This window comes from Lithobates pipiens, unplaced genomic scaffold, assembly GCF_037356315.1.
Source record: "Lithobates pipiens isolate NorthernLeopardFrog02 unplaced genomic scaffold, aLitPip1_a1.2 Scaffold_18, whole genome shotgun sequence".
In the NCBI taxonomy this organism is placed as follows: domain Eukaryota; kingdom Metazoa; phylum Chordata; class Amphibia; order Anura; family Ranidae; genus Lithobates; species Lithobates pipiens.
This window is the reverse complement of record NW_027507758.1, coordinates 587,778,259-587,850,347: the sequence shown is the minus strand read 5'-3', so window position 1 is coordinate 587,850,347 and position 72,089 is coordinate 587,778,259. Positions and strand designations below refer to the sequence as shown.

The 72,089-nt window shown below is 42.6% G+C and overlaps 2 protein-coding genes across 2 annotated transcripts; one reads left to right on the top strand and one right to left on the bottom strand.

Moving 5' to 3' along the window:
• Window positions 1-5,314: 5,314 nt before the first annotated feature.
• LOC143990311 (galactoside alpha-(1,2)-fucosyltransferase 2-like) lies at window positions 5,315-6,758 on the top strand. Its single transcript, XM_077490363.1, has one exon. It carries the CDS (start codon window positions 5,316-5,318, stop codon window positions 6,348-6,350), a length of 1,035 nt encoding a protein of 344 aa, XP_077346489.1. The 5' UTR covers window position 5,315; the 3' UTR covers window positions 6,351-6,758.
• A 47,986-nt stretch (window positions 6,759-54,744) lies between these two features.
• LOC143989129 (olfactory receptor 5AP2-like) lies at window positions 54,745-67,258 on the bottom strand. Its single transcript, XM_077489152.1, has 2 exons — window positions 66,815-67,258; window positions 54,745-57,841 (listed from the first exon to the last, which is right to left on the bottom strand). Exon 2 carries the CDS (start codon window positions 57,831-57,833, stop codon window positions 56,916-56,918), a length of 918 nt encoding a protein of 305 aa, XP_077345278.1. The 5' UTR covers window positions 57,834-57,841; window positions 66,815-67,258; the 3' UTR covers window positions 54,745-56,915.
• Window positions 67,259-72,089: the final 4,831 nt, after the last annotated feature.

Sequence of the window (72,089 nt, the reverse complement as noted above, 5' to 3'; positions counted from 1 at the left end):
TATAATAATATTCGACTGGATCATCGCAACTATACGGCACTGCAATCGTACATTTCAGCAATCGAATGCTCCGCCTATAGGCTATATAGAGTTTGGCAGTTCCGTCGAATCTTCTTTATCCATTCGACAGACACCATAAGCCTTCAAAGAAAGATTCAACTAATTCATGTGGATTTTCGGATGAATGCAATTTTTGAACGAAAAACAAAATAAATAAAAACGAATTTCGGGAGTAACTACATAAATGTAGTTTTCAGACGAAAACGAAATAACGAAACAAAATATTTCACTCTGCACATGTCTAGACCAAACCACTATTTTCCGGGTTCGTTAGGGCGGCAGTACTAAAAATGAACATTCTACCGAGAATGCTCTACATACTACAAACTATTCCTATACAGCCTCCACCTGTGTTTTTCAAAGCATACAGAAGCATCTGCTCCAGATTCCTATGGGGGGACTGCAAATCCAGAATTAGCTACTCCCAACTTTCTCATCCAAAATGACTTGGAGGAATAGGTCTTCCAGACCTCCTAAATCAGGAGTGCTCAATCTGTGGCTCTCCAGCTGTTGCAAAACTACAAGTCCCATCATGCCTCTGCCTCTGGGTGTCATGCTTGTGGCTGTCGAAGTCTTGCTATGCCTCATGGGACTTGTAGTTCCGCAACAGCTGGAGAGCCACAGGTTGAGCACCCCTGTCCTAAATTATCATACGGCTACACACCTTAAGAGAATAGTGGACTGGAACATTCACTCCACCCAAAAGGACTGGGTTTCCCTAGAAGCATCTTTTACAAACATGCATCTAGACTCCCTCCCATGGATCCTTCCAAAGCACATACCCCAGAACATAAAACACCCCCTAATTGGAACCACTCTAGAATGCTTTCGGAAAACATGCCACAAAACCCCAATATCCTCCACTCTCGGCCCGCTAACACCGGTTAAATTAAACCCCGACTTTCCGCTGGGCATGCATAGCCAGTTCCTCACCAATAACTGGCCGCATGATCAGATGAGGGCACACCAATTCTTCCACCAAAATAAACCTCTGACAGCTTCCCAGCTATCTACCCACTGGGACAAACCACCTATTCCTCCTTGGACTTACCTACTGCTGACTCGCTTTCTAAAATCCTTAAAGACATGTAATGCTCAAGGCAGCTCACACCGTTCAAAAGATTATGCACCCAACAGTCACCACAAGCCCACCTAATACCTGTTACACATGATCTCATCTTCACTAACACATTAGCCAATGAGAGCCCCGCATGCAAAGAATGGGAGAAAGATCTTGCCATCTCGCTCTCAGAAGAGCAAAGGGAAACTATCTTTCTAAACATCCATAAAGGATCCATTAACGTTGACACCCAAGAAAACGGATACTAAATCCAAACTAGATGGTACTGTACACCCTCCCTCCTACACAAATTTAATTCCACCATATCAGACGTATGTTGGAGGTGCCATCAGGAGAACGGCTCCTTATTTCACATCTGGTGGTCTTGCACCTCCCTACAAACTTTCTGGAAAGAAGTCTGCCGCATCACATCCCAAGTTACCTCATACACACTTGAATTCACCCCAGACCAGTTCCTCCATCGCTCGTCCTTTCCACGCCACTCATACCACAAATCGTTAGCAATGCATATGATCAATACAGAAAAACCATCCATCCCCTTATTCTGGAACTCCACCCGTGCGCCCTCACTCACAGATTGGCTCCACAGATTCAGTGAAGTGGCCAAAATGGAAAAACTCATCCACATCACACGGGACACTCCCACGAAACTTAGCGTAAAATGGGCCTGCTGGTCTCATTTTCAGTTAACACCGGAATACGCTACTATAATGGCCTCGCCCACACCGATGACGACTTAACCTGGGCTCGCCCTCATATGCCATACTCGGAACCCCACTATAACCCCCCTCTATATCTTCCTCCCTCTCCACTTGACGAATCCGCCATGCAGAAGATCATAAGTACCCCTGACACTTAGGACCCCCCCTTGAACACCATGGAATATGGGAAGCCAGAGACGCCTCCCTTCCCATTTATCCTTGACCCCCCCTCCCCTTACCTTTTCTCCCCTCCACCCATCCCTTACCTTTACCACACCCCTATGACAACCCTATCTACGCATACTCCCTAACCAGCACCACCTATCCAATAGACAAGCAACTAGTCCATCTCCCCCCTCTACAAGGTCCAAGACCAGACAACAAATACCCATAACGCGAGTGGGAGAACATCAGATCTCCTCCCCACTCAATTGAACACACATAACCAGGCTACTTGTACGTTTTCTGGGTTCCTCTACAGCACATCTCCCCATAATTAAGCCCCTCCCGCACTATTCCATGCTACCTCTATAATTTGCTACTCCTTACCACCTGGCACCCTACCCAGAATAGTAGGGTGGGACGCAACTCCCAACCCCTATCCACCTTGGCTATGATTTTGTACTATGTCATTTAATAATGTGGAAGTCTTTGGCCTTGTAACCCCCTAACATGTGTTTATTTCTGTTTAAGATTCCTGTAAATCTTTTCATATTTCTCAAAGCAAAATTTTGGGGAAAAAAAATAGTTTAAAATTAGTTGGTATCAAAATGTATTTATTTTTTATTTTTTTGCCTTCAATAGATCAACCTGTGATTGCCCAAATGCAATGGCGGAGCCAAGTAGCCCTATTTAAAATGACTATTGTTGTGCCAGGTGGCGATTGAAGGACCTTCTAGAGCTTACGTTTTCAGAATGTTAAAAGCTAAAGTCATATATTGTTATAAAAATATAGGAAAGTGTAAGGCCGCGTACACACGCGGGGACTGTTCGCCCAACTTTGTCCGCTGAACAGTGTTTCGGCGGACAGTCCGCTCGTGTGTGGGCTTTCAGCGGACAGTTTCAGCGAACAGTCCGCTGAACAAGGTTTTTCGGAAATTCCGAAAAACTGTCCGCTGAAACTTTGTTTCAGCGAACAGTCCCCTCGTGTGTAGGCTTGTTCGTCAAACTAAGTTCCGCGCATGCTCAGAAAGGATTTACACGCCGAAAGTTATAATGCAGTGTATAGGACGTCATATTTTTCGTCCCGTCGTACGTGCCGTTCACGTCATCGCGCACGGTTTCAGCAAACTGTTCGTTCGTCGTGTGTGGCCATGTCCGTCCATGCTAATTTTGAGCGGACTGTTTGCTGAAACTGTTTGACGGACAAAGTTGGGCGAACAGTCCCCGCGTGTGTACGCGGCCTAAGTGTCCCAGAAGGAACATGAAAGCATTGAGCCGTGAAGAACTTTAACACATCTGGTTTATACAATGTTCATCCACAACAGTCTTATTGAATGTTCCAAGACTGCGTCTTATCTATTTTTCATCACTCATGTGCCCTCCTGTCCTCTTCTCACCTATAACAAGAATAATGACTCGCTCACAAGTGAATTTTATTAATTTAGCCACTTAAAGACAGAGCCTTTTTTTGACACCTGTTTAAAAGTTTAAATCTGTTTTTTTTTTTTTTGCTAGCAAATTACCTAGAACCCCCAAACATTATATATATTTTTTTAAACACCCTAGAGAATAAAATGGCGGTCATGGCAAAACTTTGTCACACCATACTTGCTCAGTGGTCTTACAAGTGCAATTTTTGGGGAAAAATTTCACTTTTATGACTTAAAAAATAAGAAAACAGAAAAGTATGGCCATATAATATTATTATATAATTTTTTTATATTGTGAAAGATAATGTTACGTCAAGTAAATTGATACCCAACATGTCATGCTTTAAAATTGCGCCCGCTCATGGAATGGCAACAAACTTTGACCCTTAAAAATCTCCATAGGCAATGTTTAAAAATGTCTACAGGTTACATGTTTAAAACGTGCTAAAATGTAGTTATTTTTGCTAAAATATCAAAGCTTTCTATTAAATCTACATATACGTACCTTGCTGTCCTCATCCAGGTTCCCAAACATATTCATTAGTTATGTCTTACTTCCTGGGAAGACTAGAGGTCATTACACAGGAAGGAGTTGACCAGCTGACCTCATTAGCACATATCCTGAATCATCCACCCTCCTACCTACCCACCCATTCCCAGCTGCACTTTTTTTTTTTTAATGAAATGCAGTCAATCAGTGATCACCCTTCTCACTAAATACATAATATACAATCAGATTGCACAGTGTATGGCCATCTTTATGCAAGTACATAGGAGGGAGTGGACAGAAACACTCAGCTGTGGGAATGCCAGTTCCTGCTATGCAGTGATGTGAATGGGCTTAACAGCTGAGTGTTTCTGTCCACTCCCTCCTATGTACTTGTAAAAAGATGGCCATGCCCTATGCAATCTGATTTGTATATTGTGTATTTAGTGAGGTGATCGCTGATTGATCTCACTTTCACTTTTTTTTTAATGAAATGCAAATAGATGGGTAGGTAGGAGAGTGTATGCTAATGAGGTCAGCTGATCAACGCCTCCCTGTGTCTTGATATTAAGTCTGTCCAGGAAGTAAGACATAACTAATGAATATGTTTGGAAATATGGATGAGGACAGTAAGGTATGTGTCTGTAGATTTATTGGAAAGCTTTAATATTTTTGCAAAATACGTACATTAATGCTATAGTGGTACATAGGGGGGAAACATATATAAAGCTTATTACAAAATGTATTTTAAAATAAGACATTAAAATTTACAATTGTCAATACATAAACTATTCCCAAAAGATTTTGTTCAGTGTCCAAGCTGTAGTAAACATATATTACTGTTTCAATATTTGCCTAAGCAATATAAATTAAAATATAAGTCCTGCAAGCCAGGCCTTCTTATCCAACATCAGTGCCTGACCTCACAACAGCGTTTCTGGAAGAATGGTCAAACATTCCCATAGACACACTCCTAAACCTTGTGGACAGCCTTCCCAGAAGAGTTGAACCTGTTATAGCTGCAAAGGGTGGGCCAACTCAATATTAAACCCTACGGACTAAGACTGGGATGCCATTAAAGTTTATGTACTTGTAAAGGTATGCATCCCAATACTTTTGGTAATATAGTGTATATGATGTTCTATAGCAAACACAGGTTACCTATAGCTGATCTCACTTAAAACAAGCCTTAATTGCAAGCATTACAAATTAAGTGTATGCTTGGGCATATGAACTGGGATACCATTAAACTTTTATGTGTGTTTAAAGTATGGCGTCCCAATACATTTGGTAATATAGTGTATATGCATCCTAACAATGTCATGTCTAAAAGCATTTTGTCATTTTTCGTATTGTCTTATTTATATCTAGGACTTTAAAGTACCTGTTTAGAAATGGACCAACATTTAAAGAAGAAGAATGTGCTTTGTATGATGCTTGCTTTGAATGTTTTAATCATCTGCTATTTGGTCTACTGCAAATCAAGTCTTCTAACATTTTACTATACAAACCATGGGAGTAGCTCCTTCATTAATCTATCTGACAAAAATAGATCACTTTGCATTAATAAGCAATCAAATGCTGTCATGTGGACTGCATATACGTCTGCACGCTTTGGAAACAAAATGGGGGTGCATGCAGTGCTTTATGCTCTGGCAAAGCTTAATGGACACCAAGGATACATTTTACCAGAGATGCATAATGAGCTAGGAAGGATATTTAAGATAACATTGCCTGTGCTTCATCGGGATGTTGCTGAACGGATTAAATGGAGGAAATATAAACTGAATGACTGGATGTCACCAGAATATTCCAACATCTCTGGACAATATGTTAAATTGGGTGGTACTCCATGTTCATGGACCTTCTATCATCATATAAGGGAAGAGATTCTACAAGAATTCACTTTTCAAGACCATATTAAGGAAGAGGCAAATTCATACCTTGCAAACCTGAAAGGGAATAGAACAAATGTGACCTTTATCGGAGTTCATGTTCGCAGGGGGGACTATTTATCGGTCATGCCTCGGGAAAGGAAAGGTGTGGTAGCCGACAAAAACTATATGCAAAAAGCTATGGACTATTTCAGAAAGAAGTATGATAACCCTCTCTTTGTGGTGACCAGTAATGGGATGGATTGGTGTAAACAGAACATTAACACCTCTCTAGGAGATGTACATTTTGCTGGAGATGGTAAGGAAGGTTCTCCTGCCCGTGATTTTGCCCTCCTGGCACATTGTAACCACACCATTATGACCATAGGGACATTTGGCTATTGGGCTGCATACTTGGCTGGTGGTGAAACCATCTATCTTACAAACTTCACTTTGCCAGATTCTCCTTATCTTAAGATTTTCAAATACGAAGCTGCATTCCTTCCAGAATGGATTGGAATTCCTGCAGACCTGTCTCCACTTTTGAAAAAATGAAATCCTTTATTTTTCTCATTGCTGTCTTATTTGACTAAATTAAATTCGAAGCGTCCTGTGGGACATAATGGAAGTACAGCTATAATATTTGTGTTTTTAAATATAAATACTTGTCAAAAAGGTAGGTATTAGTTTTTATTAGTCTGGCAGAAGAAAGTGGTGGAGAAGCGTTTTCTTTTGGATTTTCACCAGTTCTATACTGTCTTTTGGCTCTTGCTTATTTTTCTGAACATTGTCCTTTTGGAAGTCTGACCACTATATCAACTTTTGTTGGTTTATTACAGTATCATCTGCAATCATTCTTCTCCTTGTACATGTATATTACTGTTAGGATGTTAATGCTTTCTATTTTTTTCAGTTTTTTTTTTTTATTATTTCAAAGGACAACTTTCACAATCCAACATCTGTCACTCATGTTTATTGTCATCCTAATTCCCCGTACACACAATCGGATTTTCCGACAACAAATGTTGGATGTGAGCTTGTTGGCAGAAAGTCCGCCTGTGTGTATGCTCCATCAAACATTTGATAGACTTTCAGGTTCTCAAATTTGTCAGACTTTCCGATTGTGTGTACACAAGTCCATCGGACAAAAGTCCACACATGCTTGGAACAGGGCCGTCATTAATTTTGATTGGGCCCTGGGCAAACATTTTCTGCCCCCCCCCCCCCCCCTCCATTCTGAGACATACAAAAAATAGCAGGTAGACTCAAAATCAGTTTACTGCAGCAGATCACGCAGTGATTGCAATTGTTTGCCACAGGTTACAGCCTATACTTACTGCTCGCTGGCTGGTTGCTAGAGGTTACAACACATAATTTCTGCTTGCCGATTGGTTGCTAGAGGTTAATGCACATCATTACCACTTACTGATTGGCTGCTAGAGATTAAAGCAGATCACTACTGTTCGCTGATTGGCTGCTACAGGTTTATGCACATCATTACCTCTCACTGAGCAGTGGAGCAATCCTAAATAATTGAGCAAGTAAAGGGGCACATTAATACACATACTACAGGAGAGTGTCAGAGAGTGCAGACATACTGCAGGAGACAATCAGAGACTGCAGACATACTGCAGGAGACAATCAGAGACTGCAGACATACTGCAGGAGACAATCAGAGACTGCGGACATACTGCAGGAGACAATCAGAGACTGGGGACATACTGCAGGAGACAATCAGAGACTGGGGACATACTGCAGGAGACAATCAGAGACTGCGGACATACTGCAAGAGACAATCAGGGACTGCGGACATACTGCAGGAGACAATCAAAGACTGGGGACATACTGCAGGAGATTACCAAAGACTGGGCACATACTGCAGGAGATAATCAGAGACTGGCGACATACTACAGGAGACAATCAGAGACTATGGACATACTACAGGAGACAATCAAAACTGCAGACATACTGCAGGAGACAATCAGAGACTGCAGACATACTACAGGAGACAATCAGAGACTGCAGACATACTGCAGGAGACAATCAGAGACTGCAGACATACTACAGGAGACAATCAGAGACTGCAGAATACTGAAGGTGCGTTCCGAAAGAACGCTGGATGCAGGACAGGCCAGTAGCTCAATTGCATACTGTGCAAGCTCTGGCCAGTGATCCATCCTCAAGACCCAGTAAGCCAGAGGATTTTCGGTGGGAAAGGTGTCCAAGTCTGACCTTGCCCCTAGGTATTCCTGCACCATGTAAATCAGACGCTGGCGATGGTTGCTGGAACCGATCATACCTTGGGGCTGCGGACTAAAAAATTGTTTGAAAGCATCAGTCAGATGACCACCTTCTCCACCGCTCCTTCTGACCGATGCCTCAGCAACACGTTGTCCAGGACCAGGAGTTTGTAACCTCCCAGTCTCTGGGAACGCGTTGCACAGACCTTTCTGCAAGGCCTCCCGGAGATGTCTCATCCTCTGCTCCCTCTGCGATGGCAAGATAAGGTCGGCAACCTTACCCTTGTACCGTGGATCAAGGAGAGTGGCCAGCCAGTAATGGTCCCTCTCCTTGATCCGAAGAATACGAGGATCCTTCCGCAGGCTTTTCAGGATCAGGGAGGCCATGCAGCGTAGGTTAGCTCAGGCATTCGGTCCGGAGTCCTCTGGGTCACTAAGGGCAACATGATCCGCAGCTACCTCCTTCCAGCCACGTACAAGTCCACGTGTTTCTTGGGACTGTAAATCATCCCTACAAGACTGCTGCTGCTGATGCTGAGTGCCAGCCTCCACCTCCATGCTGACACAATCATCCTCCTCCTCCTCTTCCTCCTCCTCATCCTCTTCCTGTGTGATGGGTGGCGCAGCAGGAACACTGTCTGGATAAAGGGGGCCTTGAGAGGCAAGGAAGTCCTCCTCTTCCTGCCTCTGTTCTGCCTCAAGTGCCCTGTCCATTATTCCACGCAGCGTATGCTCCAAGAGGTGGACAAGAGGTACAGTGTCACTGATGCATGCACTGTCACTGCTCACCATCCTTGTGGACTCCTCAAACGGTGACAGGACAGTGCATGCATCCCTGATAATGCCCCACTGGCGTGGTGAGAAAAAACCGAGCTCCCCTGACCCTGTCCTGGTGCCGTAGTCGCACAGGTACTCATTGATGGCCCTCTTCTGCGTGTGCAGCCGCTGCAGCATGGCCAACGTTGAGTTCCACCTGGTGGGCATGTCACATATAAGGCGGTTCTTGGGCAGGTTCAACTCCTTTTGGAGCTCAGCCAGCCGAGCACAGGCATTAAATGATCGGCGGAAATGCACACAGACTTTCCTGGCCTGCTTCAGGACATCCTGTAAGCCCGGGTACCTGCCCAAGAACCGCTGCACCACCAGGTTAAGGACGTGAGCTACACAGGGCACATGGGTCAGTTGTCCCTGTCGGAGGGCGGAGAGGAGGTTGGTGCCATTGTCGCAAACCACCATTCCTGGCTTAAGCTGGTGTGGCGTCAACCACCTCTCGGCCTACCCCTGCAGAGCTGACAAAACATCCGCCCCAGTGTGGCTCCTGTCCCCCAAACAAACCAGCGCAAGCACGGCATGGCATCGTTTTGCCTGCGTACTTGCATAGCCCCTGGAACGCCTACAGAGCACCGCTGGTTCTGAGGACAGAGCACTGGAAGAGGCCATGGAGGAAGAAGAAGAGGAGGAGGTGGAGGAGAGAGGTGTGTCACAACCAATAGTAGCATTTTGGAGGCGTGGTGGCGGAACAACCTCCAACACTACTGCACCTTGTTCTGCATCCTTCCCAGCTGCCAGAAGAGTGACCCAATGGGCCGTGAAAGACAGGTAACGTCCCTGTCCATGCCTGCTGGACCATGAGTCAGCGGTAATATGCACCTTACCGCTGACTGTCCTGTCCAGCGAGGCAAGGACATTGCCTTCCACATGCCGGTAGAGAGCCGGAATCGCCTTCCGTGAGAAAAAGTGGCGTTTGGGGACCTGCCACTGAGGAACCGCACATTGTACAAACTCACGGAAGGGGGCCGAGTCTACCAACTGAAAAGGCAGCAATTGAAGTGCTAGCAATTTAGCCAAGCTAGCATTCAACCTCTGGGCATGTGGATGGCTGGGAGTGAGCTTATTTCGCCGGTCCAGCAGCTGGGGCAGGGACATTTGCCTGCTATAATCGGACGTGGGTGTACTGCTAGCAGAGTGCCCGGAAGCACTTGGCTGTGACACACCTAATTCTACACCTTCATTCCTCTCAGAGCAGTTTTCAGAGAGGACTGAAGGTCTAGTGGGGTTGGAGATGCCAGCTGAGCAAGGAGAGGTCCGCTTTGTTCTTTGGTGTGGGTCTTTGAGGTACGCTTGCCAACGAGCTGCATGGCAGGTCAACATATGTCTGGTCAAGCATGTGGTGCCCAAGCGGCTGATGTTTTGGCCACGCGAGATACGCTTGAGACATATGTTGCAAATAGCAGCGGTGCGATCTGATGCACTCGTCTCAAAAAAGGCCCACACCAAAGAACTTTTAGAATAACGCGCAGAGGCAGCACCCTGCACAGGCGGAGCTCTGCGGTGTGATTCAGTCGGTGTGCTGCCCCTAAGCTAGCCCCCAGAGGGCATCCTGCCTCATTGGACATGTGCCTCCTCCTCCTCCTCCTCTCTCCTACCAGGCACCCACGTGGAGTCAGTGCCCTCATCATCCCCTCCCTCTTCATCGCTGTAGCAAACCTGGCAATATGCTGCAGCTTGTGGAACATGACTGCCAGATTGCTGTCCTTCTTGAGCATCCCCTCTCTCTGCATTCACGCTACTGCCTTCCTCTAGCTGAGTGTCATCATCAGAGCCTACAAAACATTGGGCATCCTCCTGGATCATGTACCCAACACTGTGCTCAAAGAGTTCAGGAGACTCCTCAGGAGGACGTGGTGGGTCTAGGGAAGGAGTCACTGATGATGACATTGAGAGGAGGGAAGACGATGCGTTGGCAGCTGCTTTGCCAGTACCCTGAGACTGGGTGAGAGAGGATGAGGAGGATGAAGAGGGCTTGGTCATCCACTCTACCAAGTCGTTGGCATGTTGCGGTTCAACATGTCCAGCTGCCAAAAAGAAGGACAAGCGTGTCCCATGACCACGTGCTGATGACAATGCACCGCGTCCACGACCAGCACTGTTGTCTCTAGACACAGAGCCTGCTTGCCCTCTTTTATCGGCTCGCGCCTGTCTGCCTCTCCTTGCTGGCCTTCCAGACATGGTAATGGCCTGAAGGGAGTTGGGTAAAACAGCAGTTGGGTAGTGTATATTGTGCTGGAGGCACACACAACACCCACTAACTCCTGCAGATGCCTTTATTATAGAACACCAGAGATAAAGGGGTTTACTGTAATGGTGTCACACAACACCCACTAAGCCCTGCAGATGGCTCTATTAGAGAACAGCAATAAAGGGTAGATACAGTTGTATGTTGTGCTGGAGGCACAGAACACCCACTAACTCCTGCAGATGCCTTTATTATAGAACACCAGAGATAAAGGGGTATATACAGATGTATACTGTGCTGTGCTGGAGGCACACACAACTTCCAATAACTCCTGCAGATGGCTCAAATAGAGAAGAGCTATGTAGGTGGATATAGCGGTGTGTACTGGGTACAGAGCACGCAGACAGCATGCACAAGCTCCTAACACTACTGACTGCAAGCTCTATTATAAAAGATAGATCACTAGCTATATAGGTGAGGTGAATATAGCGGTGTATACTGCGGTCAGGGCATGCAGACAACAACCACTACACAACAGCAAGATCGAAAATCGTCCGATAACGATCGGTGTATACTGTGTTGAAGGTACACAGAACACCCACTAACTGCTTCAGACGCCAACACACTACACAAGGCCGCCGCGCTGGCGGCCTTATATAGTGTGGGGCGTGTACTACACAGCCTGAGCTATGATTGGCCACAGGCATCCTGCCTGTGGCCAATCATGGCTCTCCTCACTGCTGGCGCTGTGATTGGCCAAGCATGCGGGGTCACAGTGCTTGCTTGGCCAATCATGAGCCAGCAATGCACTGTGATGACGCAGTGCATTGTGGGCCGTGAGCGCCACATGAATTTGGCGCGAACGGCCCATAACGTTCGGAATTCGCCGAACGGGCAAACAGCCGATGTTCGAGTCGAACGTATGTTTGACTCGAACACGAAGCTCATCCCTACTGGGGACATACTGCAGGAGATTACCAAAGACTGGGGACATACTGCAGGAGACAATCAGAGACTGGTGACATACTGCAGGAGACAATCAGAGACTGAGGACATACTGCAAGAGACAATCAGGGACTGTGGACATACTGCAGGAGACAATCAGAGACTGCGGACATGCTGCAGGAGACAATAAGAGACTGCGGACATGCTGCAGGAGACAATAAGAGACTGCGGACATACTGCAGGAGATTACCAAAGACTGGGGACATACTACAGGAGACAATCAGAGACTGGGGACATACTGCAGGAGACAATCAGAGACTGCGGACATACTGCAGGAGACAATCAGAGACTGCGGACATACTGCAGGAGACAATCAGAGACTGTGGACATGATAGAGGAGATGGTCAGAGAACTTTCAGCAACGCACAGCTTGACAGTTTAATAACATAGCTCAGGGTTTAAGCAGTCAGGCATTTTATGGGTAAAAGGACATACCTGGCCAGCCAAACTCACTACATACATTTAGAGCTATGTGGGCGGGGCTTCCATTCTCTGAGCTCACTACAACAGCCGGGAGCTCCACTGATGCTTTGTAGGGGGGTCCTGTTACCCATGAATTGGGGCCCCGATGAAGGTTTTGCAAAGTGCACAGAGGACACGGGAGGCTGTATTCCCGTGCTAGCCAGCTCAGGGGGGCGGGGCCAGGAGCTCCACTGACACTCTGACCCCACCCCGTGCAGCCTGTATGCACGGAACAGAGTGGCTGTAGTGAGAGCCAGTGATCGGAGTGGGAGCGTCAGTGGAGCTCCCAGCCCCGCCCCCTCTATACTGGCTGGGGAATACAGAGGTCCGGGGGCGGGGCCGGGAGCTCCACTGACGCTCCCACTCCGATCACTGGTTCTCACTACAGCCGCTCTGTTCCGAGCATACAGGCTGCACGGGGGCGGGGTCAGAGCGTCAGTGGAGCTCCCGGGCCCAGCCCCCTCTCAGCTGGCTAGCACGGGAATACAGTCTGCCGTCCCGTGTCCTCTGCGCACTCTGAAAAACCTTCATCGGGGCCCCAATTTGCGGGTAGCAGTGTGGGCCCCCCTACAAACATTGGGCCCAGGGCAGGTGCCCCGTTTGCCCTACGCTAAAGACGGCCCTGGCTGGGAATCAAAAAGACAAGCTGGAGATATAACTAGCGTTTGTAATGGAGATATCACGTATGTTTTGTAGGTCACAACGTTTGTAATTGTTGGCCAACATTTGTGTGACCGTGTGTATGCAAGACACGTTGGAGCCAACGCCCTTTGAACAAAAAATCCATGGTTTTGTTGTCGGAAAGTCTGATTGCGTGTATGGGGCATTAGAGTTTGTGGGCCATGTCTACTTCCTACTTCCTATACATGCTTTATATCCATGTTTATACCCGTGTACCTTTTGAAAATAATAAAAATGATATTCAACCTTAAACATAATTACTGGTCCTATTCACAAGTAATGGCTTGAGGTGATTGAGCTGGCACATACTACTGATCCATAGGAGTGAAATTACTGTCAAGGCAAATTATATACATTTTTAGGTGTCGCTGCCTTTGTATATGTGACCTCATATGCCAGTGATTGAAAGATGCCTTGGCCAAAAAGTACCAGAGGTTGATATGGGCCATCAGTAGTACAGGTAACCTTATGATTATGTTTTTGTGGAACAACTTTCCTTTTCTCAGGCCTCATCATTTGCAAATAACTGCAATTTTCTGCAGTGGGACAAAGAAGCATGCAGTCAAAAACAGGCAATAACATGTTACGCCCACTTTTTTTTCCAGGCAATTTTTCAGTACTGTTATAGTTTGACTGACAATTACTTGGTCATACAAAACTATACCCAAATTAATTGTAGATCTTTTTTAGGGACAAAAAGAGTTTTTATTTATTTACTGTATTTTGCTATACAAAGCAAAAAACATTACAGATTTTGAAAAAAAAAATTTTTTTTCCCTTTCTCAGTAATAACTGTTTGCAAATAACTCTGCAATTTATTGCTGGCCACCACATCCTTAATCCCTTCATGCCAAGGCCTTTTTCTGACACTTGTTGCTTACAAGTTAAAATCAGTATTTTTTTTGCTAGAAAATTACTCAGAACCCCCCCCCCCCCCCCAAATATTATATATATCTTGTTTTAGCAGAGACCCTAGAGAATAAAATGCCAGTCATTCAAATATTTTATATCGCACAGTATTTGCGCAGTGGTCTTACAAATGCAATTTTACATTGAAGAAATACACTTTCATGAATAATAATAAAAAAAAAAACACAGTAAAGTTAGCCCAATTTTTTTTGTATAATGTGAAATGTATAATGTGAAACATGACATTACGCAGAGTAAATTGATATATAATATGTCACGATTTAAAATTGCGCACGTTCATGGAATGGCGACAAACTACGGTACTCAAATCTCCATAGGCAACGCTTTAACCATTTCTACAGGTTACTTGTTTAGAGTTACAGAGGAGGTCGCGAGCTAGAGTTATTGCTCTCACTCGAACGATTGTGGAGGGATGGGATAGGCTCTGAGGGATGAAAAGCTTTACTTTTTTTTAACATTTTTTATTATTTATTTTTTACACTGTCCCTCTACTTTTTTTTTTTCCTGATCACTTATATTGCTGGCTCTAAGAAATGGTACTGGGGTGACATGTGCAGTTGCAGACATACCAGTTCAAGCCAAAGGCCACATATATGTGTTATGTCGGCATGAAGGAGTTAACAATGAATGAGTCATCAGCTGTCCACGGGCTTCCCCACTGACAGCTGAAGGAAAAAAAAATATCACCGGCAATACAAAAGAAACTGTGTGGGGGTCCCCCCAGTCTAAGCCAGGTCCTTTGGGTCTGGTATGTATTTTAAGTGGAGAACCATACCAAAAATAAATAAAAATGCATGGGGTCCCCCCAAAATCGATACCAGACTCTTATCCAAGCATGCAGGCCAGGAAAGGGGGGGGGGACAAGCAAGCACCCTCCCCCTTCCTGAACCATAGATGGGGTTGGGTGCTTTGATGAGGACAAGTGACTCTTGCATACAACCCTGAGTGGTGGCTGTGGTGGTTTCTGAGCAGGGTGCTTATCGGAATCAGGAAAACCACTTCAGCTCCGGAAGGTTTTACCCCAGAACAGGCCATTTTTTGCAATACTGCCCTGCATTGCTTCAACTGACAATTGTACAGTCGTGTGACGCTGTACCCAAATAAAATTGATGTCCTTTATTTCCCACAAAGAGCTTTTTTTTGGTGGTATTTGATCACCTCTGTTCTTAATTTTTGCGCTATAAACAAAAAAAAAAGACTGGCAATTTTGAAAAAAACAATATTGTGTACTTTTTGCTATAAAACATGCCAAAAAAAATCTAATTTCTTCATCAGTTTAGACCAATATGAATTCTGCTACATATTTTTGTTTAAAAAAAAAAATAAAAAATCCCAAGTGATTGATTTGCATCTACAAACTTTGTTATATTATTATGTAATTTTTACTTTTTTTTTTTTTTTACTAGTAACTTTTTACAGCACTTTTTAGCGGGACTACAACATTGCGGCAGGCAAATCAGACACCTAACTGACACTTTGACACTTTTTGGGGACCAGTGACATTATTACAGTGATCAGTGCTAAAAATATGCACTGTTACGGTACTAATGACACTGGCAGTGAAGGAGTTACCATCAGGGGCGATCAAAGGACTAAGTGTGTCCCTAGTGCTTTCTAACTGTGTAAGAGGTGCTTTGACTGGGGGAAAACAAAGAACTGTGTTTCTGCTTAGCAGAAACACAAGATCTCCATTTCCCCCCTCTGGAAGAATGGCAATCTGCCCTGTTTTCATAGGCAGACCTCTGTTCTGCCTCTCCTCAGAACGATTGGTGGGTCTCGGCGGACATCGTGTCTGCCATATCCGCAAATTGGCTCCCACTGTGTCCAATCAGTGCTCCGGCGGCACCCGTGCCCAGGAGCCAAAGAAAAAAATCACATACAGCTATGTGATTTTGCGCTTAAGGGCTACCCTGCCACAGTATATGTACGTGGGGTGGTCCTTAAGTGGTTAACAAGGGGGCCCACAGATCCTTGCCCCCACTATGTGAGTGAGAATGGGGTACATTCATCTCCCTATTCATTCACCAACACAAACTGTCAAAAATAAATAAAAACAATACAAGGGTAGTCCTTTATTATGATTGTTTTTTTTTTTTTTTTTACAATGTCCCCCGATGAAGATCCATCGTCAATTATGATGCCCGCTGCACCACGAACCTTTAAAGAAAGAGAGAAAAAAAAATGCACCACGCTCGTCCAAGGCAGACCGCTGAATGCCCCCTCTGCTGCCTGACAGTTCTTAAACGGGTAAGGGGGGGGGCGTGGCCTGACCTCTGTTGAAGATGGCAGCTTAACCTGATAGCTCCCGCTGACGAGGACACTATTCGGCTCCAAACAGAGGCTTTTACCCTCCTGTCCTACCTGAAATCATGGGAACATCTTCCCGCAGCTCATCGGCGTCTCAGTCCAGATCTCCGAGAGATGAGACCGGCAGGAACTCACAGAATATACCCGAGATGTTCCGCTCGTATACTTCCAATATGGCCGCCTCGCGAGGTCAGCCCGCGCAGGCCGCACGACACGCCAGGCCTTCGCAGAGAAATACTCCGAGAACGGATGAGGTAATTCTCACCCCCCATCACCAACCAAGCCTCCAAGACCTGAGGTCCATAGCAGCGGACATTAAAGAATCCCTTACCGCGGCCCTGACTGGTGCGATAGCGGACTTACGGATTGATCTCCAGGCAATGGCGACACGTATCCAAGATGTGGAAAAAGCCACATCCACACACTCCTCGGTTCTGAAGAAAACCTGTCAGATCATTGATACTCACACCCTGCAACTTCGAGACCTTAACCGTCACACAGAAGACCTGGATAACCGTGGCAGACGCCACAACATTCGCCTGAGAGGCCTTCCAGAATCGTCAGATTCTGACAACCTCAACGCTGAAGTCACAGGCCTATTCAATGCTATACTAGAGAGGCCGCCTGATACCCCGATCGGTATAGAGCGCGTTCACAGAGCCCTACGTCCGAAAGGCAAGGATTCGGACCCACCCCGGGATGTAGTGTGTTGTGTGATTGACTACAATTTGAAGGAAGAGATCCTGCACAGAGCACGACGGGCCACAGAACCGATCACTCACAATGGCGCCCACATTACTTTATTCCAAGACTTATCTTCCATCACTTTGCAGAGGCGCAGGGAACTCCGCCCTCTACTGGATACGCTTCGCGCCAAAGGCATCCCATATCGATGGAGATTCCCCTTTGCGTTGTCCGCCTCGTCCGGGGGGAGGACCGCCTTGCTGAGGGTACCGGAAGATCTTCGGCACTTCTGTGAAGCACTAGACATTCCGTTTACTGATGTTCCGGAATGGTATGCCGAGTTTCGCCCACCATCTGCCAGATACGCACCGACCTCCACGGAACCCATGGACTACCAGAACTCTTGCTATAGAAGACGCCGCTCGCCTTCGGAACCCAGATCTCATTCAACCCGACAAGGAGTGGACTCGGATGCCAATCCACTAAGAGCACCGTACTCCAGGAGAGCTCGTCGAGACCGCTAAGCCTAAACCTGTTTTATAACGTGACGCCCTGCTTACTTGTCCTCTTCTTTCTGCCCTCTCCTCGCTCACTGCTTTTTCTGTATCCTCTCATCCTGCTTCTCTGATCTCGCACTTCTCTCTCAAGCTGCCCCCCTTTTTTTTCTCTGCTCTGTGGTTTCACCTCACTCCCACCTTTTTGTGGCTTACAGCTCCTAATGGACTGAATACCAACTCCCCTCACCGTTCTATCTTTCTGCTACTCATGTCGCTTCTACCTACAATTTCCGACCTACGCTACTGGATGTCTACCCAAGCCCCACCGCAGACCCCGGTTTGGCCTTGTATGCTACGCAGACTGTAGCTCCATGTTGCCTGCTTGCACAGACAGGCTTTCCATAATCATATCCTGGTCACATCTGCATTGAGAGACGCTCCAACACGGGTTTCGAATCCCTAGGACGAGATGACTCTATTCACATTGTTTACCTGGTAATTCAGTGATGGCGAACCTTGGCACCCCAGATGTTTTGGAACTACATTTCCCATGATGCTGCACTATACTGCGGAGTGCTTGAGCATCATGGGAAATGTAGTTCCAAAACATCTGGGGTGCCAAGGTTCGCCATCACTGTGGTAATTGATTGTTTCTGTGTTTATAGGGGTTATCTCTAGGTATTCTTTTCTCCACATAACAGTTTATGCTCTAATTTTATTAGCTATGCCTTAGATTTGATGTGACGGAGACAGGGGACCGGAGACCTGCAGTACTGGATACTCCTTTAGGAATTTAGCTATATGTAGTTGATTTAACCAAACTCCCGGTTTATATACCTACCTAGTACTTTATTATTGCACTTGGGTGTATGCCCCGGGCTTCTACGCACTCCTAATATTTTTTTTTTTTTTGGTCTCCCCCTCTGTCTCCTGATCATGATGTGGGTCTACTTAATGGTTGTTTATCTGCCCCCATGATACCCTCCACAACAGGATATAGCTGCAGTCTCCAGACAATCTGCCTTTGCCCAATGGCTTGATGGCTGATACTACTGAGTGTTCCCCTCTTTGAACATATTTTTTAATTCCTGTTTTTATTCAGCCACCAATCATTCTATTATAGTTTGGGGATGGATATGCCAATTTGGGGGCAGGAGGGGAAATTCTCACAGGCGCAGGATGGGGTGTAGTCCTCATACTCACCCCTGTAGGTTCAACGAAAGTGGGCCGGGACCTAGACTCTACTCTTTAATTGTAATGTCCCCCCTGTTTCTATGTTCTAACATGGAGTCTATACGCTTCTAATAACGGTTTACTGTTAACATATCAGTAGAAGAGGTGTACATGTATTATATTTGAAGAGAGGGCAGCGGAATCACTTCATTGCAGCTGTTTTTACAGTTTCCAGTGAACATGGGCTTGCCTGTTGATTTATTCATTTTTTCTTTGGTTATTCTTTTGAACATCACGGTGTCTAGCTTCAATACCAATCAGTTCCTCTGGATCGGTGTCCCGAGTTCCCTTCCATACTCTACACCACCCTCGGGTAAGATCTAGACTTTGAAAGTAGTCCCAGTGTTTAACTGTATCTCGCCTCACCATCCTAGCGGGCCCTATAGGCTTAGGCCATACACGTGGGGTAATGGTTCTATCCAGGCGAAGAGTATGAGTTCTCACCCCTGTTTTGTTCCCATATAAGAAGGGGCTAGCTGCCTCCTAATTTTTATGTGGCACGGCCTCTATCGGGTGACTAGTTTTATAGTTTTATAGATTGTTGGAGCTAGGTGATGTATTTATAGTTTCAATAGATTTTTATCTCGGCAACACCTTTCCACTCGCCTCTCTAATTGCATGATCCCAGGGTGTCCGGAAACCCCTTTCAATTCCTCACTCAGCGGGTTGTACGATGTTTTTTTTTCCTCTACTTCCCATCTTCGGTAGCATTAGGCTCTCTCCCCACACGGTGGTGCCGCCCTGCATAGATATATACTACCTTCCACCTTGACAGCCCACCGACTGTCTCCGGACACTGGTTGCAGGGACCATCCCTGTGACTTGTAGTGGAAGTGCAAGCAGGTCTTACACTTCTCCGGATCACTTTCTGAGAGACTCTCTAAATCCCTAACGGTACTCTCTTATCCTTAAGTGTTCATTCCAATAGCTGACCTAACCTATTCTACTCTATTTCTAGATTACGTAGCAATTTGTATCCAAACGTACTGTATAACTTTTTTACTGTATCCACGTTCTCCCCTTACATAGAAACCCCATTTTTTTTTTTTATATAAGTAACTCCCCAACTCCCCACGGCGGGACTCCGGTTACCTATCACCTACAAATATACTTGGTAGCTCCCCTTTCCTTCGGGCTAAGTACCCAAAGCATTGGAACTCTCAGCTTCCAACTCTGAATAGTGCCCATTTGGTAGACTCCTTACTCCAATTGAAACATCACATAAGGCGTTTATCCACTTAAAACATGGCTCCCAAACCCAAATCGAATGCACGTGATTCCCTCAAGATAGTCTCACTAAACACGCGAGGACTCAATATCCCCGAAAAGAGGTCCCAAGTTTTGCTTTTCGCACACAAATGCAAAGCTGACTTCGTTTTCCTACAGGAAACCCATTTTAAATCCAACTCCATACCCAAACTCTCTAACCACCGTTTCCCATTGGTGTATCATGCCCCCAATCCTACTACGAAATCTAAAGGAGTTTCAATCCTTGTAGCTAAACAATGCCCTCTCCAGATTGAAGAGACTCTACTGGACCCTGAGGCACGATTTATTTTTGTTAAAGGCAGATTGAGAGACAAACGTATCACCCTAGCCAACATATATGCCCCCAACGCTGGACAGCCGGCCTTTTTCAAAACAACCCTGGCTAAACTCTCTTCCTTCCAGGAGGGCATTCTCATCCTGGGGGGGGACTTCAATGTCCCCCTCAACCCGATTCAGGACTGCTCTACTGGCGCTTCCTCTCTTACATACAAAGCGTTAAGCTCCATTAAATCGCACTTACAAGAACTTTGTCTCCATGACTCATGGCGCACATTGCATCCTCAGGGGAAGGATTACTCCTTTTTTTCAATCCCTCACAATCGGTACTCCAGATTGGACTACCTCTTCGTAACACAAAGAGATTTACCATGCCTCCGTGATGCTTCCATAGAGGCTATGTATATCTCCGATCATCATCCTGTCTCCATGACCCTACAGATTGCTGAAAACCCCCACACTCCACCGATTTGGCGATTAGATCCCTCCTTGCTGTCAGACCCAGCGATTGCAGCTTCTATTCAGGAAAAGCTGACCAACTACTTTATAGAGAACCATTCATCTACTATGGATCCCATGTCAGTTTGGGAAGCCCACAAATGTACAATTCGTGGTGAATTTATGGCGGCAGCAGCAAAACGGAAAAAAGAAAGAAATAGCATCATATTCCAGCTCTCCAATCGCATTAAAACCCTAGAAAAGGCCCATAAACTTTCGTTGGCACAAGACACCCTCACTGACCTACACCATGTGAGGCAGGAACTACTCCAAATTCTAAACTCTCAAATTAAAAGAAACTACATGCTTTCTCGTAAATTCTTCTATGAATACGGCAATAAGTCTGGAAAACTCTTAGCTAGAGCGCTTAGAAAACAACAGGCCATCAGAACCATTCATTCCCTCACGGACCCAAAGGGCAACAAAGTAGTATCCAATCACATGATCGCTGAACAATTTGTTCAATACTACTCCAAACTCTATAACCTTCGAGAACGATCGCCACAGGAGGACCAGGCACATAGAAAACTTTTAATTGATCAATTTTTACAAACATATGCCCCAGCCCCTATTTCACCGGAGTTCGCACTTTCTTTAGATACACCTCTATCAGCCCCGGAACTTGAAGCAGCTCTCAAACATATGAAGCCCGGGAAAAGCCCAGGCCCTGACGGTCTGACGGCCTGCTATTATAAATCTTTTATTGACATCCTAAAACAACATTTTCTGGCAGCGTTTAACTCATTGTCTTCTGATAAACCTCCCCCTCGAGACTTACTAAGGGCTCATATTACAGTAATCCCGAAACCTAACAAAGACGATACACAAGTGACAAACTATAGACCTATTTCATTGCTCAATGTTGACCTGAAGATCTACGCCAAGATATTGGCGAATCGTCTCCTCCCCCTCCTCCCCCAGCTTGTGTCTCTCGATCAGGTGGGATTCGTGCCGGGGAGGGAGGGGAGAGATAACACGATCAAAGTGATATCCATACATCACTGGCTGACCTCCTCGGCACAACAAGGATTTTTTCTCTCGTTGGATGCGGAAAAGGCGTTCGACAGTGTGGCTTGGGACTACATGGCAGAAGTTCTACGAAAAATAGGTCTTCCTGACCGATTGTTCTCTTTTATTATGGCATTATAAGCCTCCCCTACAGCCCAGGTCAGGATTAATGGCCAACTGTCGGACGCCTTCTCCGTATCCAATGGGACCCGTCAGGGATGCCCACTCTCACCCCTATTATTCATCCTTACTTTAGAACCCCTCCTCCGCAGATTACACTCCAATCCGGATATTAAGGGGATACAGATCGGATCCAAGACTCAGAAAATTGCTGCCTTCGCTGACGATATATTGCTTTTCCTTACAGACCCTCTTATTTCCATTCCCAATCTCCTTACAGATCTGGATGCCTTTAGAACACTATCCAACCTACAAATCAATTTCTCCAAATCGGAAGCCCTGAATATATCCCTGAATAACGATACAATAGCTTTGTGCCAAAAAAACTTCCCCTTTCACTGGAACACCTCAGCTATCACCTATTTAGGCATCAAATTACCGTCTAAACTGGGAAACTTATACTCCTTTAACTTCCTCCCCATTCTCCAGACCATCCAAAACGACCTCAAAGCCTGGTCTACCGGACTATTCTCTTGGTTCGGTAGGGCCTCCATTATTAAAATGAATGTCCTCCCCCGTTTGTTGTACCTCTTTCAAACGATCCCAATCAAGCTCCCCGGCCTTCTTTAAATCTCTCCAGACTATCTGTACCAACTTTATTTGGAATGGACAACGTGCCAGAATAAGCTTTGCCAGACTGACTCTTCCGAAATCAAAAGGAGGTATTAATTTACCCGATTTCAAAAAATATTACTGGGCGAGTCTCTTAACTAGAATTGTAGACTGGAATGTGCATTCACATACTAAAGCTTGGGTACAAACAGAAAACGCTTTCTCTTTATTTTCGATTAAATCCCTACCATGGCTGCTCCCTGAACATGTCCCTCAAAAATGTACACTACACCCCCTCATTGCAAGTACATTGCAAGCCTATCGCTCGGCCTGTCATACCCATCACATTTCCTCCCATCATAGCCCGATGACCCCAATAAAACATAACCCGGAATTTCCAGCAGGACAATCAGACACGTTTCTATCTGGATTGTGGCAATCTCCCGACATTAGAGCTTTGCACTTTTTCGCCAATACCCAATTCCGATCTATAACTGAACTTCCCACACAACCCTCGGGACGCCCCTTTCCGCTGTGGGCGTATTTTCAAATCAGACACTTCTTGACGGATAGGCTATCTAAATGTGATTTTGCTAGGCAGCTCACCCCATTTGAAACTTTATGCAGCCAAACTGAACCACAACGTCACGTCATTTCCAGTATATACGCAATGTTTTTCTCGACTCATAACCCAAAAGACAACTTAGCCGTTCACAGCTGGGAAACAGACCTATCTCTGACCTTAACAGATACAGATACACGTATCCTTTATGGATACACATATCCATAAAGGATCTTCTAATGTTTCCGTTCAGGAAAACAATTTCAAAATTTTCTCCAAATGGTACCTCACACCTGTTAAACTCCACAAACGTTACCCCACCACTTCCCCTTCCTGCTGGAGATGCTCCGACAGTGTAGGCTCATTCCTACATATTTGGTGGTCCTGTTCTCGGATTCAACCATTCTGGAAAGAGGTACACCGCCTAATATGCCGAATCACCACGCTCCCCATCGACTTCTCCCCGGCCCGATGCTTCTGCACCACTCTACACTTCCACTGAAAACATATCATCGCTCGCTAGCACAACATCTGTTAAATGCCGCTAAAATGTGTATTCCCTCACTATGGAAATCTACTACACCTCCCTCGATCTCAGATTGGATTAAGAGAGTCTCCAACATAGCTGAAATGGAAAATTTAATTTCGCAAGCCAAAGACACCCCATCTAAATATTGGGCTACTTGGGCTTGCTGGCTCCATTTCCGATCTTCGGATGAATGCTGTCAACTGGTAACCGGAGTCCCCCTGCTTCAAGACCTTGATACCCTTCCTTCTCACTTGATTAGGCCCTCAACTACTAATTAGTTCTATTTAGTTCCTATCCCCACCCTTCCCGATCCCCTTCGCTGTTGAACCCTTCCTTCTTATATCAAAATGGAATCCTACTATCTACCATGTGTCCCATTATAGTTATAGATATCCCTTTTATATGACCTCCTGGTAAGCCCTCCAGAAGGATAGACCTCAAGAGGATACGTCCTAGGCTTTTGAATTGTTTTATTGCAGGATTTTACAATCATTTTTGAGTCTCCTCGACCTTGGATACCCTATTTCAGGGGTGTCCAAACTACGGCCCTCCAGTTGTTCAGGAACTACAATCCCCATCATGCCTATCATGCCAATCCCCCGTCATGTCTTTGAATGTCAGAGTTTTACAATGCCTCATGGGATGTGTAGTTCTGCAACAGCTGGAGGGCCGTAGTTTGGACACCCCTGCCCTATTTAGGATTTGCAACTTAGCTGTAAACTGGGTTAACATGATTGCTTTTGCCTGAGATATACTTTATTCTTATTAGTACATAAGTTATGCTTATGTGTTTACCTGTCATTTGTAATCTCAACCGCTGTTATTTCTCCAGTGTATCTTGTTTTATGGATATTCTGTATCTGTTTCCTTTCTTTTGTATTTCGAAAACTTCAATAAAGATGTTGGAAAAAAAAAAAAAAGGGCAGTTCATATAGCCCTCGGGATGAACTAATTATTGGAAAATAATTATTAAAAAATAGTTTTTTGATGATTAGTTTGTCTTGAGGGCTGTATGAATAGTTTTTTTACTGCTATTTGTAGTGTTAATTAACTATACTGTGATCACTCTACATTACACTAATCACCTTAGTGTTTAATGATTATATTTGTATATCACATTTGCACTTTGCGTACATCTGTATCTTATGCATTATATTAGCACTTTCTGAGGTTTTTTTTGGGGGTAGTGTTTATGTATGTGTACAGACGTATGGACACATAATTTTCATAACCTGTTAAGCCGCGTACACACGGGCGGACTGTCTGGCCAACTTAGTCCGTCAGACAATCCGATGGACAGTCCGTCATACTTTCGAATGAACGGACTTGACCACACACACCACTTTTTGAGCGGACTAATACGGCGTACTAAGTCCGCCATACTATCCGCCCTACTTTTGAAATGAACGGACTCGCCCACACACGCGGAGGAAAGTCCGCTCATTTCGAGCGCGTCTCCAGGTAGGCCGGGCCCGCGAAGGAGACGTCACTGACCCCGCCGCCTGGTATGGACTTAAAGGGAAACCCCAACGCCGAAAAAAATCGGCGTGGGCCCCCCCCCCAAGTCCACAACAGACCCTTGTCCGAGCACGCTACCCGGCCGGCCAGGAAAGGGGGGCGAGCGAGCGCCCCCCTCCTAAACCGTACCAGGCCGCGTGCCCTCAAGAAGAAGAAGAAGAAGAAGAAGAACGGAAGGCGGCGGCGGCGACAGAAGACCGGGCCACCGCCTGTAAAAGAGCTATAAGAAGGCGCGGTGGCCCGGCAGAAGAACCGAAGAGGGGGACAAGACCCCCGAAGTCGGGAGAAGAGGCCGGCGGCGAGGAAGAAAGCCGGACTCCTCCACTAGCAAAAGAGCTACAAGAAGATAGCGGAGGAGTCCGGCGAGAAGACCCCCGAAGACGGAAGACCCCCGGAGCTGTGCAATAAAGTATTTTATCTCGTGTGTTGTGTTTTTTTTGGTACTTTTATTTTACAGGTGAATGGGTAGGGGTACATTGTACCCCATACTCATTCACATAGGGTGGGGGGCCGGTATCCGGGGGCCCCCTTATTAAAGGGGGCTCCCGGATTCCGATAAGCCCCCCGCTCGCAGACCCCGACAACCAACGGCCAGGGTTGTCAGCTGAAGCCCACACGCGAGCGGACTGTCCGCTGATATGTGTTTTGGCGGACTAAGTTGGCCAGACAGGCCGCCCGTGTGTACGCGGCTTTAGGCTTACGGCTATATATCCTAATATCTCTTGTTTTTATATATACCTTTATATATATACTTTTATGTATATATGGTGTTGCTGTATTTAAGTGTTAACGAGTGGTCCATATACACACCTTTTTGGTGAGTCATTTATATAAGTTGTGGTATCCCCTTAGCACATTATAGGTATTGGCGTGCATCATTATTGGTACCTTAGTAGTAATATTTATCAGTAGAGGTTATTATAAGGTCTTGGTTCTGCTTACTTCTCTTTTTCCTCCCGTGTATTTTACCTCTGGATAGGTCTGCTATCTACCCTGGTAACCACTGTGTCTTCTTGGTGGCCAGTGGTGTATGTGTACTTACCTTTTGTACATACCCCACTGCAGCCAATTAACAGTGGCGCCGGTCCCCGTCTAAATATATATATTTCTGTTACCGCTTGCATTTCCTTTTGGGATTGCGAGTTTTAGGGGTGGCGACACTGTTTGTGTGCCCTTTCGGTTTACACCTTAGTCTTGTCTAAGCCTCTGTGGCGCGGTCTGGGGTCTGTGTGACCTGTGGGCTTTTTATTATTTCTATTTACACACTTTCAAAATTTTTCGAAAGGATTTAAAAAGAAACTCAAGCCAGTGAAGTTGAGGTAAATCTCGGAAAAAAATATTTTTAAATTTGGAAAAGATAATCTAATAAGATTAAGAGTACTGTATGCTGAATGTTAAAAATTAAATCTAAAGTCTTAACTTGACCTATGTTGTTGCCATCTAAATGAATAATGAAAAAAAAAACAGATTGTGGCCAACAGTTAAATAATCTACAAAATTCTGAATGGAAATCACTCCACTTCATTCCTCTCCAGTCATTTCAGTAAATTTTAAAAGAAGAATCAAGACTCAAATTAGTAGAATAAGATCTTGCCGATACATGCTTCTGAGCCCAGTACACAAAGGAGTGGCTGAAAATCCAAACAATAGTTAAACAATCTGTAATGAAGTCAAATAAAATAATTAGGACGTATATACAGTTTGTAAGCATCAGAACGCCATCTACCCAACGTTTTAATAAAATCTGCATGAAAACTGATCTTTGCAGCTTCCGTGGCTGCACCTATTCAAAAAGAATGTGAAGTTATTTGACCTTTGAAAGGTTATGTTAAGCATCCATCTTGTTTCTGTCAGCCATCTTAATATTCACAAACTTCCATTTTACAATATGTACAGTTTGAACACCCCTTTAACTTCTCAGATAACTGTCTCAACATGAGATTCTTCTAACTCATGTGTTTTCACACACTTATCTATAACCTTCACACTGTTTCTCAGCATTCTTTTAGCTACAGAAGGAATTATGTATCTTTTCTTATATTAATTCAGCTAGCTTAGAACAAAGAACAATAGCATTTTGTCTTGACCAGCTGTAATCGTCTTGATGTCTACTGCGCATGTCTTATTCTGTATGACGTGAAATTTACTATATCAATCGCTTTGTAATAACTCAATACAATTAGTTCTCGAAGGACGCCATGGTGTGTGTGTGTGGTTTTATTTGTCCTTTGAGAATTGATTCCAGAGCGCTCTGAATTTATACAATAAATTGGATCTAAGGTCTGAGAGGTTGAAGGGACCACCCTAGACACAGGATTAACCCTTTCAGAACTGGGGGCTCGTCCGGGATGGATGTTTATTAACCCTTAACGGACGTGGAAAGTTACTTTTAACGGCTCGGTAAGTGAATTCTATTTTTATTGAGTGAAATTGACTTGCCGGGGTCCGCGTGTCAGGTGTGTGACTTGGCTTCCATCCCACAGAGATTTCTGTTGGGTTAAAGAACCTCTCATAAGTATAGATAAATTGACCGGTCATGACCTTGGGGGTCATATAGTGTTTTGGGGACACGTGAAAAGGTTTTGGTAATCTTAGAAGAATAGGTTTTGGCAACCTTAGAAAAATTTACAGAGTACTCTAGAGTTTTAGTTCTGTTCGGGACAGAACTGGTGACTGATGATCAATGTATTGTGTAAACTTTGTGTATGATTGTATAACTGCTTTGCTTTAAATGTATCACGCTGAATGAATTGCGCTGAGTGTGTATATGTGGACTGCTATTTTGTTTCAAGAACCAAAAGGCATACTTGGTGAGTAGTATTCCTGGAGGTTATAAAGTTACAATTTGGGTAAAGCTATTTTGTGAAAGGTAAACAGATTAATGTACATTGCAAGTTAAATTCATCTGTGGTTTAAATTTGTCTGAAACAAAACAGCAGCTCCATGAGCAAGATTGTGCGTTTATTGTATGTCTGAAATACTCTTGAACTTGTTCCAAATTTATTCTGTTACAGTCTTGAAGTGATTGTAGCTGTATTAGTATAAAAAAGTATCACGGACAGTACTGATATTTTTTTTGTTAAAGGAATCTAAGTTTAGGTATTGTCTGACTGTCTGATTCACACTGTTGTCTGATTGTCTGCACCGTTAGGTGGCAGTCAAGCATGATACATTGTTTTGTTTTCATAGGAAAATTAAATGGAGCAATACCTAGTTAACCCTTGGGGGATCATATGGCAGGAAGAAACAGAAAGTCGGTTTGGGTATTCTGCCAACTATGGATCCATTATTGATCCAGACTTGACTGAGTAATCTCAAATCCCATACGAAGGGGAACTTTAAAGGCAGAGGAAATTTTAGAGGCAGATTTAAAGGCAGAAATGGAAGAGGGATGAGTCGCTCTAGAAACAATGGATGTTTCAATTGCGGTGCTGAGGATCACTGGGTGAGTCAGTGTCCTCACCCCACCGCTACTCAGACTCCCGATTCCAGCTCTGTCCCTAACCAGACACAACAACCACAGGCATCCATCCAACAAGGTCCAACATTTCCAATCAAATGGGGAAATCAACAACAATGATGGGGCCCGGAGGGTAGTGTCCCAGCTTTTCCTTTTGTCTCAGATGATTTCACTGACAGTCCAATGGTTGCTATTTCAATAAATGGGAGACTCCTCCCCTATCTCGTTGATAGCGGGGCCACTAGGAGTACTATTTGTGAAGATCATTTCAGAGGCAAATGGGAACCAGCGGAACCCTCTTTGGGAATTAATGGGATACTGACAAAAACATATAGGACTCCACCCCTACCAATAGAAGATGATGAAGGGTACACCATATGCACACATTCTTTTAGGATAATACCAAGGTGTTCTGTAAATTTGTTGGAAAGAGACTTGTTTGGGCCACTAGGAATCACAATTAGAACCAACTCAGAAGGAGGTCTAGACATTTCCTCAGATAAAATCACTATAGTAGCATGCAAACCAGGTTTTTTTTATGCTGTCACAAGAAAATAGTGAAGAAGATTTTGAGGATATAGACCCCCAGGTCTGGTCTACATCAGATCTGGATGTAGGACTTGTTTCATACAAGGCCACTCTCAAAGAAGGTGCATTTCCTATCTATCATAAACAGTATCCACTTTCTAAAGAAAAAATGGATGGCATAGTGCCAATGGTGAAAAAGTTTCTGCAGGATAGAATCCTGGAGGAAATTATTTCTCCATACAACACACCTGTTAACCCTGTAAAGAAGCCGGATGGCTCCTTCAGATTTGTACAAGACTTGAGGGCCATAAATGACCTCATAGTCCCAATAGCACCCATTGTACCTGATGTTCCATCACTACTGTCCTCCATTCCAGCAACAGCCAAATGTTTTACTGTAATTGATTTAAAGAATGCTTTTTTCTCTGTCCTTGTAGACAAGGAGACAAGGCCACTCTTTGCTTTTACTGTGTCGATTGACCAACACAATCGCCAGTTTACCTGGTGTAGAATGCCCCAGGGATATATAGACTCACCTGTGGTCTATTCTATAGTACTCCAAGCCACCCTCAGGCCTTGGACTGCCCCTCATGGTTCTGTACTGTTGCAATATGTTGATGATCTTTTGATTTGTAGTTCTTCAGAGGAGGACTGCCGAGCTGATAGCCTACCCTTATTGAAATGGTTACATACGTGTGGTCACAAAGTGTCTAAGAAAAAATTACAATGGTGTAAACAGGAGGTTGAGTACCTAGAGTTTGTGCTGTCTCCGGGAGTTAGGAAAGTCAGTCACAAAAGAACTGTTGCTATAGTGGGTCTGCCCCGCCCATTTACCAAGAAAGACCTGCTAACCTTTCTTGGAATGATTGGTTACTGCCGCCAATGGATACCTGACTGTTCTTTCTATGACAATATATTGAGACAAGCAACACTCTCTGAAATGTCTGATATTGTAAAATGGTCTGATGAAATGTTAAATGCTTTTACCATGTTGAAATGTGCAATGGTTACCAGCCCGAGCCGCGGCCTCCCTGATTTTAGCAAAATGTTTCACTTGTTTGCTAGGGAAAATTGCAGATCCATGGCAGGAGTACTGGCCCAGGAACATGGTGGGAGACTGCGCCCTGTAGCTTTTTTCTCAAAGGTGGTTCCAGTACAGGTGCAAGGCATGCCTGCTTGTCTCGTTGAAGCTTGAAGCGTTGGCTTCTTGTTCTATGGTTGTAGAGTTGGCAGCACCATTTACCTTGGGCCATAACACTACTTTACACACCTCACACAACGTTACTACACTCCTCAAAACTTTACATACTCAGCATATGTCAGCACAAAGATTGAGTGGGTATGAAGTCATCCTCCTGTCCAATCCAAACCTGAAAATAAAAAGTTCAAACAAACTCTTGCCCAGCTCCAATTTTGAATGCCTTATTAGGTCTTAAAGGAGAACAGGATGACTTACCACCACCTCATGACTGTACACAATCAATACATCAGGACACTTTACCTAGAGCAGATATGCTTTCAGTACCAATTTTTACTGCACAAACAGTTTTTGTTGATGGCTCTTGCAGCAGACCAAGTGATAATGTCTATCATGCAGGATATGCTGTTGTCCAACTGCCGGATACTGTCCTCGAGGCCAATCCAATACCCTATCAGTCGTCTGCACAGGCTGCTGAATTGATAGCATTAACCCGTGCATGCCAGCTGTTTGCAGGAAAAGAGGTAAACATTTACACCGATTCCAGGTATGCTCATGGTGTGGTTTGGGACCATGGTGTAATATGGCTTCGCAGAGGATATGTGGCAGCAGATGGAGCATCTCACACTCTGACCTAGTCACAGCATTACTAGATGCAATTCAGTTGCCTTCAAAACTAGCTATCATGCACTGTAAGGCACATACAGGCCAAATGACTGATATAGCCAAAGGTAATGCACTAGCTGACAGAATAGCTAAAGAAGCTGCATCTACACAAAAGGCAAACATTCAAATGCCCATGCTAACACCTCAGCCATATTCTCTGAAAGAGACACATTGGCTCACGGAACTACAGGCTTTTGCCACCCCTGATGATATTGCGCAATGGAACTGTGATGGGATGGTACAAAAGGATCCTAAAACAGGATTAATCTGCAAAGAGGGGAAGCCGTGTATTCCTGTTGCTAGCGCCCCCCTGTTCATTGCACAATACCATGGACTGGGTCACAAGGAATAGCAGGCCACATGTGAACTTCTAGATGCAGATTTTTTCATTGCAGGATTACCTAATCTAGTCAAAGCTTTTGTAAGGAGATGTGTCACTTGCATTAGAAACAATCCAACAAACCCAAAGAAATCAAAGCATGAACATCTTGAATACCCAACAACACCGTTTACCCATTTATAGATAGACTTTACACATATGCCCAAAGAAGGAAAGAAACAACAATATCTTTTGGTTATAGTGATCATGATGTCACGCTGGCCAGAAATTTTTGTCACCAACAATGAAAACGCACAAACTGTAGAGAAGATCCTCACACAGGAAATTATTCCTAGATGGGGGTGTCCATTGCAAATAAATTCAGACAATGGCCCAGCTTTCACAGCTAAAATCTGCCAAGATCTTGTAAAAGTACTAAAAATAGACTGGAAATTTCACCTCCCCTACCATCCACAGAGTTCAGGAATTGTAGAGAGAATGAATAGAACAATTAAAGACAGGATAAGGAAAGCTACGGGTGGGAATTTTGGCAAGTGGAAAAAAGTTCTTCCAGCTGTATTAGCTGAAATCAGAATGACCCCTCACAGTGTGACAGGTTATTCCCCCTTTGAGGTACTCATGGGTAGGCCATTCCCCACACCGTGGGCTAATCATCCCTTGATGGTAGAGAAAGGTGATTTGGAACAAATACAGGAGGAATATGTAAAAAAACTGATTGAAACTCTTGATATTGTTGAAAGAAGAGTTGCTCGCACCTCTCCTTCTTCTTCACAGGTACCAACCCACCCTATCCAGGTCGGTGATCAAGTTGTGGTCCAGAGGCTTCAGAAAGGTCGAAAGCCGCAAGAGGTTCCATTCGGACCAGTGACCAAAGTGGTAGCCGTCACCAGGACCGCCATCCTTACAGAGGAAAGTCCTACTTGGATCCATGCCAGCAGAGTAAAGAAGGTTGATCTAAGCCCAGGAATTCAAGAAAGGCTGAAAAGAGGTGAAGCAGGTGTTTTAAGTCCTCAAAAGACAAGCACAGACATAAAGGACAGTGATGTCACTCATTTCACCACAGACTTCTGGGAAGGCCTTTTGCCTTCTGGTGATGTTTCTACTTCTGATCTTTGTCCCAGTGTGGATAATAACTAACTGTATCTTTCATCCTGAAGACTTAGGTGCCTTGAAACTCATATGTGGTAAAAGCGAAATACACACCAACCATACTGACTTTCACCTCAGAAATCGCAGTAAAAGAAACAAGTTTTTCTGGAAAAATGTTACTGTTAAAATTTAAATATGCTTACGCTAGAAAGTCAGGATATGAAAAATGCTGGATTTGTAGTAAATTGCACCCAGAAACTGCTAAAATCCCACTTTTAGCTGTCCCTCTGAACCTCAAGTCATTATTGGAAAATACTCTAGTCTTAAGTATTAAGAATGTCTCGGAAGGGTACCGCAATCAGAGTATTATGTTTTACACTTTAGGAAAGACACATGAACCTGAGTGGTGTGTTCAGTTAGGCAATACATCCAACGGAATAGGTATATGTTCCAAGTCTGTATTTAACATTTCAAAGGGTATTCCCTTCCATACCAGTAACATTATCATAGGTCATATGTGTAGTTACAAAAATCAATCCCTTAACAACACCATTAGTGAACTTACTACATATAGGAACACAACCTCTGGGATACTTGTGAGTAAACTTGTTAGTGCTGCATTTGAGGCTGGAACTGAGCCCCAACGTAGTGCTCTAAGAAGTTTTTCATTGGGAAACAATACATACGTATGCTGTGCTATAATCTGTTACCCATGGATCCCCACAGGAGTGAAAGGATGGTGTTATTTAGTACAGTTGGTACCAGTCATGTCAGCCCTAGGCCAGAATCAGGAACATCACATACAAGTTACTTCAAGTCCAGTACATAGGTTAACTTATAAATACAAGAGAGAAACCCCACCTATGTTTTCTACTTCAGATAAGTCATGGACATGGTTTCCATCCTGGACAGGATGGGGCATAACCATGATGGACAAATTAAATAACTACACTAGTTTAATAAATGATGTTATGGAAAAAAACTCTCAAGATATAGGACTACTCAATGTCGAGCTCAAAGCAATTAGAAGACAACTAGAGTTACACGAATTGGCTATTGAAAGCATGAGTGCAGCTCTGACAGGTTTATGCGAAATGACCCAAGATTATGGATGTTGTACATGGTTTCACAATACCAGCCTGGAAATCCCAGACTACTATGATGTTATTAATCAACACCGAACACAGGTAAATGAATTAATGAAACAAGCAAGGGACATAGGTAATTATGGATGGAACCCCTTTTCTAGTTTGGGTTTAGGTGGAATGTTTTCATGGTTAAAGGACATAGTGATTATGATTATCATAGTACTATTGTTAGGATTGATAGGCTACCTGATTTTCAAGCTTATTCTACTTTGTATTAGCAAGTGTACTACACCAGACCAACCTTCTCACGCATATACACAATATCTGCAGCTTTATGTAAATGAATATAACAAACGTAGCAAGAACCGTAGATTTCAGGAGGCTGCGGATCTGTAGAAGTCATTCCATGACTTAAGAGGGGGTTGAAAGGTTATGTTAAGCATCCATCTTGTTTCTGTCAGCCATCTTAATATTCACAAACTTCCATTTTACAATATGTACAGTTTGAACACCCCTTTAACTTCTCAGATAACTGTCTCAACATGAGATTCTTCTAACTCATGTGTTCTCACACACTTATCTATAACCTTCACACTGTTTCTCAGCATTCTTTTAGCTACAGAAGGAATTATGTATCTTTTGTTATATTAATTCAGCTAGCTTAGAACAAAGAACAATAGCATTTTGTCTTGACCAGCTGTAATCGTCTTGATGTCTACTGCACATGTCTTATTCTGTATGACGTGAAATTTACTATATCAATCGCTTTGTAATAACTCAATACAATTAGTTCTCGAAGGACGCCATGGTGTGTGTGTGTGGTTTTATTTGTCCTTTGAGAATTGATTCCAGAGCGCTCTGAATTTATACAATACATTGGATCTAAGGTCTGAGAGGTTGAAGGGACCACCCTAGACACAGGATTAACCCTTTCAACCTTGACTCAATTGTACAGAGTCCAAACATTGTTGAGGAACAGTTAAACTGGTATCTAGTTAATGGAGAACCATCAACATGAATAAACAAATTATCATTAAATTCTGGTCTAACCCTTACACACTAGAATTCACTCCAGCCCAATTTCTCTTGCAACATTCCAGCCTCCCACACAACACATATCACAAATCGCTGATGATGCACCTGATTAATGCGGCTAAGCAATGCATACCTATTCATTGGCAATCCAGCCGAATTCCTACCATCAAAGATTGGTTTCTCAGATTACAAAAAGTTGCGTAAATGGAGAAGCTTATTAACATTTCCCAAGACACCCCATCCAAATACAATAGGAAGTGGGCATGCTGGATTCACTTCCAGACCTCACAAGACTATTTGTCACATATGGCAATTCATGCCTAGAGGAGCGCTTAGCACCTAAGTTTTGCCACACCCCTCCTTTACTCCTTGACAGGGGTAAGTCAGAGACCCCCCCCCCCTATTTTCTACCCCTTGCTAGACCATATCATATTCATCCCCCCCTTCCCATCCCCCTACGTCCCCCTACTCCTTCCACGACCCAACCCCCCCGTCTTCTTTCTCCATCTTCAGATTTATCTCTCCCAATCTTACCCCACATTGATCTACATCTAAAGACCCCGCACCCTCTGATACTCACCTTTGCGACACTAGTACACCATACATCATGCGCTATACAATGGTAACCAGCGCACCCTATGAGCGGTTTAAAACCCTAAAGAGATCAACACTCCCTATGCACTTAAGCGTCCAGACTTGCACACTCTCCATACATCCCACGCAACTGTGGGCCTATCTAGATCACGTTCCATCTGGCTATGCGGGAGCATGCCCTGGTAACTCATCTAAGGCCACATACAAAGAGGGTAAATAACAGCTGCCACTTAGGGACTAGGTGGGTTCCTTATTCAAATACGCATGAGACAGGTGATTCTCCTGTTGATCTCCTAACTTATACATGGGCAGAGAATCCTGTTGAACAATTTGGCCCATTATTGTCGGTTTCGCTTGCTACTTGTAGCCTAGTGTAGTAATGATAAATCCTTCTGTTGGCTTGTATTTAAGGTTGAGTTATGTAACCTGTCATATGTGCATGTCACACGTTCTTTGTAACTATACTGTTTTATATTAATAAAATATTTGAAACTAAACAGGTAAGGGGCAGGGCCATCTGGTGATGTCACCTGCTGGCACCGCCCCCTCGTGACATCACCTACCCAGCATGGGCCAAGTGGTCCACATGGTCCACACAGAACACATACTCTCAGAGCATACAGATACAGGGCCGGGGCTTAGATTTTTATCTGCCCAGGTCAGGCATGTGCTGGCCATCGGGACTACAGGGAGTTTCCCGGTGGGCTGATGGCTCAGTGGGCCAGTCAGGTGCAGTCCTGGAGCCGCTCCTCTCTGACAGTGAGTGATCGCGATTTCACTCCTGTTGGGTGGAGCAGCTGCCGTAACTTGCTGGAGAGAGCATTAGGCCTTCTGCTCCCTCCAGCCTGCAGGGGGAGATAGACAGCTGGCAAACGTTCCATCCTCTCTCCCCTTATCACTTGTCACTTATCACATGACTGGAGAGAGAAACGAGAAGCTGCCTTCAAAATTGAGTACACGTGGGAGGGGGAGAGGGAGGACACTCTGATGTAAGGGGAAGTGCTGATGGAGACACTCAAAATTAAAGTGGGCCGGTCATGATGAAGTCCAGGGCCAAATTTTTGTCCCAGTCCAGCCCTGGCCCAGGTGAAGGTGCTTTTGGTACCCCCATCATCCTCCCGCCACCTGCTTGTTATATGATGAGGCGCAGTGTGAATCTCAAATTTTATTCATGGTGCAACTGAATGGAATGTGCAATGGGGGGATTATTTACTCCCCACATCCGCTCACTGTCTACAGTCATGCTAATACCTTCATGGTGTGCCAGTAATAAATGAGGTGCAGCGTGAAGGACATCACACAGCATTGAAAACTTGAGCTTGAGTATTTAAAAAGTTTGAAGCTCCAGCAGGCCTGCTGTTCAAAATCACAGGGCCCTGTACAGCCCTTCTGACAGCACCCTGCATTTCATTTGCATTTTTTTTTTGGGTCGTTCGTTATGATCGCCATTCATAAATTAGAAAAATTTGAAAATTCGTAATTTTTGTAAATTTGAAAATTCATAAATCCGAAGCAAGGAAGGAAGGAAAGAAAGCCTAACTAATAATAACTAACTATCAAAGTATAGGTATTGGAATTTCCTTTCAAATTTGGCTGTTAGTAACAAATACAAATTTTTCCAAAGTTATAAATATTCCGAAATAACGAATGCCACATCTAAACAAATGGAATGGAAATAATTAATAATAATTAACAATAATAATATATATTTTTTATTATTAATTCGTTACGTTCCATTCATTTAGGTACGGCATTAGTTATTTCGGATAATTCTTAACTTCGGATAAATTTATATTCGTTATGTTCACTAACAGCCACATTTGAAAGGAAATTCCAATACTTATAATTTAATAGTTAGGTATTATTTCAGATTTTAAATTTTTCGGTTTTCGGATTTCTGAATATTCTGAAAAATGTGTTAAATGGGTTTTCGTTAATTTGGATGTTTCTGAATGAATCTGACAAAATTTGTTTAAAAAAACTAACGAAACAAATTACACATGTCTAGCTACAAATATAAAATTATAAATTCTATTTAGAAATACATAAAAGTATTATTAGCGGACACAAACACAGTATACATTTTCAAAATTCCTAGAAGCTAAAATGGTAATTAGTTGAGGTGGCCTCTACAGAGCTGTTTGTGGGTGGCTTATTAGGCTATGAGGTTGCAGCAGCTGTATGAACACAGCTATAAGTCAGTGTGGATTTGGGGCCACTCCATCACACCTGTAAACCTATAAAGTTAGGACCTGCAACTGTGCTTGTACCAGTGTTAATTTAGTCGACTAAAATGACTAAAACATTTTAGCCGACTAATTGAATACAATTTTAGTCGACTAAAATATGACTAAAACTAAATGCCATTTTAGTCAAAAGACTGAAATGAGACTAAAACTAAAATGCCATTTTAGTTAAAAGATTATAACTAAAACTAAATTGCAATTACTGAAATGTATTGGAAATTTTAGTCGACTAAATATGACTAAAACTAAAACAATTGGAGAAGACTAAAATGGGACTAAAACTAAAATGCCATTTTAGTCCTAAGACTAAAATTAACACTGGTTTGTACATCTGCTGTATCCTTATAGAGTAACAGGCAGCTCCAGCTGGCTGCACAAAGAAACTGCACATTCACACTGTATGGGCCAGAGAACCTGTGTAAACGAGCCCTTTGTTGATTTAATAATTTTTTTACAATATTTAAAAAAAATATTTTACAATATTTCTTTTATTTTTTTTAAATGTTTTTTGTACACTCCTGATAGGGAAGCTTGGGTAAAATATCAAGTATCTAAATGAACCCTTGATATCTCTCTTTTGAGATGGAGAAAGAAATTGAGGACACAGATTCTTCAATTCCTTCCTCTGCAGCCTCAGCTGCACTACTGATGAATGAACAGGAAATGTTTTATACAGAGGCTGCTGTCCATTCATAACCTGAAGCATAGTAAATGCTGTGCTTCAGTTATGAATCAAAACAGTGAGTGATCGGTAACAATCACTTATTGGGTCCATTCACTTTTTACCAGCCCCTTCCCCTGCTCTCCATCTTGAACATCTCCCTGTGTGCCAGTGGCAGCTGGTGGGAGAGGAGGGAAGGGCGACAGAGCTGCAGGGAAAAGGGGCACACAATGGTGCACATAGCAGGAGGATTCAGATGTGGACAGGACAGGGAGGGGGTCAATTGCAGGAACAATCCCCTGTTTGTCTCTCTCTGTAGCAGTCATTTAAAAAAAAAAAATTTTGCATCCCTCTTAAAATGTGTATCAGACTCGAAGGGTCTAGTGTGCATTTAAGGGAATATGGGCGCTACACAAGGAACTGTGCTGACTTTGAAGCTGACAGCTGAGTAGGGGAGAGTAACCCCTGACCACATGTAGGGGGGGTGGCTGAAGGATGTGGGGAGAGGTGCTGGAGCAAATTACATATTACAACTAGTGATGGACGCACTTCTGACGGGACGTTTCGCGAACGCGGCCAAAAGTTTGCGAACCGCATTGACTTTAATGGCAGGCGAGCCTTAAAAACCTCCAGGTCATATTTTCAGCCACAAAATACGTAGTAGCTGTGCACACATAGTCCCACAACATGTACACTGACATAATAAAAGTATTAAATGAATCTGGGATCGACGACAAGCATTCTTTTTTTTTTTATCTGTGAAGTTTTGACAATTCAGGATGAAGGCCATGGAGGAGAGGCAAGGTCAGGGCAGGCTATGAAGGTGGTGCAGGAGAGGATCAGTGCCACAGTCAGGGCAGCGCAGTCCTGTGCCAGTGTCCCAGTGTGTCAACCTGTGCTTGAGCCCCTCCCTCTGCCCGGCCCTTACCCCCCACCTATGCAGGGCTCTACTGCGGTAGTCCGGAGGTGCCAGTCCATTGCTGATCCTCAGCCATGGTGCTGGCACTGCCTGCTGATTGGCTTCTCCACTGCTATCTCCCTCACTGTCTAAAACCAGCACCGTGATAGAGACTGAGAACTGACACCAGCACTGTGATAGAGACTGAGCACTGACACCACACCAGCACTGTGATAGAGAGCACTGATACCAGCAACTCGCTGCGGGACCCAAAAATATGACACCGCTCAACCTCTTCAAACAGGAGGGTACGGGCATATAGTACGGTGGGCTTTTTTTTGTACAAGGAAGTGATCCAAAGGTAGAAAGGTCCGTGTGCTCGATTAAATAAATAATTTATAGAGTTATACATATACATGGTCTACTGGTCACATGTGTTAAATACCTCCGAGATCCATGCCTCACTCATTTTTATAAATGTGAGGTAGGCAACACTGGCGTGAGCTAGGCGAGTGCGCTTATCGGTCATGATCCCCCCTGCTGCGCTGAACGTCCTTTCGGACAGGACACTGGACGAGGGGCAAGCCAACAGTTCCATTTCAAATTGGGCAAGCTCTGGCCAGAGGTCAAGCCTGCCCACACAGTAGTCCAGGGGTACATCACTTCTTAGAGCGTCCACATCGGCCGTTAACCCGATGTAGTTGGACACCTGTCGGTCTAGGCGTTCCCTGATGCTGGATCTGGATGACACCTGTCGATGGGTCGGCTGAAAGAATGACCTCATATCCGCAGTCACCAACACATCTTCAATCCGGCCTCTTCTTGCAGGCGCTATTGGATTGGTAACCGCAACTCCTTCTCTGGGAGTGGGAATTGCTCCTCTGCCAGCGCACGCAAAAGCAGAATGCAGCATTTCTCGAAGCAAGGTCTGTAAGTGCTCCATTCTGACAGCCCTCTGTGATGGTGGTAAAAATTTCGCCATTTTGTGTTTGTACCGGGGTCTAAGTATGTTGCCACCCATTACTAATCCTTGACTCTTATGCTTTTTATACGGGGGTCCCTGTTAAAACACTGGAGCGTGAAGGCCCCATTTGCACTAAACTGGCCTGGCTCCTGCTCATCATCCAGGATAATGTCATCCTCCTCGTTCTCCTCTCCCCATCCACGCACAACAACAGGGATCCCAGAAAGGTTTAAAGCATGCTCTTCTTGCTCCTCCTCATCCGCCCTGGCACCATCCTCCTCTGACTCCTCATCGGACTCCTTTTGTTGACTTGTCTCAGATAAAGTAGCCCCCCCCTGGAAATTCACCGAGCATTGCGACTTCCTCATCTTAAATGTAAAAAACCAACCAGCGCTAAATAAACATAAAACAACAAAATCCCTAATCTAATTCTGCAGCTAGAATACTGGGGGTCAAATTACCAAATCCCACAATAAGTACTATTCCAAAAAGCAGTACAGCGCAGATATAACCAGAAATAATCAAATCAATAAATAAAATCACTGAATAATAATATGGAAATACAGGGTAAATAGAGTAAAAATAAGAATCAAGAGTCCATATGTGCAGAGTGTTCTAATCCAGCGAATTTGGGGTGATAGATGTGATCCCCTCCACCATCAATAGAAATGGACTCTCACCTTACGCGCTGGACCCCTGAATAATGAGACAGGTCAGAAACAGCATTTCCCATCAAGGGTTAAACAGAGGAATCCACGTTCATATATAGGCACTCCAGAGCTTTACTCATATCCCATATCCCGGATAGATCATAATAGTTCCGTTTGTCAGAAAAAAGATGAAATAGCAACATCTAGTGCTGTCAGTATGAACTTAATTTATTAAAAACTAATAAAAGTACACCCCCCGGTTCAGTTCGCACCAAAACCTGCGAACAGACCTAAACTTCGTGTGAACTTTAGAACCCTATTAAAGTCTATGGGACTCGAACGTTCAAAATCTAAAGTGCTAATTTTAAAGGCTAATATGCAAGTTACTGTCCTAAAAAGTGTTTGGGGACCTGGGTCCTGCCCCAGGGGACATGGATCAATGCAAAAAAAAGTTTTAAAAATGGCTGTTTTTTCGGGAGCAGTGATTTTAATAATGATTAAAATGAAACAATAAAAGTGTAATATTCCTTTAAATTGCCTACCTGGGGGGTGTGTATAGTATGCCTGTGAAGGGGCACACGTTTCCTGTGCTTAGAACTGTCCCTGCACAAAGTGTCATTTCTGCAGAAAAAAAAGTCATTTAAAATCACTTGCGGCTATAATGAATTGTCAGCTCCCGTAATACAGAGAACACTCATTGAAAGTCATTGATAAACAAAAAAAAAGTGTGGGGTTCGCCCAAATTCAATTACCAGGCCCTTCAGGTCTGGTATGGATATTAAGGGGAACCCCACGTCAAATTAAAAAAAAAATTACGTGGGGTTCCCCCTAAATATCCATACCAGACCCTTTATCCGAGCACGCAACCTGGCAGGCCGCAGGAAAAGAGAGGGGGACTAGAGAGCGCCCTCCCTCCTGAACCGTACCAGGCCACATGCCCTCAACATTGGGAGGATGCTTTGGGGTCCCGCCCAAAGCACCATGTCCCCATGTTGATGACCCCCCCCTCCCTGTTTGAAATGGTAAGGGGGTACAAAAGTACCCCTACCATTTCACAAAGAAAGTGTAAAAAATAGTTAAATAAAACAAACACACTTTTGAAAAATTCCTTTATTAAAAATAAAAAAAGTTTCCAGCAGTGGTAATCTACTCTTGCTATCCAGCGATGGATGATCATCTCTCCGGGGTCCAGCGATGGCTGATCTGATCTAGCGATGGGTGATCTCTCCCTCCAGTCCAGCGCAGCGCAGTCCATCCATGCATCCTCTGTCTCCACTGTCGGAGACACTGCGGGATGCCGGCAGCTTGATGTTTCTTATATGAGGAGGGCGGGGCCACCCTTCACCTGACCCCGCCCCTCTGACCCTAGTGGGGGAAGCCGGGCTTCCCCAATGACGTAAGAGTGATGTCATTTGAAAAAACTACCGTTTTTAAAACTTTTTTTTGCATTGATCTATATCCCCTGGGGCAGGACCCAGGTCCACAAACACTTTTTAGGAAAATAACCTGCATATTAGCCTTTAAAATTAAGTACGGGGTGTTCCGCTGCTTTTCGAAATTGCCGCGAACACCCCAAATTGTTCACTGTTTGCCGAACAGGCAATGTTTGAGTCAAACATGAGTTTGACTCAAACTTGAAGCTCATCCCTATAATACAGATAGGTGAGATTGTTTGGGACCTTTGTGTTTCCCCTCTCCCTTTCATATTTGTATTCTTTAGTATTATATTCATTTGGTAATTTAATTATAGATACCCCAAAATCTTGCATCTGCTCCTGATGAGTGGTATTGTAACCACGAAACGCGTAGAGATTTCCTATGATGTGTTGTCACAGTATCTATGTGTATATATATTTGTACTATACTATATTTTATTTTAATGAGCCAATTCACCATTATTTTTTATGTTCAAATGCTACTACTATTATAATCTTGGTCTACATACTTAAGGTCCAGTATTATATATACTATATTGAATTAAGTATGTATTATAATGAAATGTCTAGATTTTATTTATTGATACCTATCAGTTTTTAAGTCATATTGCCTTATATAAAGTCCCAACCTTAGCTTTAGGTTTAGTCGTTTATTTTCAACATCAAAAAGTCTCTTCAAGCATTTTAAAATGTACCATAATAAAGACCAGAGTTTAGCCACCTTTTTCGGTATTGACAGGGTGCAGCCCCATTGGAGAGGGGGGAACATGACCCAAAGGATTTCGAAAATGAACCTGAATGGATTTTTAGAGTAAATACACTCAACCCTGGGGGTATTAATCTTGATATAGATTTGAACAGTTTTTTGTCAAACTATTAGTTATTTGTTTGTTTTACCAATATTTTATTGTTGTTCCATACTAAATCGAATCACTTCGGCCATAAAAGATATATGGCATGTTGAGCTAAAGTGTTATTGTTGGTCGCCACATGAAGGGGACACAAACATGGATTTGGTACCATGTCTGGTTTATTTAATTTGGGTATTGGCCTTTTTACTCCTTGCCACCACTAGGTGTCGCATATGAAACTGCATTTTTTATTCTCTATATTTATGCAAATTCATTAATTGTAGTTTAATATTTTCACTTAATTCAATTTGATAATAAATACTTGATATGTACGCTTGTTAGAACATTGCTTATTTTAAGCTAATTTTATGAGACTTGGAAGGATTGGATTGGATTGGATATCCTTCATTGGGCGGTAGTATAAAAACATGGAGGTGATGAATCCAGTCATGTGACCCCCTGATGATGTCAGACATGCTGATGAAATGCGTTGGTTGTAGTCGATCGTGATACGTCACTTCTGCCCACAGTGGAATGCAGGGGAAGTGCAAACGGAGTCCCCGTGTCCATCTGTTCTTTTTTACCTTGCATCCTTGTTTGGATTGTCTTTTAGCGCTGCTGTAGGTATTGTAGGCTTGCTGAGATGGATCATCAGAACATCTCATTCCAATGCTATACATCATCTCTGTAATGGGGGTCATTCTCATCTGGGGCCACCTGACTTGACCTGTCCCGAACCGGACCTTGCTTGAGTAATTGAGTGATTGCAATAGATGTAATGTGTATCTATCACAGGGTGGTTCTGTGGATACACTATAAAATAAAAAAACAAATGCCACGTCCTTTTTTGTATTGAGTTTTTTTTAGGTTTTTCCTTTCCCCGTTTCCTTCCCCCTTTTTCTTGTTTCAATTGAGTAATTGGTGTTGGTGGAGGAATTACACGGTCACTTTTTCATTGGATCAATGAAATCACAGCTTCGCTAGAAAATGTTTGATGACTTTTGTCAGGCTTAAATCATTATTTTATTCACAATTTTTGGACATTATTGTTTTAAAGTGCTATAAATGCTTTATGAATTCCACCGAAGTATTCTCAGAATGATTCCGGTTTATAAGGAGGTCATCAATACATCTCCGGTAAAATATTATTTTCGGCACGGGTAAACAAACTGGTTCTCCCTTTTTGCCCTAAAAATATTAGCTAAACATGGTGCAAATTTGGCGCCCATAGCTTTGTATACAGCTCACCCCTAAATCCTACACCCTGTATATAGCTCACCCCTCAATCCTTTACTCCGTACATAGCTCACCCCTAAATCCTGCACTCCGTATGCATCTCACCCCTATATCCTGCACTCCATACACAGCTCACCCTTAAATCCTGCAATCTGTACCAATCTGTACCAAGCTCACCACTCAATCCTGCACTCCATACACAGCTCACCCCTAAATCCTGCACCCTGTATATAGCTCACCCCTCAATCCTGCTCTCCATACAAAGCTCACCCCTAAATCCTGCATTCTGTCCATAGAGCACCCCTTAACCCTGCACTCTGTACATAGCTCACCCCATCCATACTGCTCTATTGCAAGTGTCATAAATAGTCATTTATTTCTGGTCACCTGTCCTCAGGGATACTGCTGCTATTGGGCTATTGTTCCTAGTTGCACTCAGTTAACCTTCATAGCTGTGTGTGCTTTGCTCTGCTCATTGCTAATAGCAAGTTCTAGGAATTTTCTGTCTATTGATGGGTTTCCTCACCTCTCCAGTCCATGGTCTGCAGGCAGTGAGCTGTACTGATATGCTGTGACCTCTAGCAACCAATAAGTAAGTGGTAATGATGCACAGTAACCTCTAGCAACCAATTAGCGAGTAGTAAATATGTAACCTCTAGCAACCAATCAGTGGGCGGTGAGGATGTGCAGTGGTCTCTAGCAACCAATGAGTGAGCGGTAAGCATGTAACCTCTAGCAAACAATGAGTGAGCAGTAAACATGTAATCTCTAGCAACCAATCAGTGGGTGGTGAGGATGTGCAGTAGCCTCTAGCAACCAATCGGATAGCAGAAATGATGTACTGTAACCTCTAACAACTAATTGATGAGTCGTAATGTTTGCTGTAACCTCTAGCATCCAGTCAATGAGCAGCAATGATATGTTGTCTGGCAACCAATCTCAATTGCTTAATGACTTGATTTTAAATCGGGGGGGGGGCCCAAAGGGTCCAATCAATATTAAAGATGTCCCTGGTTCCAGTAATCCATGTCCTTAGTCTGCTTGTCTTCAGAAAACTGTTTGCGGGCTTTCTTGTGCATCATCTTTCAATCATCAAGAGGCTTCCTTCTGGGGCGATAGCCATGCAGACCAATTTGATGCAGCATACGGCATATGGTCTGAGCATTGACAGGCTGACCCCCACCCTTTCAACATCTGCAGCAATGCTGGCAGCACTCAGACATCTATTTCCCAAAGACAACCTCTGGAAATGACGCTGAGCACGTGCACTCAACTTCTTTGGTCGACAATGGCAAGGGCTGTTCTGAGCAGAACCTGCCCTGTTAAATCGCTGTATGGTCTTGGCAACCATGCTGCAGCTCATTTTCAGGGTCTTGGCAATCTTCTTATAGCCTAGGCCAATTCTTTTTTTTTTTCAGATCCTCAGAGAGGTCTTTGCCATGGGGTGCCATGTTGACCTTCCAGTGACCTCATGGCAAAGAACTCCCTGAGGATCTGAAAAAAAATGAGGTGGGGGCGTGGCTTGCGCACTGAAGAAGATGGCTGCTTAAGCCTAGAGCTCTCCACAGCTGGCCATTTAACAGCAAAAAACAGGCAGGTATTCTCCTCTAAAAACATACCTAAATACTCTGCAGTACTCCTGGGACAGTAGGGGCAATAATGTCTCGCAAAAGAGGACAAGAAAGGGGACCAAAAAAGCTGTCATCATTTACATTTAAACAGAGCAGGGAGCTGACTAAAATCCAAGATGGCGCCGCCGGAGCTGTGAGGAAAAATAATAAAACTCACACAAACCTTTCTGATAGCCAAGCTGAAATGGATGAGGAATTATCATCCTCATATTCTAATGGCTCCTCTCAACTATCCCCAACATCTCAGGGACCCGCAAAATCGTGGATGAAGCTGGAATCATCTTGTCAGGCAGCTGATACTGTGAACACAGCTCTGCATAGTGATAATGCTATGTCCTCATTACAGACATCTATAGCTGCTTTCCCAACATCAGGTCAGCCAGTACTAGATACCACAATGAAAGAAATGCTTGTGTCATTACAATCATCTATTGTATCTAATCTATCCTCCATGATTCATAAAGTTTAAGTGTTATAGAAACTAGAGAATATTCTTTTAGAGATACTATTACATTTCAATTAGATAATTGTATCACTGACCCTGAAGGTCGCTATATTTTTTTGATTTGTACCATTAACAATATTCAATACACCCTAGCATCTATTTATGCTCCGAATATGAGGCAAATGCATTTCATAAAAAAAGCTATGGAGGAGGCGAAGAAAGTTCAAAAAGGACACCTCCTGATATGTGGAGATTTCAATTTGATTCCAAACAATGATATGGATTCTTCTGCTAAGTCCAAACACTATGCTTCTCCCCTTGATAAGTTCATAACTTCGAACGACTTATTTGATGTGTGGAGATGTGGACATGCTAATGAAAGGGATTACACATATTTGTCACCACGGCACAATACCTACCCCAGAATTGACTTATTCTTGACAGATAAATGGCTGCTTGACAAGATTTCATCCTCCCATATACATACGGCCACGTGGTCGGATCAAGTTCCCATTAGCATGTCTATAACAGCCACATCATCCCAACCAAATTCATATATATGGAGAGCTAATAACTATATTCTCCAAAATGAAAATTACTCCACAACACTCCAACAACACCTTACTGAATTCTTTTCAATTAATTCGACGTCTATATCTGACCCAATGATACTATGGAATGCTCATAAAGCTGTTATGAGAGGGGTGTTTATGCAATTAGGTTCTAAAGCTAAAAGAAAGAGAACTCAGAGAATGTATGAACTTACTAAGGAAATAGCCAAAGCTGAGGAACACAATAAAAATTATCCTTCTCCTTTCATTAAAACACAAATTTTCCAGTTACGTAATGAATTAAGAACCCTACTTCTAGAGACACATGAGAAATCCTATAAAAAATTCAGAGCTACCACTTATGCAACAGGGAACAAAGCAGGGAAAACAATGGCATTACGCATTAAAGGTTATCGATCTAAGACTAAAATTCCATTCCTCTACCATCCTCACACTAATGAAAAATTGCTTAAGCCTTCTTCAATAGCTGAAGCATTTAGCTCATATTATAATGATTTATATAACATTAAGAACGATGGCGATACCCATCAACCTTCTCAGGAGGAGATTGACATCTTTTTTGGAGAGTGTCAAACTTCCATCTATTTCCCCACAACAATTAGAATTTCTCAATTCTCCCTTTACTATCCCTGAAATTCTACAAACTATCCGTATTCTTCCTAACTTGAAATCACCTGGTCCAGATGACTTTACAGGGGAATATTTAAAAAAAATTCAAAGTACTCTAGCACCTATACTATGTGACATTTATTATTTAGCAGCCAATTCTTCATCATTTCCCAATGAAAGGCTGAATGCTCTTGTTGTAACCCCAAAAACAGATAAGGAACCATCTTCACCTAAAAATGTTATACCAATTTCCTTAATCAATTTAGATATTAAAATTTATGCGAAGCCAAAAGACTAGATAGTTTGTTACCCTCTCTTATCCATAGAGACCAATCGGGTTTCACCAAAGGAAGACAAGCGTCGGATGCTACTAGAAGAATGATAAATATAATACACCATGTAGAACTCACCAAATCGCCATCCCTGTTTCTGTCGCTTGACGCTGAAAAAACGTTTGATAGAGTTCATTGGGGATACCTGTCATCAGTTCTGAATAAATTTGGCTTAACAGGTCAAATCAACAAAGCAATATTAGCCCTGTATTCTGTCCCCTCGGCTCGAGTGTATACTATGGATTCTTTATCACCTCCATTCCCAATAACAAATGGTACACGACAAGGATGCCCCTTATCCCCCCTAATTTTTTACCTTGTTATTGAACCCCTAGCTGAGAGCATTAGGTCCAACAAAAAAAATCTAGGAGTTACCATTGCTGAACAAGAACATAAAATCAACCTTTTTGCAGATGATTTTGTTCTTATGATTACTGATCCTGTGAAATCCTTAACGGAAATTCAGGAAACACTAAATATGTTCAGCAACATTTCTTATTACAGGCTTAACGCAAATAAATCTTGTATATTGAACTTGGGGATAGATGAAAATACTACTAAACATCTTAAATTAAAATTCCCTTATACATGGACTGAAAGTACAATAAAATATTTGGGTATTCAATTATCAAATTCATGTAAAACACTGTTCCAATATAATTATATTCCACTTGGTAATGCATTACAAGAAAATCTCACTAAACTAGCATCCCATGAATTTTCATGGATGGGATGTTTGGCAGCATTTAAAATGCTTCACCTTCCACAAATTTTATACTTTTTTAGAACTCTCCCGATTCCAATTCCGTTAAAATATTTCCAATCCCTTCAGACTCTGTTTTCTAGATTCATCTGGCAGGGTAAAAAATCTAGATGTGCTCATTCAAACTTAGTGAAGAAACGTCAAGCTGGGGGAACAGGGTATGTGGATTTCCAAGATTATTATTTAGCCTCTGTTCTCACACAGTCTAAGGAATGGTTTCTATCTTCTCCATCTACAATTTGGGAGAAGATGGAAACTGCTAAGATCCCAGGTAATAATCTATCAATATGGCACTTGGAGTCAAGATACCTTCTCGCATCTCCCCAACAATATTAGCAACACTTAAATCCTGGGTTCGATTTCTGCATCTAACTTCCTCACACCCTCTTCCTACCAAAGTCCAAATTCCGCTAAATACTCTACATAATTTCATGAAGACAACCTCATTTACACCATGGATAGAGAAGGGAATTAAATATCTATCTGATCTACTTGATAATGGGGTGAGCAAACCATTTCCTACACTTCAAAAGAAATTTCAATTGCCAAATTCAGATTTATTCCTCTACATCCGAACTAAGAATTGCATTTACAACCTCCCATCATGGACCTATAATGTTCCCCAATCAGCTTGGTCCTTCCTTAAGATCCCCATACATCAACAAAAAGGGATCTCTCTTTTTTATAATCTTCTTCAACAAAAAAGTATGTTTACAAAGACTCCCTTTAATTAGATGGGAAGAAGACTTAGGATACACCTATACAGTTGACCAATGGGAAAAAGCTTGTAACACCACATATAAAGCCACACACTGCTCTACATTATGGGAAGTATCCATTACATTGACTCAACGCTGGTATCTTACTCCTGAGAAAATATCTAAATTCAACGGCACATTTGACGACAAATGTTGGAGATTGTGTGGAAAAAAGGTGATATGTTACATACATTTTGGACATGCCCTAAACTTGGGAAGTATTGGGAACAAATCTTTCAAGTTATGTCTGAAATTACCAAAACAGTCATTCCTCCAAATCCCTCACTGGCTCTATTATCCATTGATCTTGATCAATATCCTATCCAGTTTAGAAATGTGTTTACACATGTTTTGCTGTCAGCCAGGATCAGTATAACGAGGAACTGGAAAAATCCTGATCCTCCTTCCATAAAAGAAGTGATAGAATCGACTCAAACTCATTACATTTATGAATCAATTCTAGCTCTTCGGCCTCACAAAGAAGAACATACTCATAAAATATGGCAGCCATGGTTAAAATGGGCTAGTCCCCAAAACATTGCACAAGTTCTTTGTTCCTAGATAACTTCAATTAAAAAATTACTTACCCCGCTCTAATATTTTAATCTTTGTTTTGTATCTATTCAATGACAGGTTACTATTACTGTCCTGAACACAGTTTAGCAACCATAGGGGTGTTCGGGAATATATTTAGGTTCATCATCTTTGAATTACCTGAATTGGCAGTATATAAATATATGAAGATAATATTTATATTACTTTTGTGTATTGTCTCTACAATGGATGTATTAATAACCTCCCGATCGTTATCTTTCTTATCCATATTATAATTTAGATAATTAATATGATTTTCTTTATATCATATTTTTTGTATTATTTTTGGATACTATTATCTATGTATCTAAATACTGTAACTGATCTGTTATTTAGTCATAATTTCTGTCATTTGTCTTGATAAAAATGTAAACTTTAATAAAAACTATTGATTAAAAAAAAAAATGTATGGGAGAGTGAGATCGATAACACCAAATTTAACACACCTGCTCCCCATTTACACCTGAGACCTTGTAACACTAACGAGTCACATGACACTGGGGAGGGAAAATGGCTATTTGGGCCCAATTTCGACATTTTCACTTAGGGGTGTACTCACTTTTGGTGCTAGCGGTTTAGACATTAATGGCTGTTTGAGTTATTTTGAGGGGACAGCAAATATTCACTGTTATACAAACTGTACACTCACTACTTTATATTGTAGCAAAGTGTAATTTCTTCGGTCAAATAAAAATAAATATGTGGCTCTAACTGCACTAAGGAAAGGTGAGTGGTCAAGCTGAATAAAATAAATAAACAAAAGAATCAGCAGTGTAACATCACCAGACTGACTAAATCCATATGATAAAAGAAACCAATAATCAAATGTAACCAATATAGCTCTAGAAATGCAGAGGAGTGGATAGCAATCACAAAGCAAAATAATTAACCAAAAATTGCAAAAAGTGAGAAAAAAATGGCATAAAATCGCATATAATGCCAAAGTATTCACATAAAGTGCAAGGAATGGATATTTCAATCAAATCAATCAAATAGAATTCATGGGAGTGGATAACAATCACAAAACTGCACAAATAACCCAAAAAATCGCATAAAATTGCATTAATTGCCAAACTCTTCACATAAAGTACAAGAAGGATTCAATAGGAATAGGAAAGTCTAAAGTGCATAAAGGTGCAAACAAAACCATAAATAACATTAAAAAAAAACAAGTGAAGAAATTGCATGAAATGCAATATAATAAAAGTCAATGTAAAAAAAAAGGTGCAAAAGTCCAATCAGGGCAGTAAAGTGCAAAGTGAATCTACTGAATTTTCTTCAAACAGTTCATATAAAAGATGTAAAGGGCATGTGTAGAAAGTGATCGATTTCAGATTCCTCCAATCCAATCAGCAGCAATCCATGGAGTAACCCACGTTTCCCCCATCAACCTCTTACCTCCAAAGGAGACCCCTAAGGTCAGAATGAGCCTGTAATCTGAAGGCAATGGTAAGCCAGCAGTTGATCGATCTCCTCCGATCATCACAGCACACGACGGGTCTCTAGTGGGGAACTTCAAACTCAGCAGATGAGGTGAAGAAGAAAAGCATCCCCATTGTGCAGTAGTTTAAAATTAATTTAATAGGTAACAAAATATACCTTACTTTACCTACTATACTTTGGGTATGTCTGTATCATGCCATGGGACTTATTTCCCTGGGATGGAGTCTGACTCTCCTTCCTTGGTTCAGGATTCAGTCTCGGTTGGTAGGTCTCAGGCTGAAGCATGACCTGATCATATCAGGTGGGACCAGTGTTCTGTGTCTGGCATGGTTTCTCCATGTTTGACGATGCTCATTGCCATGGTGCCTACTCCATCACATCCATCATGCATCCAGCATTTTGCACTCCTGCCAGTGTTCTTTTTTTGCACTCTCCCTCTCACTTCCTCATACCAAGTATGGGTAGGCCAGGGGTTGGGGGGCATTTCATTTAGCTACTTCACTGGTGTCCATTGAGGTATTTCAGTCTTCTCGGCCATCATCTTGCAGGGGTTCCTCGGGCCTACCCTTGCTTCCTTTCCCCCATGTATCCTCTCATTCACAAGCAGTTCATTCTCATGTCTGGGTTGCCTTGGGCATCAGGCTCAATCCTATCCTTCACGGGACATTCAATTGGGTTTTGCATAGCTTCGCAGGCTCTACAGGGGGTTCCTTCTCATCATCAAGTCAGGAGTCAGTGGGTTCTCCTGTCACAGCGGATACTTACCAGTTACTTATTGTTGACATCCAGGCATGCGTTATTCTATGTGTTGGATCATTACCTTCCCTTTTTCACCTAAACTTTTTTCTTTTTGCCCACTTTTCAGGCATACTGACCAGCTAGGCCATGGCACACCTCAAGACTTGGTTCTTAGGAATATCGCATTTCCCACTTGAAGACTCTGACTACAAATATGCTTAAATCAAAAGTATAGGTAAAACAGCACTGAACACAGTACTTCCTAGTCTCGGCTGTGACAGGAAGTGATGACACCTGACTCCACACTGACGCGTTGCATCACTGCTCACGTGACTTCATTAAAGGGCTCCGGCGATGTGAGTGCCCGGAGCCGCAAACCCGGAAGAGACGCTGAGGGTAAGATGACGGCTGCCTCGGCGTGGACCGGGCTACAATACGGGGGCTTCGATCTAAGGTAAGTATTTCATAATGAACTAGTATGCGGTGCATACTAGCCCATTATGTCTTTGCCTTGCAGGGTTTTTTTTTTCCTTTTTTTTTTAGATGTGCGTGTATACAACCGCTTTATTATACAAGTATATTGACACAATTCACTTCTTCCCAGAAACGTGAAAAAAAGAAAACATTTCAAAACTAGAAAAAAGTAAATAAATCCTTACATCGAATATTCTTGCCATCTCTGATTGCAACGATCACAATAAATCAAAAACAGACGCTTGTGTAATCCACCACCAGTTCTCTCTAGCTGCTCACCTCCAGCTTTGACTCCTTTTTTACCAGAGAGTCAAAGCATGTAGTTCCCCTTGAGGGCTATATGAAGATTTGTGTGGATGGATGGATATCTTTATAGCTTTAACAGCTCAACTCTCTCCTTTGAGTTGAGTTGTTCACATGTAATACCGACCATAGAAAATAGAAAACAACATACCATCTAGTGTTCGCTGTAAAAAAACAATTTTATTGCCATAAAATCTTATAGTGGTTCACTCACATAAAAGGCACTAATAGTTGTGCCAGCTGAAAATTGCACAATGTTGTTAAATAGAATTAGAGGTTTGTATAGACAGAAAGGTATTTAATTCATTACAGGAAACATTATGTAAAATTGAGTGCCACTCACATTGTAGGTTTAACAAAGCACGTTTGTGCCGTGGAAAGTAAGAGATTTACTTTGTAGAAGAGGGAGGAATATATTGTATGTGTATAATAGGCTTGTGCAATTCGTTTCGTAACGAATCGAAATTCGGCCGAATTTTGCATCTTTCGGACATTCGGATGCATCCGAATGTCCGAATAAAAAAATAACAAATTACAACGAATATGAAAGAAATATAATGAATTAATTTGAATGAATTCAACATGATTCGAAATTATGTCAACCGCATTCGAAATGATTTCAACATGATTCGACATTATTTCAACTGCATTCGAAATGATTTCAACATGATTCAACATTATTTCAACCGCATTCGAAAATATTTTGTGACCCGACTTTAGGGCCATGTATCTCGGGGTCACTTGGTGCTAGACACTTCAAATTTGGATATAAGTGACCCCGAGATATGTGGCCCCAAAATCGGGTCGCAAAATGTCATTCTCTGCTCTATGAACTAATAACATTTTGCGACCCGAATTTGGGGCCACATATCTCGGGGTCACTTATAGCTAGAAACCCCAAATTTGGTATGCAAACACAATAGTACTAGCACTACAACAAATTTGGAGTTTCTAGCACCAAGTGACCCCGAGATACATGGCCCTAAAGTCAGGTCACAAAATATTTTCGAATGTGGTTGAAATAATGTCGAATCATGTTGAAATCATTTCGAATCCGGTAGAAATATTTTCGAATTTCGTTGAAATATTTTCGAATGTGGCCGATTTTTCGAATTCGGTAGAAAACTAAACGAAATCCAAAAACGAATTTAAGGAAGTTAACGAATATAACTAAACGAAATTAATGAATTAACGAATTAAAACGAAACGAAACTAAACAAGTTTTTTCCTTTTGGACATGTCTAGTGTATAAACGAGTACCAGGTACAGGAGTATGAATCAAATACCACCTTATTAAATATGGGAGCATAAATGCATCTAACCTCTCATTATTTGTGAGCCAGACCGGGCACCCCAGGGCACAGCTAGATCCCTATAAGGGGTGTCAGGGGGGACCATGGAAAGGCCATCAATAATGACAATGCTTGGAACCTCATTAGTAGCTACCGTAAGAACTGAGATTTGTCATTACTGCTGCACTTATTCCTATCCTAATCCCTCTCTTGTAATCTTAATGGATGCTTGTGAATACTAAGCTGTGTAATTTTTGTTACAGTATTTGTTGTAACCTCTGTTGTAACTTCAAATGCAAAAAATTAAATAAAAACATTTGAAAGAAAATTGCACAATGTAAAATTCACCGGCTTACTGCTGTCTGGTTAGGAATGGTGGAGGGATAGCATCAGCTCGTGACTCCTTACTCCATACGCATTGCGCATTGCGTCCTCGTGTGGACTTCTTCAGTGGGGTCATAAACATGTACAATATAGTTCTACCTGTTTATGTACATAGTGACTGGGTTCACATATTGACTTTATGCACTTATAATATGTATTCACAATTTATTTAGTTATTAATGTATGGATGATTAATTATTTTGGCACATATTGGGATAGCCTTATTTTAGTTCTGTTCCTAAGTGTAACTCTGACACTAAAAGGGCCAGCTGCCTTGATATAGTTACTTTATACTAGGTGGAGTTGATGCCCTCTCATGTTTTTTCTATTGGTTTTTACCTGACAATCCTGCTGATATTTTTCAACTTCCTTCAAGAGACCAAGCCATCCAACAAGAATGGAAGTTATATGTTTGAGACTGATCATTTATCACTGTCAGGGTTCTTACAGTGGTCATCTTTTATTCATTTAGTTAAACCCAAAAGGAAAAAAATAATATTTCTGAAACTGCTTAAAAATGTGAGGCAATGGCAATCACTCATTGGTCAGCACAGCTATGTGGCTTTGCTGACCAATGAGAAGCACATCTGAGGCTTCTTCTTCTGATAAGGTGTTCAAGAAGAAAGAAAGCATCTCTCATCAGCCAGTTCGGTCACCTGGTTGGTCTAAAGAGCACTAGCCATTGCAAGCATTATGATGGATATTCACTCCAGGGCTGTTTATTATGGGGTACGAATTGCTTCACTGGCAATGTGGGGTATAATGTCACATACACATGATCGGAATTTCAGCCAGCAAAAGACTGATGAGAGATTTTCATTGGAAAATGCAACCGTGTGTATGCTCCATTGGAGTTTAGCTGGCCGAATTCCCGCTAACAAAAATTTGAGAGCATGTTCTCAATTTTTCCGATGGAAAAACTTTCTATCGGAAATTCTGATCGTGTGTATGCAATTCCGACGAGCAAAAACTCATGCATGCTCAGATTTAACTACGAGATGAAAGCTATTGGCTACTGGCTATTGATCTTCATTTTTCTAGTCCCATCGTACGTGTTGTAAGTCACCGCGTTCTTGGCGGTCGGAATTTGGTGTGACCGTGTGTAGGCAAGACAGCTTGAGCGGAATTCCGTTGGAATTCCGTCGGGAAAACCATCAGACCTTTTTCAGACCAAAATTCCGATCGTGTGTATGTAGCATTACTGCTGTTATGTACAGTGGTGTCTTGAGGGCTGACCAGGATATTTGGAGTTAGATCACTTTTTGTGAAAAGGTGAATTTACCCTATAGGTCATGGGCTGCATAAAACAAAATCCTTTTTTTTATTTTACTTTCGAGTTACTTTAATTGACAGATTGCAGATCAAATTTCATTTCTTTGATCTGCAGGTGAATGCAAAAGTAAAGATAATGTCAATTTAGAATGTCTGATCTCATGTCTGAACAATATTTATAAATAGTCAGATGGTCCATTTTTTGCATAGCAATGGCTGTAAGTGTCGCTATATTTACACATCAACTTCCAGCTGGGGAGATGGAGGAATGGCAGCAGCAGAGAAATGCAGGGTGTTTTATACATGCCCTGTGTACTTTAATGATGTTTTTTGGGCATGTATTTCATGTCCAAGTCAAAAACTGTTTACATTTTAGCAGAGCTATTGGGCTTTATAAACAATATTTTTTCCAGCAGAAGATAGGATCCCTAACACTCCACCTTGGGGTAGAGAATAAGAATGCCATCTCCACATAAGGCAAAGTGTAAAAGAAGAGTGAAATCACTTACCTTTGCAGTGGCCTATGTTTTGAAAAGTCCCTTTGCTGCTCTATGTTGCTGCTTGTATTCGACCCAGTTGTTTTTGCTTCTTTTTTGTACATGCAAATAAAGTATAGCTTCTCAGAATTTTTTTTTGTCTTGCATTCATCTTTTTGGAAAAAGCTAATTCGCTATCTCTTGGTGGCTCAGATCTTTCCCTGAAGTCCCCTATCCTCTACCTGTTCTTCTGTATCTTAATTCTAAATTATGATTTACAAGCCCTAATCCTAACCCTGCCTAACCTGCCAGACTTTCTGTGTGCCACTAGATGGTACAGCAAATCCTATAGAATAAAATCACAGTAAGAAATACATTTGTCAACAAAAAAAAACAAAAAATAAGTATACTTGTGAGAAAGGACATATAAACCTGTACAAATTTATTAGGTTGCCGGTCATTTTCTACTTTGTGTATTGGCGATTCAATTCACTGCATCACATTTAAAATGGCAACTGGAGCTAGAGCCTCTTCTGGTGTGTAAAATCCCATTACCACTCCTAACTGTAAAACGTGATAGAACTTAAACTTAGAACATTGAACCAATTTTATCTTCAGCAAGTTGACCTAATCAATTGCAAATCCTTCTAAGCTCTTATCAGTGACTTCATGGCTTTTTGAACATCTTTATTCCTCAGGCTGTAGATCAAGGGGTTGATCATCGGGGTGATCACTATGTAAAATACTGCCGCGTTTTTGTCTGTGTCCTCTGTGACTGCATTTTCAGGTCTGCCGTACACAAATATAGATGTCCCATAGAAAATTACCACCACCACAAGGTGGGAAATACATGTGGAAAATGCTTTGTTCTTTCCCAAACGAATTGTCATGACAGCAATTATGATTCGGATGTATGAAATAAGGATTAATGAAAGTGGGATGAAAAGCATGAAGGGCAAGAAAACCAGTTTTAAGTTACTGATTGCTGAGGTGTCACTGCAAGAGAGCTGAAGCAATAGAGGGAGCTCACAGAAAAAGTGGTTCATGGTGTTAGGGCCACAGTATATTAGTGTGAATGTTAAATATGTTTCAAAAGATGCAGCAAAGCAACCACTCAACAATGAAATGCCGATCATCCGAAAACAAACAGTTGTGTTCATGATCATATTGTAATGCAGAGGGATGCAGATAGCAACATATCGGTCATAGGCCATGAATGCCAGAAGCAGACACTCAGTTTGCCCCATAGTCAGGGAAATGCAGAACTGGACAGCACAGTCAGTGAAGGAAATACTCTTTTTAGGTGAAAGAAAATTTACTAACATTTTGGGTACAACGGAGGAAGTGAAGCAGATGTCCAAGAAAGAGAGACTAGACAAGAAGAAGTACATGGAGGTGTGCAAACGTTTGTCAGCCCTCACAGCCAGAAGGATAAGGAGATTCCCAGTCAATGAGGTCAGGTAAACTATCAGAAAAATATGAAACAACAAAACCTGTACTAAAGGATCCATGGAGAGTCCAAGAAGAATGAACTCAGTGACAGTGCTTTGGTTTTGGGTGTACATATCAACCACTACAAATTGTGATGAAGAAATATTTTTAGATTATATAAAATCATCATATGTGATAATATACATTGTACATGCTAATACTGCCATTTTCATTTCCCGTTACATAGATAAGAAACCTTTAATAGGGATGGGCTGATACACACCGGAACATACCAAACAGGTAAAAAATTTGGCAGAACACACAAAAACCAACATTTTAAAGGCTTATATGCAAGTTATTGTCATAAAAAGTGTTTGGGGACCCGGGTCTTGACCCAGGGGACATGTATGAATGTAATTTTTTTTTTTTAAAACAAACGTTTTTTTTCGGTAGCAGTGACATTTTTAATGCTTAAAGTGAAACAATAAAAATGAAATATTCCTTTAAATATTGTGCCTGACAGATGTCTATAGTATGCCTGTAAAGTGGCCCATTTTTCTCGTGTTTAGAACAGTACCACAGCAAAATTACATTTCTAAAGGAAAAATTGTGATTCAAAGCTGATCGCGGCTGTAATGAATTGTCGGGACTCTAAAATCATGTATGAATGTCATCTATGTGTCAGTGTGTCAAGGTTTTAGGTGTTTTTCAGAAATGAAAAGTTCAGGTAGACCATGTAAATATGATCTCTGGAAAAACACAAATTTAGGAATCTCGATATTTTACCTTAACCAGTTCCCCCCTAGCCTATGGCAAAATAATGGCCAGGTGGGACTTTTGTCATTCATATGATGCCTTCCCGGAATGTGCCTCTCACTCGCGGTTGTGGGGCCACACTGACACAGCTTATGATTGATCGCTGTACCGCTGCCAGTAGCATGTGTGACAGAACATCCAACACCTGCATTGGGTGCTTCGTCACTATACAGTTTCCTCTAATCTTGAACCAGGAAACAGGTATTATGAGCAGAAAATTGCACCCAAGATCTAGATGACACTAGCTTAGGTGTAAACTGGAAATCAAACTCTCTTTATTGAAAATTCACACAGAATATATAGCACGCAAGATCGGCTAGAGTCTTATCACATTATCCTAACAACTTTAAACAGGAATATAATTCACATAGCCAAGTAGCAGCCAACATAAATCTCAATCTAATTAAATTATTAGGCAATTACATAAGCCTAGGTGACTCAGTGCCCACCCAGACAATGCTTTGATTAATCAGAGATCCCACCCCAACCCAGACTGTCCGGGACCAGTCTACAACAGTCTATGAGGCAGAGCCCATACATGTTCCAGCAGTCTGAAAAGTGTGATTCATTTATCTTTATAGATTTCTTGAGGGATATAGTTGATAAATATTTATGTCCCAAGTGGTTGAGGGAGGGGGCTTCTTCTTCTTCTTCTCCAGTCTGTACAAGATTAATATTACACCTTTCCATCCACTCCAGAAGGAATGCTTTATTGTCCTTATTCTTGCTAGGCTTGTTAGGCTTGCCCCTAGTTCCCTCCAAAAGCCTCTGTCCCAGCTTGGTCTGTCACACCATGTGATCACAGTGACCAATCATAAATAGCAGATCACATGACAATTGTAAACAATGGATGACTTCCTTTCATGGCATCTATTGCATACAATTGTGTTGCTAGCTGTGATTGGTTACAGTGATCACATGGTACAGACAGGGCCAATCACAGCCCATGCACATGCGTGGGAGTGACGTCATTGTGTCTTCACCGAATGACAGCGGTGGAGCAGCGAGACCCCACCGAGAAGATGGATGCGCCGGACTACAGGGGACAGTGGTGACTTCGCTGGCTCCTGTGTCAGGTAAGTGACACATAATGGACTAGTAGTCCATTATGCTTTGCCTTTGCAGGGAATGAAAGAGGAAGTAAACCCATCAGGGTTTACTTCCTCTTTAACTCATCCAGGGGGTCACACACACACCTGCTGCCATGCTAACCCCTCACAATATATATTACATAGCTTCATTGTAGGTGAGGTTGAAAAAAGACACAAGTCCATCAAGTTCAACCTATGTGTGTGATTTTATGTCAGTATTACCTTGTATATCCCTGTATGTTGTGGTCGTCCAGTTGCTTATCTAATTGTTTTTTGAACTATTAGTTAAACTTCCTTCTGCAAAAAAGTTTTATCCCTATTGTGGGGTCATCAGTAGGGTATTTATAAATTTAAATCATATGCCCTCTCAAGCATCTCTTCTCCAGAGAGAATAAGATCAGTGCTGTTAAGCTAACTGGTCTGTAATTCCAAGGGATGTATGTTGGGCCCTTTTTAAATATTGGTGCTACATTGTCTTTTCTCCAATCTGCTGGTACTATTCCAGTCAGTAGACTGGCAGTAAAAATTAGGAACAATGATCTGGCAATTTCTTGACTGAGTTCCCTAAGTACCCTTGGGTGCAAGCCATCCGGTTTCGTAATTTATTAATGTTAAGTTTCCCAAGCCTAATTATAATACTGTCCTCTGTTAGCCATGAGGGCGCTTCCTGTGACATGTTTTGGTTACTAAAACCCCCCAATTCCCTTGTGAAGACTGAGGTGAAGAATAAATGTAATTCCCTTGCCATCTCTTCATCCTTTGTATCCAGATGTCCTTCCTCATTGTTTATGGGGCCCATATGGTCTGTCCTACCCTTTTTACTGTTTACATACTTAAAGAATTTCTTGGGATTTTTTTTTGTCCGTTATGTGTCTTTAATGTTCTACCTTAGCCGCACTAATTGCACCCTTACATAACGTATTAGATTCTTTATGTATGAATGCTGATAATGATCCCGCAGCCTTGTATTTTTTGACGGGGTTCACCTTTGCTTTTATATGCATTTTTACATTGGAGTTAAGCCATCCAGGACTTTTGTTTGCTTTTTTAAATGTATTAGCCAATGTGATGCACTGGTTAATGCTCTTATTTAATATGCTCTTAAAGCAAAACCCATCTCTCATCCATGTTCTTTGTTCTTAAGATTTTATCCCAATTTTTGCCTTCTAGCAAGGTTCGCAATTTAGGGAAGTTGGCTCTTTTGAAATTCAGTGTCTTTGTATTCCCCTTATGTTTCCTATTTGTGTGATTTATACAGAAGCCAATTGTCCTGTGATCGCTGTTTCCTAAATTGCCCTGTATTTCCACATCCATGGTCTGTATTGTTAGTAATCAGTAGATCTAGTAATGTTTTATTTCTAGTTGGTGCATCTACCATCTGACCCATGACAGTGTCCTGCAAGACATTAAGGAGTTGGCGAACCTTAGGCGAATGTGTGGTTCCCTCCGCTAATAATCCAAATTGTGATAGGTGGTCCACCTCCGCCATCTCCCTCAGGGTAGGGGGCCTTATAGCATACTCCCAGCATTATTTTCCCCTTAGCTTCTTCCTTTTGGAGCTTCATGATTCCACCTCCTCCCTAGCTCCCTTAGTGATGTCATCTCTCACATTCACTCTAAATTATTCTTGATATATAGACATACCACTCCCCCTTTTTTACCCTCTCTATCCCTGCGACAAAGGGAATACCCTTGAATGGTTGCTAGCCAATCATGAGAGCTGTTGAACCAGGTCTCTGAAATTCCCACAAAATCCAAATCCTACTCGTACAACAGTATCTCTAGTTCACCCAACTTATCCGCCAGACTCCTGGCATTGATGAACATGCCACGTAGTTTAGACCAGTTGCATACTATCCTCTTGTTGGGTGTTCTGAGATTGCAACTAGGACTTGTTACTATACTTAGCTTGGGTTTATGAGGTTTAGTCAACCTACTATTAATGTCCCCAATACTACCCTCTGGAATATGTTCCGCACTGACTACCTCTACCCCTGGACCCTCTCCCCATCACTTAGTTTAAAATCCCTTCTAACTTTTTGGCCATCTTTACTCCCAGCACATCTGCACCCTCCTCATTTAGATGCAGTCCGTCCCTACTATAGTACTGTTGACTGACTAAGAAGTCGACCCAGTCCTCCAGGAACCCAAACCCCTCCTTACTACACCAGTTCCTCAGCCACTTGTTTACTTTCCTAATCTCCCTTTGCCTTTATGGTGTGGCTCGAGGTACCGGTGGTATTCCTGAGAATACTACTTTGGAGGTCCTTTTCCTCAATTTAGCTCCCAAATCCCTAAAATCGTTCTTTAGGACACTCCACCTGCCTCTGACTTTGTCATTTGTGCCAACGTGCACCATGACAGCTGGGCCCCTAGCCCCTCCCAGTAATCTGTTTACCAGATCCGTGATGTTCCAGACCTGAGCACCCGGTAGACAGCATACAGTTCAGCACTTCAGGTCTTTGTCACAGATTGCCCTCTCTGTCCTTCTAAGAATTGAGTCCCCTACCACCAGAATCTGTCTATCCTTTCCCTTCGCTTCTCCCCACTCTCTCTGGAGGGGTTCTTCCCCTGGCACCTAGGAGAGTCCCTCAGCTCCAGCAGTGCTAGTCCCTGACTGGCTTCACCAATGTCAACTGTCTTCTCAGTGCTGACCGTTGCTTCCCTAGATTCAGAACCTGGGCTTCCAGGGAAACAATGTGCTTACATTTTTGGGGAAGGCGGGGGTATTACATTTATTCTTCACCTCAGTCTTCACTGGGAATTGGGTGGGCTTTAGTAACCAAAACTGCAGTGCTTATCCTCCTGTCACATCACAGGAAGCACCCTCATGGCTAACAGAGGACAGAATTAAAATTAGGCTTGGGAAGCTTAACATTAATAAATCACGAGACCGGATGGCTTGGGTACTTAGGGAACACAGTCAAGAAATTTACAGACCATTGTTCCTAATTTTTACTGCCAATCTACTGACTGGAATAGTACCAGCTGATTGGAGAAAAGCCAATGTAGCACCAATATTTAAAAAGGGCCCATTTTTCACAGCAGTATTCGCCCTCGATCAGATAATCAAGAAATGCATACATGCCACAAGATGTACATCGAGTCACATCTCCAGACCCACCAGGTATCGTACCTACTAATTTAATGAGGGTTTGGGATTATACCCTGTCCAAATTACTCAACAACTGGCTTCCTGATACTACTACTCATCAATACACTACATAGGTATTCAACAAGACAATACACAGGTACTCACAAACTCGCATGCACTCGCAGACCCACGTGTACTCACAGACAAACGTGCACACATAGACCACGTGCACTCACAGACAATGTGCACTCACACTAGCCAGGTACTCACGATACACAGGTACACACAATACTCAGGTACTTCCAATACTCATGTGCCCACAATACTCATGTACCCACAATACTCATGTACCCACAATACTCATGTACTCACAATACTCTGGTACTCCCAACACTCAGGTATACACAACACACAGGTACTCCCAACACTCAGGTGCTCCCAACACTCAGGTACTCACAACACAAATATATTTTTTTAACGTACTGTCACCAGTCAGTGCCCCTCAATTACCGCTACACCTGTTATATGATAACGCTGTACTGCACTGGTGACAGTATGTAAAAAAATGCTTTGTGAAAAAACGAACTACATCAGTATGTTAGAGATCCTTAATTGTTGATTTTTAGTTCTTTTTTCATATGGTAATCCAGAAAACGCTATCTTTTTTGTGCTAGCATGTCAACAGTCACTCACTTCACTGTATGTAGGGAGCCATATTTGTCTATATGTATTTTTCTATTCATCTGCATTACATAGAGGGAAGAGAATTAGTGGTTTACAGAAAATAGCTTGGAGCACAGATAAGATTGTTTGTGCTTTCAGATTGTCTCACAAAAAGTGACAAGGATACTGCAAATCTGACAAGATCAACAGGTCTTTGAATGTTTTGCTGAAAATGTTCATACAATAAATAATAAAAGTAATGGAGCTACCACATATAAGGAATGATAGCCTGCCATATATTACATTTTTGTCCTGGGGTTAAGATATCCTTTAGCAGAATGAATTTCAAAAATAGAAAGAAAAATATGTCCATAAAAAGATAAAAATAACAAAATATCTTTTGTGCCAATATTTACCTTCGAGCCAGAGATTTTCAATGTAATACTTTATTCTGCCTTTAGATGTCCTAAGACTGATGGCACACGTCCTCCAACCTACTTCTTCTGAGGTCATTCTGGTCTCACCTTAGAATTTGACTGGACAGTGTAAGTAGAAGCAGCACAGTGATGAACTCAGCTCTTGATCACTGTCATTTATTCCTATTGACATACTTCTTGTCAGCAATTACACTGATTGGTTACTTGTGCTGCTTCTTCTTCTCACATTCCAGTCCAGAAAGAGGCTGATTCTGGGTTAAATCTGGGTACTTGAAATACTTGCATTAACAAAAAAATACATTTAATGATGTGCATATTTTTTATTACAGAGCTGCATTCATTTCTGTCTTTTACACAAGCCTAGAGTTTAACTTTAAATGATTCCCTGTGCTGTAGACAGGTAGAGCCGTTTGTTGTGAGGGAATCTTCTTGTCCTTTGCTTGCATTACAGTTACTCTGACACTGATCGTGACCATTGTCAATGCAGATAGTGAGAGCTTTGTTTAATATTCTCTACAGAAAAGATAATTAATGACATTTTTGCCTACCACGTAGCTTTGTAACTATGTTTGGACATCTGTTCTAAAAATGAATACATGAATTCAATACATTTTCTATTGAAAATATTTTTTTTTAGAAATAAAAAAATAATAATCTTTGTGTGATAATGACAGTCAGAAGTTATAATTCTCAGTTTCCAATTAACCTCATTAAGTCTTTCTCATCACAGGAGATGCTCAAGTCTACAAGTAGTCTACAAGTACTATATGCTTGCAACCACTGGGACACATACAGTATAGGCTACCTTATAGTCAACCATTTTATTTACAACAATTAAAATATATGTGAATGAATTTAAATAATATGTGAAATACAGTCATTTTAATATCCAAAAGAGTGATCACATTATGCATTTGCTGGATTCATAAGACCAGTGAAATAAAAAAAAAAGTATAAGAAAACTTCAATTGCGCAACCTAAATTAACTAATTAATTACATAAACAAGTGAACAATCAAGATGCACACTTCTATGAGTGAACAAATAAATGCTCTAACTAAATAGCCGAATGTGCCCCACACCCACTAATCAATAAATTAAATAAATACATCACTAAATAAACGGAGTATAAATCAAATAAATAAATTAATCTACTATTTGTTAATGTCCAAAGTGTCCATAGAACACATAAAAAGGATGGCTAAAACCACTATGACTAAAAGTCAGTAGTATTATTGACACAAAGAGTCAGAAGGATTTCCAACTTCAAAGAATCCATTTTGATGTAGCAAAGGTAGTCATATGTTTATGTAATTAATTCATTCATTTAGGTTGCGCAATTGAAGTTTTCTTATACTCACATGCAAGCCGTATATTCAGGTGTTTTAGTTGCAGCACCTTGTTTTTGCTTTTGTTTTGTTTTTTGTTGGGTTTGAAATCACTCACATAATTAATTCATTTTTTTTCACATTGTGTGTCATTTGGTAATATCCAGATTTAGGACATATGCACATTTCAACCAATTGTTGCTGGTTAGCGCAGATTTTCTTCTTTAAAGAAATATAAAAAAAAACTAAAATAAATAACTAGTCTTTGATTGTGAAAAAAATAAAAAAATAAATAACTAGTCCTAAATAAAGTTCATCAGAAAAAAATCCAAGTGGGAATTCTTCTGCGTTCTCACTGTTTATGCTGCACTTTGACCCCTTTCACACTGGGCATTTTTCAGGCGCTTTAGCTCTAAAAATAGCACCTGTAAAGCGCCTAAAAAATGCCTCGTGTGAAAGCCAGAGTGCTTTTACACTGGGGAGGTGTGCTTGCAGGACGTTAGAAAAAGTCCTGCAAGCAGCATCTTTGGGGCGGTTTGCGAGCAGTGTATACACTGCTCCTCCACCGCCCCTGGCCATTGGAATGCATGGGCAGGACTGCCAAAGCACCTGAAAATTTGCTTCTGCAGTGGTGCTACACGGGTGCTTTTAACCCTATTTAATCCCTTCTAGGGGGTGAAAAGCACCCCGCTCCTGCCCGAATAGCAGCGCCAAGGCGTCGCCTTAACAGCAGTAAAGCTAGCGGCGCTTTACCACTACCGCCCCCACCACCCCAGTGAGAAAGGGTTCTTCTGCTGCAATACAGCCAAACTAGAAAAAAATTGATTTTTTTCTGATGAACTTTATTTTGGATTACTTATCTATTTATTTATTTAAATAAATATTTATAAATGTATTTGTTATATTTTGCTGGTCTGATGAATTTGAAATCCAACAGATGCATGCATAATGTGATCACTCTTTTAATTATTCAAATAGCTATATTTAACATATTGTTTGATTTAATTTAGTTATATTTCATGGTATTTATAGCGCTTCAATTTATATGATTTTAAAAAAAATATAAAGCAAACTAATACACTTTGCATTTAAGCCATTTTACAAGCTACATCATAGCACTATATGACAATTCATCAAGTTGATGGCAATGTGTATTTAAAATTACCTGAAGATATTTTAATCCGAATTATGCCCTGTACACACGGTCGCAAATTCAGACGGAAAAGTTCCGATCGGATTATATTGTCGGAATATCCGATCGTGTGTGGGGTCTATCTGACTTTTTCCGTCGGAAATTCCGACGGAAAAAATGAGAGAGCAGGATCTCAAATTTTCCAACATAAAAATCAGATTGGACTTTTCCCATCGTTTGTAGAGAATTCCGATCGGACAAAGTGCCACACATGCTCAGATCAAATGACAAGACCAAAGCTATTGGCTACTAGCCTCAACGTAGTTCCTTCGTAACGAACAAACTTCATCACATTCTGAACTATCGGATTTCCCGACAACTTTATCCGACCATGTGTATGCAACACCAGTTTAGGACAAAATCTGTCAGAAAAAATCAGACAGATTTTGTGGTCGGAATGTCCAACTGTGTGTACAAGGCATAATACAGTATTAGTAGTGAAAGACTGTCTTTCAGTATTTTAGAAATAGATAAAAAATGATACAAAATTCTTACCTTTAACTTTATATTGAGCTTACTTCCCTTTTACCTGAAATGATAATAAAAATAACGATAATAATAATTACAATAATATGCCGGTCTGTAGATTGCACCATAGTGCAACAATGAATGGATTAAACAGGTTTTTATTCTTGTATTCAGCATCTCATGAGTGTGTTTCTTAGTTCCCCAAAGTCTTTCTTCTCCTTGCAGAATATATTTTTTTTTCATATTGTTAACACGTACTATAACATGTACAAACTTTAGCAATGTCTTAAACTTTATCACTGATAAAGTTAGGCTTTTTTCTGTGAAAGGCATTTAAAAGTATATTGAAATTATGAAAAGTATATAAAAAATTCTGAAGTCAAAGTATACTTAAAGAGTAATTCCACATATGTTGAGACAAAAATATTTCCCTCTGGGTGATCTGTGATTTTAACAAATTTTGTTGCAGAGTCCTACCTTTTGTTATTGTTGAGAAATAGCTTTTTGTTTGTCTGTGTCCATGTTCAGAATTAATCTTTATGGCATAGGTTTCATAATTATTAGCTGCTGCACCTGCAGGGCTCTAATGAGAAAAAATTGCAGGGTCTGCATCCCTTTAGACATGATTTCCCTCTGGAAATAATACACCAACAATTTAATTTTTGTTGCAGGGGATGTTCAAAATCGAATTTATACCTTAGTGCAGACTTCTAACTTCTGTGACTTCTTCACAATCTGTCTACAGAACTCCTCCTGGTTGCCATATTGCATTGCAATTTACAGACAATTACCCTTTAAAGTGGTTTAAAGTCTTGTTTTTTTAACTAACATGTTATACTTACCTGCTTTGTGCAATGGTTTTGCACAGATCAGCTCTAATCCTCTTCTTCTCGGTTATCCCATTGGTGCTCCTCCCCTTTGCCTGTTGCCTCAAATAGCAAGCCATTCGATACGGGGGCACTGGTGCATGTTCGCTCCTGAGCCCTGTGCTATGTGTCCATAGTACACATAGAACTTAGGCTTGGCCCCACCTTTCACTCTCTCCTCATTGGCTCCCTAGCTGTGATTGACAGTAGTGTTAGCAAATGGCTCCCGCTGTTGTGCCTCTGCCAATGAGAAGAAAGGGACCCGGGATAGCTAAGGCTTCCGTGCATATTGCTGGATCAAGAATGGGCTCAGGTGAGTATTTGGGGGGGCTGTGGGGGAGAATTAAAACCACTTTAATAAATTTTTCTTTTTTTAACATCTATGTTTCATTTGTTAGATTTTCCCTTACCCTGTCCTGTTAGGCACTTTTCACAGAAAAAAGTGACCCCCCTCTATTCCTGTCCTGATGACAACTAATAGTTTGGATTTATCCTCACTTTCATACCCGGTGGCAATGGCAAGCAATTAACAATTCAGAGAGGGTTAATTTCCCAAACTGGGACACAAACCTCAATAAACACCTAAGAACAGATGGGAGTAGGGATGAGCTTCGTGTTCGTGTTGAACCCATGTTCGTCTCGAACATCGTCTGTTCGTCCATTCGGCAAATTTCGACCATTACGGGCCGTTCGCACCAAATTCGAGTGGCGCGTCACGGCCCATAATTCACTGTGGCATCACAGTGCATTGCTGACTGATGATTGGCCAAGCATGCACTATGATCTGCATGCTTTGGCCAATCACGGCATGGAAAAAACGGAGAGCCGTCATTGGCCAAAGCCAGGTTAGCTTTGGCCAATTATGTCTCGGGGGTTTAGTACATGCCCCACACTATATAAGGCCGCCTACACAGCGGCCTTGTGTAGTGTGTTGCGGCTGGGAAGAGAGATAGATGGAGAGACAGTCTGAATTAATTTCATTTGAAGCTGTTGCAAATACAGTCGTGTATTGTGCCACCTGCACAGTGTACACCTAAAGCTACCCCAATTGCTGGTGTTCTGCTGATCCTATACCACAGGCAGGCAGCTGCAGCAATTACAGTCGGTGTATTGTGCCACCTGCACAGTGTACACCTAAAGTTACCCCAATTGCTGGTGTTCTGCTGATCCTATACCACAGGCAGACAGCTGCAGCAATTACAGTCAGTGTATTGTGCCACCTGCACAGTGTACGCCTAAAGCTACCCCAATTGCTGGTGTTCTGCTGATCCTATACCTCAGGCAGCTGCAGTAATTACAGTTGATGTACTGTGTCATCTGAACAGTGTGCACTTAAAGCTACCCCAATTGCTGGTGTTCTGCTGATCCTATACCACAGGCAGCTGCAGTAATTACAGTCTGTGTATTGTGTCATCAGCACAGTGTGTGCCTAAAGGTACTTCAATTACTGGTGTTCTTCTGATTATATACCACAGGCAGTCAGATTCAGTAATTAAAGTCGGTGTATTGTGTCATCTGCACAGTGTGCACCTAAATCTACCCAAATTGCTGGTGTTCTTCTGATCCTATACCACAGGCAGGCAGCTGCAGTAATTACAGTTGGTGTATTGTGTCATCTGCACAGTGTGTGCCTAAAGCTACCCCAATTGCTGGTGTTCTGCTGATCCTATACCGCAGGCAGCTGCAGTAATTACAGTTGGTGCACTGTGTTCTCTGCACAGTGTGCACATAAAGCTACCCCAATTGCTCGTGTTCTCATACTAATAATACTACAGGCAGGCAGTTGATTCACCTACATCTCCCTGCAGGCCATTAGTATGTTTGGAAGGCCAACAAGGAGAGGCAGACAGTCACGAGCCAATAAAAGAGGGCAAGCAGGCTCTAATGCTAGAGGCAACAGTGCTGGTCGTGGACACGGTGCATCCTCATCAGTACGTGGCCAAGGGACACGCTTGTCCTTATTTTCGGCAGCTGAACCTGTTGAGCCGCAACATGTTTAAGACTTGGTAGAGTGGATGACCAAGCCGTCCTCATCTTCTCTCACCCAGGCTCAGGCTACTGACAAAGCAACTGCCAATGTGGCCTCTTCCCTTGGCTCAAAGGCATCAGTCACTCCTTCACGAGCCCCCCCATGACCTCCTGAGGAGTCCCCCGAACTGTTTGAGCACAGTTTTGGTACATTCTCCATGAGGATGCCCAGTGTTTTGAAGGCTCTGATGATGATACCCAGCTAGAGGAAGGCAGTAACGTGAGCCCAGAGAGGGGGGATGCCCAAGAAGGAAAGCAATCTGACAGTCATGTTCCCCCAGCTGCAGCATACTGCCAGGATTGCTCCAGTGATGAGGAGGGAGGGGATGATGAGGTCACTGACTCCACATGGGTGCCTGATAGGAGAGAGGAGGAGGCACATCTCCAATGAGGCAGGATGCCCTCCAGGGACCAGCTTAAGGGCAACACACCGACTGCATCACACCGCAGAGCTCTGCCTCTGCACTTTATTCCAAAAGTTCTTTGGTGTGGGCCTTTTTTGAGACGAGTGCATTAGATCGCACCACTGCTATTTGCAACATATGTCTCAAGCGTATCTCACGTGGCCAAAACATCAGCCACTTGGGCACCACATGCTTGACCAGACATATGTCGACCTGCCATGCAGTTCGTTGGCAAGCGTACCTAAAAGACCCACACCAAAGAACAAAGTGGACCTCTCCTTTATCCTCATCAGCTGGGATCTCCAACCCCACTATACCTTCAGTCCTCTCTGAAACCTGCACTGAGAGGAATGAAGGTGTAGAATTAGGTGTGTCACAGCCAAGTACTTGCGGGTAATCTGCTGTCAGTACACCGACGTCTGATTGTACCAGGCAAATTTCCCTGGCCCAGCTGTTGCACCGTCGAAAGAAGTTCACTCCCAGCCATTCACATGCCCAGTGGTTGAATGCTAGCTTGGCTAAATTGCTAGCACTTCAACTGCTGCCTTTTCAGTTGGTAGACTCTGCCCCCTTCCGTGAGTTTGTGGAATATGCGGTTACTCAGTGGCAGGTTCCCAAACACTACTTTTTCACACGGAAGGTGATTCCGGCTCTCTATCGGCATGTGGAAGGCAATGTCTTGGCCTTGCTGGACAAGGCGGTCAGTGGTAAAGTGCATATTACCGCTGATTCATGGTCCAGCAGGCATGGACAGGGACATTACCTATCTTTAACGGCACATTGGGTGTCTCTTCTGGCAGCTGGGAAGGATGCAGGACAAGGTGAAGTAGTGTTGGAGGTTTTTCCACCACCATGCCTCCAAAATGCTACTACTGGTGATTGTGACACACCTCTCTCCTCCACCCCCTCCTCTTCTTCTTCCTCCATGGCCTCTTCCTGTGCTTTGTCCTCGGAACCAGTGGTGCTCCATAGGTGTTCAAGGGGCTATGCAAGTACGCAGGCAAAAAGATGCCATGCCGTGCTTGCGCTGGTGTGCTTGGGGGACAGGAGCCACACTGGGGCAGATATTCTGTCAGCTCTGCAGAGGCAGGCTGAGAGGTGGTTGACGCCACGCCAGCTTAAGCCAGGAATGGTGGTTTGCGACAATGGCACCAACCTCCTCTATGCCCTCCGACAGAGACAACTGGCCCATGTGCCCTGTGTGGCTCACATCCTTAACTTGGTGGTACAGTGGTTCTTGGACAGGTACCCAGGCTTACAAGATGTCCTGAGGCAGGCCAGGAAAGTCTGTGTGCATTTCCACAGGTCATATAATGCCAGTGCTCGGCTGGTTGACCTACAAAAGGAATTTAACCTGCCCAAGAACCGCCTAATCTGTGACATGCCCACCAGGTGGAACTCAAAGTTGGCCATGCTGCAGCAGCTGCACATGCCGCAGAGGGTCATCGAGCCAGTGGGCTGTGCTGAGAGATCCATGCACTGTCCTGACACCATTTGAGGAGGCCACAAGGATGGTGAGCATTGACAGTGCATGCATCAGTGACACTGTCCCTCTTGTCCCCCTTTTGGATCACACGCTGCGTGGAATAATGGACAGGGCACTTGAGGCAGAACAGAGGCAGGAAGAGGAGGACTTCCCTACCTCTCAAGGCCCCCTTTATCCAGACAGTATTGCTGCTGTCCTGCCGATCACACAGGAAGAGGAGGAGGAGGAGGAGGATTGTGTCAGCATGGAGGTGGAGCCTGCCACTCAGCATCAGCAGCAGTCTTTTAAGGATCATTTACAGTTCCAAGAAACCCGTGGACTTGTACATGGCTGGAAGGAGGGGGCTGTGAATCATGTCGTCCTTAGTGACCCAGAGGACTCTGGACCGAATGCCTTAGCTAACCTATGCTGCATGGAGAGGGATCATTACTGGCTGGCGCCCCTCCTTGATCCACGTTACAAGGGTAAGGTTGGGGACCTTGTCTTGCCGTCGCAGAGGGAGCAGAGGATGAAACATC

Coding starts and splice junctions, on each gene's coding strand:
- LOC143990311 (XM_077490363.1), top strand. CDS start 5,316: ATGGACCAACATTTAAAGAAGAAGAATGTGCTTTGTATGATGCTTGCT.
- LOC143989129 (XM_077489152.1), bottom strand. CDS start 57,833: ATGTACACCCAAAACCAAAGCACTGTCACTGAGTTCATTCTTCTTGGA.